Genomic DNA, 72,089 nt, shown 5'->3' on the forward strand with positions numbered 1-72,089 from the left:
CAAGCCTGCTCAACCAAGGATCAATTTTCCTTTGTTCTCATGTACGTGCTCACAAGCTCGAAGTATACATGACATTTATACGGAGCCCAATGCTACATTGACATCTGGCTATAATTATCAAAACACTCATATCCTCGTCCCACTTAGCCTAGCTGTGAACAGGTCAATCACTTAATATGCAAATATATCAGTCAAGGCAAATCTTATAAACGGGCATAAATATTGATGCCACGTAAAATGTTACAAAATCTCGTATTACAGTGGTCTCTGGCGAATGCTTTGCCGTTGTGCTGTTTGTTGATCTTGCTCGGGCTGATATGCTTTGCCGCCGTAGTCGTCTCTTTTTGATGGATACTTTATCACCGTGGCTTTATCTCCCCTGTTGGCAGCCGTTGTGTTGTTATTTTCCTTGCAGGTCCAGTCGGTTAGATTGTGGCAGAGGGTCTTCTCCTAATGTGCTTCTTTCTTTCTCTTGTGTTTTACATTCTTAACCACTGCCTGTGTGGTTCGGTAAGTTGCGCTATGGGTTCTCTCATAGCTTTGTCGTGTAAACCGATCTTTAGGCACTCACTTCTTCTTAATGAAATACATGTGAAGTCGTGTTCTCGAAAAAATATGTAAATTTTTTTGAAAGGTCACATACTTTCTTTAGCCCCAAATAAATAATTTATTTATTCACAAAAAATATTTTAAGAATCTTTTTCATATATAAGAGTACTGATAGGCCGATAAACATGAGCACTAAAATATATACAACCGATAATTCTAGGTTGCCATCTATCGTTTTAAATCATCACATAAGTACCAGATAATGTTTGACTTTACCATCCGCTATATCAAACATTCTTTTGCGAACGAATCATGAAGATTGTACCAAAATTCATATGCTGCTAGTAGAGAAATGACCATCCTGCCCTCACACAACCCCACATGTTTCTCTACACTACACCCTCTCTAGCTAGGCTAGAGCACACGCAAGTTTGTGCAACGCACCATCGCGTTCAGTGTGGGGCCGTGCGTTACAAGAGGCTCACCCCAAGACAAAGTGGAGAAACGCGTACGGTACCTGAAAAGCTCCAAACATCGGGCCAAGATAGCCGGTAGGGATATTTTCCTGCTGTATTCGAAACCAAATCCGTTTAGAGGGGTTGAAATATGTCCGTATCCGAGTCCGGATATCTAACATCTGATACCGTATCCGTATCCGAATACTCAAATCGCATATTTATGATATCGATATCCAATTATATCCTATCCGACATAGCTGATACTATCCGTATTCAAATCCGAATCCGGACAAAAATATAAAAACAAATATAATATCGATGATATCCGTCCATATCCAATCCGTTTTCACCCTAGCCGTGACCCATCCGTTGGATCTCGGAGCACACCGGCCGGACGGGAGTCTGGAACCACGGTCGCGCAAAATTGCAAAATGTTCATTAAAAAAAAGCGAAAACATTGCCACAGATCATGCATTAATCGTCGTCGCCATCGATCGGAGGGGGGGGGGGGGGGGGGGGGGGGGGGGGGGGGGGGGGGGGGGGGGCGGGGGGACCCCTGGCCGCAAGCGCGCGCGCGGCGTCGCGAGCGGCCGTGGTCCCGGCGCCGGACGCGCGGCGAGGCGTTGTCCCGGTGCATGCACGCCGTACGTGCGGAGCGTGGGAGGCTAGCGGCGACCTCGCGCAGGCGGGCGGGGTGCGGCCGGGCCACGCGCGCCGAGCGCCTCCACGTCGACGCCGTGCCGCTGTGCCTGTGCGCGCGTCAGCCATGCAAGCCGTCACATCGCACGGGCATGCACGGCACGCCCTGTCAAAAGCATGCACTGCGCGCGCTGCAGGCCGGCCGGGTGGACAGATAGATATGCTCTGTGGCACTGCGCACGCATCCAGTCGGACACTTCGAGCATGTTTTGATCGTGTCCTGATAGGCAGCTCGATCGCCGGCTAGGCTTGCATTGCCAGCTGCACTACGTAGTGACACACATTCATCGTCAGTTGCTAGTGTGCTTTCGTTGCCGTTTGGATTTGTCTGATTGAGAATTGCAAGAAATCGAGACGAGGAAGATGCTTGGAAAGAGACGATCGGCGATGCCATTTTTCGGTTAACGAGCGTTGTTATTGATCGGCACTAGTTTTCGTCAGGGAGATCGCTGTGTATCGGTACACGCGTTTGTTGCCGTGACTGATATCCTCGGCGCAACTGCGCAAGAGGGAGACAGACGTACGTGCTGCCGAGGAGTGAGGAGCTGAGTACTGTACTGAGGATGTGGAGTGCGACGTTGTTGGCATGGGCGGAAAGCTTCTAGCTAGAGGCTGGAGACCTGGCGGAGTGGCACGTACGTATTCTCAAATTAAAGACGTAGGCGACGCGAACTGTATGGATTTTGCGTGGCTTTGTGTAAAGAGCGAGCTAGGGACGCAGGCGTCAACACTTGTCGTGGCAACCGCAAAATATTGCCTTGTCCCAAAATATAAGCATTTTTAGACTTAATCGTAGTGGATTTATTTTTTTAATCACAACATAGAGGTAGACATTCACATACGCACACAAACTCACTCTATCCTATGTGTACATCCAAAAGACTGATTTGGAGCTTGGTAAAGTCACTATAGACGCCTTGCGGTCGATGTGTAAGTTGCCTACCAATCGTGCAAAATGTAAGCATTTGTTTAAAGTCGAGGATTTGAACCTGGATGGATAGGTTCACCATAAACTTAACCAACTGAGCATGCTCAACTCATAGTGGATTTTATATCATTGTTGTAATCATTGTTATTACCATTGTTATTTAGATTTAGTTAAACTTATGACGATTCGATTAATTTAGTATTGTATCTACAACAGTGGACCCAAAAAGTATACCCTCCATTTTGATTGTGGGGTGTAAATTTAACTATGGGTGAATTCAAATATGCATAATGTTTAGTGCACAAAAAATGGATCAATAGATTTTTATTTACACATGTCTTTTGTAAAATATTGGTTCGTCCATATATTTGATGACACACTGTCAGGAAAATTAATGGTCAAGCAAAGTATAATTTAAGAGGATTCCTAAAATCCTACTAATACACCTTATAAAAAGAATGGAGCCCATAGTAGTGTCAAATAACAAGCCCCACCTTTGTGCTATTTCCAATAGTCGTAGAATTTTGTGCCCGACTTATATCTTCAATTCTTCATGAAGATATTGCTTTTCTCTTTTCCCTCTTGACTTACTGCCAAATCAGTAAAAAAACCATGTAGCAACTAATCAATGTTTATGATGATTCTATCTGGTAGTATTCTAAGAGTTGCTGCTGGTAGCTAGCTAAACTTATATGCCACCTTCAATTCTTTAGGTGATTAGCGTAGGTGCTTTGTAAAGCGCTTAGGTTGATTAGATCATCGCTTATACACTTGTTCTAGGTTTAGGCCTAGTGTTTAGTGAGGTTTGCATACCTCTTACCACTTGGTACTTGCGCACACCATTGTTGTATATCGGAGAGGCTTGTAGTCTTGCGAGATCACACCAACCGCGTTGTAGTGTGGCCGCCACCGTGTACCGAAGGAAACATGGCCCGCGGCGGTGTGGCCGGAAGCTTGATAGTGAAGACGGCGGGGAGCGTCCGGGAGAGGCTTGTCGGAAGCCACGTCGGAGACCCACTTGCGCGTGGGGAAGGCCCGAGGCTATCCATGGAGATACCCGACTGGGAGCTTGGCCCTTGCGAGAGATTCTTTGCGAGGGGCTCCAACGAGGACTAGGGGGAAGCTTGCGCGCTTCTCGATACCTCGATAAAAATACCGGAGTCGTCGACGGGAGTTTGCATATCTCTATCTTACTCTTTACCTTCCGCATTTATATTGTTTGCATAACCCCTTTTTACGGTAGAGATAGCAACACACTAGAAAAATCATAGTTGCACGTTTAGATAGTTTATCTTTTGCATAGGTTTTGCTAAGGGTAGAAAAAGATATCATAGTTTAAAGTTGGACTTTTAAGTTGCCTAATTCACCCCCCTCTTAGGCGTCACGGTCCATTTCACCTCCGTCCCAAAATAATTGTCACCGTTGATGTACATGCCACAAGTTTGACTCGATTTATAAAAAATACGTGCAACATTTATATCTCTAAATAACTTTTTTTTAAAACTAGATTCAAAGATCTTTTCAATGATACTAATTATATACCATAAATATTAATATTTTTTAATATATATTTGGTTAAAGTTATTTCTAAAAAAACGAAAATGACATATATTTAGGATGGAGGGAGTACATCTTTTTATTCGTCATCCTCCACAAATCAGTTCTGTGCAGCAGCTATATTCGAGAAAGAGAGGGCAACAACTCTTACCACAGAAGAGGATGAGAGCGAGGGCAATTCTGGACTGTACTAGACGTGGACTGCCTATAAAATGTCTAATAAAAATTACTCTGATGATCTACTCCCTCCGTTCTAAATTATAAGACATCGTGGTTTTTTTTTTCTAGATACGTAGTTTGTACTATGTATTTAGATATACACTATATATGTCTAGATACATATATAGCACAAACAATATATCTAGAAAAGCTAAAACGTACGTCTTATAATTTAGAACATATGAAATATATTATTTTCATCCACCTGATCTTAATTCTAAGCTCTAATCAGTCTACACATGAAAAAGAGAAATAAAAACACCTATCCCAGCCTACCAATCTACAGAAGCACCGTACATACTGGCGTTAAAAAATTGGCCGTCTTTTTTTTGGTTAAAAAAATCACAGAAATACCTTTGAGCTTTGTATGACCATCCCATGCTCCACCATCCGCGAAACTCATCCACGACCACCTCTATTGATATAATCCTTCTTCCTTTTCTTGGCTCATCATATTTGCTTATAGCTAGTCTTGCACAATCTAAGGTTGTAGTTGCCACCACATGAATAGCGCCATAGCAGCACCCCTGCTCCTCGCCACCACATTCTTGTTATAGCCATCACTGTAGGCCCATTCACCCCCCTACATCTTCTCCAGACGTGGGCCGTAAAGTTGCCCCTAAATTTGAATTTTAGGGCCCATTTCGCACAATTTTATAACTCACAGGGCGATGAATATACGTTGCATCTCTAAGAGTTTCTAAAACCCACTCCCAATCTTGATTTTTTGGCAAGATTGAAAAAACTACTCTCCAACAATTCCCTATCTCAAGTCTTAATTTTTCGCACTTCCGAAAGGAACCCCATTGCGCGGATATATACGCATGCGTATGCATTGACCAATATGGAGGTGGAGGACACAACAAAGAATAGAGAGTAGGATAGGGTTCCGAATGCAAATATATAAGAAAGAAAGAAAGTATAAAAATCACTAGAGCGATTTGAAAGTAGTCAAAGATTTCTGATGCAAAATTGTCTTCTATATTTTAGGAGCGAGATTTCAGAAACTTTTGGAGAAGCCCAACAAATATGCTCCCAACGTTTTTTAGTCACTCGCTAAAACTCATTAATTTACCATTTTATTTTGAAAACTGTTGGACATAGCATGTCAAGGTTGGCTGACCCGATGACCTATCCTATTAGACCCTGGTAAAATTTAAAAGTTGACCCTAGCAAATGCATCCCATGCCGCAAGAGAATGCATGCATCTCGGAGTGTTTCAAAGTCTGTGTATCAACTCGATATGCTGCTCTTTTGGTTTAATAAATGCTTTTGTCTAAAAGAAGGGAGAATACATATTGTCGGTGTTTTTCGGACCACCGACGAGTAAATTTGTATTTGCGCATCTGACTCGGATGGTGTGCTCGGAGGACACAAGGGTTTATACTGGTTCGGCTGAAACGTCTCTACGTCCAGTTCGCTGCTGCTCGTGTTACCGGCACTTGGTTTGTAGTAGGGGTTACAAACAGATGAGAGAGAGAGGATCCCAAGTCTCTGGTGGAAGAAGTGAACGGGCGCTGAGAGCTCGATTGCTGCTCAGCCGTGTGCTCGTGTCGTGCTATTGTGTTCAGATCCCGTCCTCTTTTGCGTGGGGTGCCCTGCTTCATTTTTATAGGCGAAGGAAAAGCATGGGTTATAGAGAAGGAAAAGGAGAAGAACGAGAGGGACAAGAAGGCTTCCAGGGTTGCCGAGTCCTTCTCCTTCATGCGGGTCCCGCTGATCCTGTAGATGTCAACAGGGATGGCTCCATGTCGCAGCCCTAGCGGCCTTATTCATCACTGGCGTCATACGCAGGCATCATTTACTGGTCATGGCGTTCCACTCCGTACCGGCGGACGTCGTGGTGAACTGATGCGCCTGTCAGTGTTCGTACTAGGATTAGGCAGAGCAACACCGGCACGTCTGACACTGTTCTTGATGTGAATCCCCAGGATGGCCCATCATGTTCATGGGTTACATCGAGGCATGCCAGTCTCTTCCCTAGCGTCGGAGTTTTGACCCAGGCCCATACACTTGTACCTGGAGTGGTTGGCGGCGGTATGGGTCCTCATCGGATGAGATAGAACCTGCGTCCTTGAGGTCAGGTGAGTCGAAGCCCGCACCCAAGGGGTCGGGCAAGACGGCGCCCACTGCCACATGGTCGGGAGAGACAGAACCCGCACCCATGGGGTTGGACGAGACGGAGCCCGCACCCAAAGGGTCAGGGGAGATGGAGCCCATGGCCTCGAGGTCGGACGAGACGGAGTTCGCACCCAAGGGGTCGGGCGAGACAGAACCTGTGTCCTTGGGGTAGGGCGAGACGGAGCCTGCACCCAAGGGGTCAGGCGAGATGGAGCTCGTGGCCTTGAGGTCAGGCGAGACGGAGCCCGCGGCCTTGAGGTTGGGCGAGACAGAGCTCACGTCCTTGGGGTCGGGCAAGACGAGCCATTCAGGGAAGTCAGCATGGGCGCTAACTTTGTTGCTTTGGGTATCCCTAATATCGATACCCGACAGTAGCCCCTGAGCCCACAGAGGAGTAGAATACTTCTTTGGAGGCTTTTTTGGACGGGTGGACTCTGATGGTCTTGGCCTTCTTTTTGTAGCCCGTGGCATGTCCTAGTAGGATGACGATTCCCTTTTGCCATGATCGGTCTTCTAGGGGGCATGTAACCATAAGATTTAGGAGGTCGAAAAGATTGTTCCTGATTCCTATCCCCTAGGGTCCGATCGATCTGCCGTCGTACTACGACCACGCATTCGGTCTCCTTGCGAGTTCAACTTCCGTCGAGCCCCCGCGTATAGCAGGGGTCCGGTCGAGGGTTGGCTCGTCTTTGTGATCGTCATCCCTCAAGCATTTTTTCAATAAAATGGAGGGGTTGAGCCGTGCCATGTTTTTCCTTGATGAACGAAACATGGTGCTCGGTGAGATGTTAACGGGCTAGTCTGAGTGGGGCCCCAGCTTCCCGTTCACGGGGGTCCAGCATGGGTTAGCTGGTGACCGGCTCTAGACTCTTGGTGACCAATCCATATAGTTCTTGGGTCTATTCGGCCGGTCCCAAGGGCTCATTGCCTTTCTTTGAGGAAAAACCATGGACTGGGAACCAACCAAGACTCGAACATGGGCCAAAAAGCCCACAGCACTCGTGCGCCCAGGTACTAGACTCTAGTGAGCCCATCCCTTTCTACCCCTCGCTCAAAGGGTGCCCCGGAGCAGCTATGAACCCATCGGCGGGTCAGCCTTCAAACTCCTAGTTCTGAATGGGCCGTAGGAGCATTTTTAGCTCTTTATCCCTCCTTACCTACGACGGCTCTTGGCCCATCGACCGAGTGAACCATCATCTGGCTTGTCCTTTGAGGGCATGGCTAGAGATAGCGTGCGCATGATCTTTGGAGGGAGGTGACGTGACACAGCGCAGCGGGCGCATGAATCTAGATGAACAGTTCGCCTTCTCGCCCCACTCTATCCTATAAATAGCGGCCTCCCCCTTCACGTCTCTGCACACCAAAACCACAGCCTTACCTTCTCCATTTCTCCACCGTCGCCGTTCGGATCTATCATGCTTGATAATCCACCATCGGAGCCCTAGATCTGTATCTTCTGCTTCTCCTCAACCACCTCCATCCTCTATGGATTTGTGGTACCGCTCTAATGTTACCCATGTGCAGATGGAGGGCCTTATCAAGCGTGGTCTTCTCCGCGGGAGGACTAATGCTGTGGAGTGGCTTGTGCCTAGCCATGAGGATGCGTCGGCGCCACTGAACGGCTACATTGTCTCCTTCACACTCTTCCATGAGCGCGGACTCACAGTTCCTCCCCACCTGTTCTTCTAGGGTATGTTGTGCCACTATCAGATCGAGCTACAACACTTGAACCCTAATGGGATCTAGCACATCATGGCCTTCATCGCGATGTGTGAGGGGTACTTGGGGATCGAGCTCCACTTCAAGCTATGGAGATATTTCTTCTCTATCTCCTTGATCAAGAAGAAGGAGAGAGGTCTAGAGACCCTTGTGTCGATGGGATGCATGGACATCCACCTCTGGGGCCAGTGGGCAGCCAAGTACATGCCCTACTAGCTCTCCAGATCTAACAAGGGATGGTACTAGCATTGGTTCTACCTGAAGAATGACCATGTCGATCCCTTGCCGGTCTTCTTTGGGCACCTAGTTGAAGAGGTACCACCGTCATGGCCGTGGGGACCACCCATCAAGGAGAAGAAGAGGATGCACGACCTCCTTGAGGCCATCGTGTTCCTAAAGACCCATAGCCTCTACGGGGCCAGCGTCATCGGGGGGTATCACACGAGGAGGGTGGCGCCCCTCATGGCGCGTGTCCTCCCACTGTATGGGATGACGCCTGATGCATAGCTCATTGGGACGATGCTCACCCAGGGGCTGCTCCATGACAGTGAGGTCACGCAATGCATCATGGAGGCCACCGAGGAGGCCAACACCGCATTCCCGATCCCGAGGCATCCCGTGATGCGGCTAGACACGGGCTTCATCGAGCTGTCATCGGGTTTAGTCTTCTAGGACTCTATGGCACCACTGCTAGAGCACGCAGCCATGAGGGTGGTGAATCATGCCATGGATGAATGAAGGAAGAAGAAGAAGGATGACGAGGAGAAGAAACGATGGTCAAAGCAGCAAGCGAAGCTGTAGCGAGGGAAGCGGCATCAAGGTTTGTCGAAAGAAGAAGAGGACGAGGAGGAGGATGACGGCTCTAGGTTGCCCATCCCATGGGATGATCTAGCCGCTAGGGACGAGGACCCACCTTCACCGTAGGCGGGGCCCTTCCTATGGCATGCCATGGGCTAGGAGGTGGAGAACATGCCCCCAAAGCTAGCGGAATCAAACCACCCCGCCCCATCCGGACCTTCGATGGCGGCCTTAGAACCGGCAGAATCAGGTCGCCTCGCCTTGTTTGGGCCTTCGACAGTGGCCTTGGAGTTGGTGGAAATAGGTCGCCCCACTTCGTCTGAGCCCTCTATGGTGCCTCTAGAGTCGGCGGGAGATGGTTGTTCTGATTCGTCCGAGTCCTCCAAGCCAAGGGAGGGCTCGAAGCAGCAATGTGCCGATAAGGAGCAGCCGAGGTCGAGCAAGCCAGCCCCAAAACGTCCTCACATGATGGCGTCAGTGTAAGTCAAGAGTTTTTTTGTCCTTCTATCCTAACAAATTTTTGCCATGAACTAACTACCATGTCCCTTGCAGCATCAGAGGACATGGGACTCTGCTGCGGCTCGCTCCAAAAAAGATCCTCCTCTGGCAAACGCACTAGGAGCCGGCTGGTGCCGCGCCGACGATGAGCGTGAGTGGCGTTGGGGCAGCCACAGTGTTGATCAGGGAGGCGTAGTCGATGGCTGTGTCCATGGGAGAGTAGGCGGAGGAGGAACGTCTAGGGCACCCATGGTGGGCGCAGAGCGGTCAGTCGTGTCCTCGACATCACAGGCGGAGGCAACATGGCCAGAGCCATCATCCGTGCAGGTGGCCATGTCTGTGGTGGGGCAAATGGAAGGGGGCGCACCTGAGGCATCCTTCATAGATGTGGCAATAGGGTAGGCCTCTATGTTCATGTCACCCACCCCCTCTATCGCTAGAGGAGCCGCTCTATAGGAGCTACCACCACAAGAGAGGTTGGCATCGCTTGAGGTCAGCGCGGGGATGTCTCGGTCTCTGGTTCGAGTGGCTACTCTCAATGAAGTAGCAGAGGAGAGGGAATGGGGGAGCATCCACATGGAGGTTGGGGATGCAGTTCACACCCTGACCACCATGCTGAGCTCAATGTGCGACATTGTCGCCCTGATTAGCTAGGTATGATATGACTATGCTTTCGACCCTCATGTTCTCCTTCCACACCTCTAAGTCTTGTCTTCTTCATAGTTCCTTATGGCCCGGAGCTAGGAGAAATCCTAGTTCCTTGATGAGGAGATGCAGAGGCTTGAGGGGATGGCCACATAGCTCGCCGCTGACTGTTAGGAGGTGGCTAAGCTTGCCCCTACCACCTGGGAGGTGCCCGACCTCCAAGTCAGGGAGAAGGACCCTCGCAACGACGCCCATGAGGCCGATGAGAAGCTCATGGTTCTAATCAAGAGGGCGTGCATGGACACCGTGGTGGCCAAGCGGCTATGGTAGGAGCGAGACGATTTGCTCTGGGCCATAGAGGAGCTCCGCATAGGGATTGGCCTAGCTTGCCAAGAGCACACCGATGCTCAGTAGCGAATTGACCACCTCAAGGATGAGCTTCAGAGGGAGAGGGACCTAAAGGTTGCAGCCGAGGGCATGTCCGCTGGGCTCACCATGGAGGTCGGTTAGCGCCAAGAAGTGGTCTAGCACCTAGAGGCTGAGGTGACCCAGTAGCGCAATGAGGTGCGCAGGCTTCGAGCGGACATGATAATGGAGTTCGAGACTCCAAAACAATGGACGATGTCAAGGAAGAACAGCACGGCTTGCTCGAACTTGATCACAGAGATTAGTCGAGCCTCTATCCACTTTGTAAACTTGTCTATGATGACAAGCATGTGCATATATCCTCTGGGCGCCCTCTTGAGAGGTTTGATCAGATCGAGCCCCCTGACCATGAATAGCCATGTGATGGGGATCGTTTGGAGTGCTTGGGCTGGTAGGTGGGTCTGTCGAGCATAGTATTGACACCCTTCATAGGTGCACAGAATCTATTTTAGTGTTGGCTACTGTGGTCCGCTAGTAGAAGCCTTCTCAGAATGCATTTCCAACTAGGGTCCTAGGCATGGCATGGTGCTCGTAGACCCCACCGTGGATATCACTCAGCAACTGCTTCCCTTGTTCGATGGGGATGCAGCGCTGTAGGATCCTGATGTGGCTTCACCTATAGAGATTGCCCTCAATAATGACAAAGGACTTGGCATGATGCATGAGCCACTGAGGCTCCATTTTGTCCATCGATAGCACCTCATAGAGGAGGTAGAGGAGGTAAGGCACCCTCTAGTCAGCCAGAGGATTGAGCTCTATAGCTGGATCCTCATCAAGCTCCATGATTTTGGGGTTGGATGGATCCACCGGCTGGTTAGCCCTCGAGCCTAGGGTAGGTAGCCCATCACTAGTCTGTTCTGGCTTCTCATAGTGGACCGAGGGCTTGTACTAATTGCTGGTGAAGACGCCTGTCGGCACCGGCTCCCGGCCAGACGCTATTTTCGCTAGCGTGTCGGCCGCCTTATTGAGACGCCTCGTGATGTGATTGAGCTCGAGACTGTCGAACTTGTCCTCTAGCTGGCAGACTTCTTGGCAATATGTAGCCATCTTGGCATTATGGCAGCTTGATTCCTTCATGACTTGGTCGATGACTAGCTAGGAGTCACCCCGGACGTCAAGCCGTCGGATACCCAACTCAATGGCGATGCGTAGGCCGTTCATGAGTGCCTCATACTAGGCCACATTGTTGGAGGAGGGGAAATGTATGCGAACCATGTACCTCATGCGTACCCCGAGGGGTGAAACAAAGTCTAGCCCCACGCTAGCGCCTTTCTTCATCAGCGATCCATCGAAGTACATCATCCAGTACTCTTGGTCGACGACTGCTGGCGGCATTTGGATCTCGGTCCACTCTATAATGAAATTAGCTAGCACTTGGGACTTGATGGCCGTTTGAGGGGTGTATGAAATGCCTTGACTCATCAGCTTGAGTGCCTACTTTGTGATTCTTCCTATAGCATCCTAGTTTTGGACAACGTCACCGAGAGGGAAGGATGTCACGATCATCATCAGATGCGACTCGAAGTAGTGATGCAACTTCCTCTTGGCAATAAGGATGACATATAGGAGTTTCTAGATTTAGGGGCAGCAAGTCTTAGAATCGAACAAGACCACGCTAATGAAGTACATGGGATGCTGCACTTTGAGGGCGTGTCCCTCTTCTTCTCTCTCTACCACCTGAGCGGCGCTGACCACCTGCGTGGTGGCCACAATGTAGAGCAGAAGCGGTTCCCCATCGGTCAGGGGGACCAGGATCAAGGCCTTCATCAGGAGCTGCTTGACCTTCTCAAGTGCCTCCTGGGCCTCGGGCATCCATTCAAAATGGTCAGCATTCTTTAGAAATCAATAGAGGGGGAGACCTCATTCACCGAGGCGTGAGATAAAGCAACTAAGCGCGGTGAGGCACCCTATAACTCGCTTTGTTGAGACCCATGTAGTCAATGCATATTCTTCATTTCCCACTCTTTTTTCATACAAGAATAGGATTGGCTAGCCACTCAGGGTGGTATACTTCCTTGATGAACCCGGCAACCAAAAGCTTTGCAATCTCATCACCGATGGCCCTATGTTTTTCCTCATCAAAGTGATGCAGGTGCTGCTTCACCAGCTTAGAGCCTGGCCTAATCTTCAAGGCGTGCTCAGCGACTTGTCTCAAAATATCTGGCATGTTCGAGGGTCCCCACGCAAAGATGTCTCTGTTGACGCAGAGGAAGTCGGCGAGCACGCTTTCCTATTTGGAGGAAAGCATGGTGCCAATGCGCACCACTTTGCCCTTGAAGCTGCTGGGGTCTATGAGGACCTCCTTGGTGCCCTCTACAGGCTCAAAAGACTTGGCCGACCGCTTGGGCTTGGGCGCTTCTTCGATGACCTCCTTCTTGATGGTCGAAAGCTCTTTGGAGGCGACAATTGTCGTGGCATGTTCGTAGCACTCGACCTCACACTCATAGGCACGCTGAAAGGAGGTGCCGATGGTGATGACCCCACATGGACCTGGCATCTTCAACTTCAGATAGGTCTAGTTAGGGATGTCCATGAACTTCGCATAGCATGGACATCTCAGGATGGTGTGGTAGGTCCCGTGGAACCTGAACACCTCGAAGGTAAGGGTCTCCATCCTATAATTGGTTGGATTCCCAAAGGTGATGGGTAGATCAATTTGCCCAAGTGGCATGACCTTCTTCCTAGGCATGATGTCGTGGAAAGGCACCCCAGTCGGTCGGATGTGCTATCGGTAGATGCCCATGGCGTTGAGCATTTCAGCATACATGATGTTGAGGCCACTGCCTCCATCCATTAGCACCTTGGTGAGCCACTTCATGCCGATGATTGGGTTGACCATGAGTAGATATCTTTCTGGATATGGGATGCTTTTTGGGAGGTCAGTTCGATCAAAGGTTATGATGGACTTTGACCATCGAAGGAAAGAAGGCGTGGCTGGCTCAACCGTATAGACCTCGTAGTGGGCAAGCTTCTGGTGGTGCTTGGAGTCATAGGCTGCTGACCCTCTGAAGATCATGAGGTAGCCATCCAACATCGGAAATCCACCATCCTTCCCCTTGGCATCATCTGCGGCTAGCTTGGGATCCCTCCTATGCTCTCTCTTGTTGGAGCCTCTAGACAAGAACCGCTTCATGAGGATGTAGTCCTTGTATAGGTGCTTGATGGGGAAAGCATGGTTCGGGCATGGCCCTTCAAGCAGCTTCTCGAAGTGGTCCAGGGTACCCTTGACGGGCTTTCAACCCCCCTTGCGGTCAGCAGTGGCCATGAGTGAGCCCTTGCACCGCTGCTTGTCTTTCTTATTGTTGGGGTGGTTGGAGCCCCTTCGTCAGTGTTCTCATTCCACTTTGCCTTGCCTTTGTGGGGTGGTCGAAAATTGCCTCGACCGCCTCCTTGCTCAAGGCGTGGCTGATGGCGATGTCAAGGAGCTTCTTGGTGATTCGTGGGCCCTTACATCCTAGCTTATGAACTAGGGACTCACAGGTGGTCCCGAACAAGAAAGCTCCTATGATGTCAGCGTCGGCGATGTTGGGCAGCTCATTGCACTGCCGAGAGAAGCACCAGATGTACCCATGAAGAGTTTCCCCAGACTTCTATCGACAATTTTTGAGATCCCATAGGTTATTAGGATGCGTGTACGTGCCCTAGAAGTTTCCTACGAAGATCTCTTTTAGTTCCGCCCAACTTTGGATTCGGTTGGGCGGAAGGTGTTTCAACCACGTTCGCGCTGAATCGGCTAGGAACAATGGAAGGTTGTGGATAATGAAAACATCACTATCTGCTCCACTGGCTTAGCAAGCAAGCCGATAATCCTTGAGCCATAGTCTGGGGTTTGTTTCCCTAGAGTATTTTGGGATATTGATCGGCGGTTGGTACCGCGGTAGGAAGACGACGTTGAGGATGTGTCGGCCAAAGGCCTGAGGTCCCAGCAAGTCAGGCCACGAGCTTTGTCCTCGCCACTATCATAGTGTCCACCACAACAAGGGTGGTAGCCATGGCTAGCCTCCTTCCTCTCATCACCGTGGGTACGCCTACGGGCATCGAGGGTGTTCACGCATCATGGTGGAGGCCAAGACGCTCATGCACCGGAGCCGTGGTGCATGGCCTGCCACCTCGCTGTGCCTGGTGGACTAACACATCTCTATTGGGTTGCTCTAAGGGCACGCGCTATCTGGCATTGAGCTTGCGTCGTCAGGACAATGAGCTCTTGGCCTACTGCGCTACCACACGCTCGAGTAGCCAACGAATCTCACGATAGGCACGATGATCCTTGGGTCTCGTGGGCTCTAGAAGCCCCTAGAGCAAGGTTGCCATGGCAGCGACGTTCTAGCTGGCCCAAGTGAAGTGTGGGAGGGCTTCATCGTCCATGATGATCATCCAGTTCACGTCGCGGGCCACGACACATGCATGCCCACTATCTCCATGGCGCTCGATCTCTCGCTCGAGCTCCGCGCGTTCCTGCTCGAGCTGGAGTCATCCTTCTTCGAGCTCTTGGTGCCATGCCCTTAGCTGCTCTACCCGTAGGCGAGGTGGGGCCCCTGCATCCCCCTCGACCTCGTCGTCAAGGTTGTCTATTGGGGTAGCCCCTCCCTCATGGTTGCTTTCGACGTATCCCTTGGGGGTACCTGCCATAAAACATTCTCACGAGTGGTGATGACTCCTCCTACTAGAGTCAGAGTTAGAGGGTGACTTCGATTCTCCTACGAGAAGGTCGTGAAAAGACTCCACGATGTAATCGATCATCCCCATGAACTCGTCGTTCGTAGGGGATGGGGCGTGTGCTATGCCATGAGGTGGCCAACGATCTCTGCGACATTGTATAGACCAAACAGGAGTGCTGTCGGGGCGCTTCGGATGAGGAATTCTAGGGAGAACAGCTCTCCTCTGGCAAGCTGTGTCATGACATTGGTGAATGAGAAGGTGAGGCAGCCTTGGTCCTCCCAGGATGGTCGGGGTCCTAGGAAGGCGCTAAGCTAGCGCTCTAGCCTCCGGTAATTGAAGCCGAGGAGCTGGCCGCTCCTAGGGGCATGGGCCTTCGGTGCGTGTAGCAGCAGCTCCTCAAGCGCCTCGGCGATCGCGTCGAGGCCGGCGGAGTGGAGAGGCTGGACGGCGGCGGGAACCTGTGCCAACTCTCCCTTTGTCGTAACGATGAAGTCCAGATTCCCGAAGCACACGTGCATGCCTAGGACCCAGCTGACGCCATGACTAACCATCCGAGGTCTGATATGGACGTCGAGACGCGTAAAAAGCCCCTACCTAGCGTGCCCACTGTCGGCATTTTTTGGACCACCGATGAGTAAATTTGTATTTACGCGTCTGACTCGGATGATGTGCTCAGAGGACACAAGGGTTTATACTAGTTCAGGCGGAACGTCCCAACGTCCAATTCGCTGCTGCTCGTATTACTGGCACTTGGTTTGTAGTAGGGGTTACAAACAGGCTAGAGAGGGAGAGGATCCGAAGTCTCTGGTGAAAGAAGTGAACGGGTGCTGATAGCTCGATTGTCGCTCAACCGTGTGCTCATGTCGTGCTCTTGTGTTCAGATCCTGTCCACTTTTGCGTGGGGCGTCCTACTTCCCCTTTTATAGGCGAAGGGAAAGCATGGGTTATAGAGGAGGAAAAGGAGAAGAACAAGAGGGAGAAGAAGGCTTCCAGGGTTGTCAGGTCCTTCTCCTTCTTCATGCGGGTCCTGCCGATCCTGTAGATGTCAATAAGGACAGCTCCATGTTGCGGCCCTGTTCGTCATTGGCACCATGCGCATGCGTCATCTACCGGTCATGGTGTTCCACTCTGTACTAGCGGACGTCGTGATGAACTGACGCGCCTGTCAACATCCATACTAGAATTAGGCAGAACAGCACCGGCACGTCTGACACTGTTCTTGATGTGAATCCCAGGTATGGCCTATCATGGTCACGGATTACATCGAGGTGTGCCAGCCTCTCCCCTGGCGTCAAAGTTTTGACCCAGGCCCATATGCTTGGACCTGGAGTGGTTGACGGCGGTATGGGTCCCCATCGGATAAGATGGAACCCGCGTCCTTGGGGTCGGGCGAGATGGAGCCCGCACCCAAGGGGTCGGGCAAGACGAAGCCCACGGCCTCGAGGTTGGGCGAGATGGAGCCCGTGTTCTCGAGGTCAGGCGAGATGGAGCCCGCACCCAAGGGGTCGGGCAAGATAGAGCCCGCACCCAAGGGGTCGGGCAAGACGAAACCCGCATCCTTGGGGTCGGGCAAGACGAAACTTGCATCCTTGGGGTCGGGCGAGACGGAGCCCATGGCCTCGACGTCGGACGAGATGGAGCCCGTTGCCTTGAGGTCGGGCGAGATGGATCCCACGTCTTTGGGGTTAGGCGAGACCTTTTTATACGTCTCAAGCCATTCGGGAAAGTCAACATGGACACTAATTTCCTTGCTTTGGGTATCCCTAATACCGATACCTGACACATATCTTGTTTCATTTGCAAGTAGACAGTATGCTAAGGCACAGGCGAAAGGCCAGCAAGCCACGAGCCTGCTACTGGACGTGGAGCTGTGGACTCAAGCAGGCAACACAAGCTCAGAAGCCCAAAAGTCACCTGCTTGCAAATCAATTGCTCTCCCTGCCGAATGTTTCACCTTCTCACATCACGGCTTTGTGCTCGCCCCTCATGGCCTGGTACCGCGACTGCGCATCACCACATCCTACCGGTGAGCCGGTGACTGGTGTGACGTGCAAGTCTCTTTGAGCCTACAAGTACACCAACACCAACAAATCTCCAATTCTACACTTGTTTGTTTATCACCTTGATGTTCATTTTTTCCCCTGAGGGTCATAGAGGTCTTATATCTATCTCTCTGTCAATTATGTTATTACATAGATACACCTGGACAGATGCCCATGCTAGGTCATGTTTCGTAATATGAACAAAATTCAGAAGCAAACCAAAGAAAGATTTTTTTTTCCAACTAGCCAATGAGGATCGAGTGATAGAAAAATTGGCTCATTCCAGCAAGATGTCAGGTAAGGAAATTACTGATTTCTAATCATCTAAGCATAGTTCACAACTACAGAATTGATTTTTAGCAATGAGAGTTTTTCTAGAGACAACTCAATTTAGAACTGAGCAGCCACCGGTAAACCTTGAGAGGCACCTCAAGAGGAGATGGAAGTGCAACAAACAACAATCATACGGTCTTCGTTCTTCATGAGTTTCACGACGGGAGGTAAATCTTTGATGAGATTCCATATGATCTAACAAAATGTAGGTGGTTTTAATTTTTTCCTAAGGCAAACTACTTTTAACTTTAACAAAAAATCATAAAAAATACATTGACATCTGCGTTACTCAATAAATACACTGTTAAGATATGTTTATGGCGGATTTAATGAAACTAATTTGATGTAGTAGATATGATATATTTTTCTCTTTAAACATGGTTAAAGAAATACGTAATAAGTACGTTCTGAAACGTAATACACTGATATGATATATTTATGGAGTAGAAGTTTAACTTGGGATAAAAACGTAATACCTTCTGAAACGTAGGGAGCATAATAGTGTTCATAAAAAAGTAGAAATGGATCGGATAAATCTTATACTATGATGTAAACTGCCTTGTATGTTCGGGGACAGACGGGAAGCCGGAAGTCAGGACGTCGTTGAACGAGCATCTAGAAATCAGGACGTCGTTGAACGAGCATTAGTAGCAACTGAAAGCCCAAAATTCTCGCACGGAAACTCACTGTAGATTCGTCCATTTTCGATATCTCCCAGGAGGCCAGGAGATAACCGATCCATCCACATTTTGTCTAGAAAACTAGGCCGTTTATCATATATATAGAGTCTTTGTTTCCTCCAAAATCTCGATCTCATTAGTTCTCATCGTCATCGAGCAAATCGCCCCACTTACAACCAACACCGCCGCCGCCACTACTATCATTGCTTACGCCTCCGCGACGAGCCATTATCTACAATGGCGATCACTAACGCGCGCCGTCGTCGGATAGCCCTCCTGGCGGCGAACTACGCGACGCTGCTAGTGGGTTCAGTCACGGAGAGCCTTCTGTTCCGATACTACTTCACGCACGGCGGCCGGAACCGGTGGATCGTCACGCTAGTGCAGTTGGTTGGGTTCCCGCTGCTCGTCCCCGCCGTGTTCGCCGCCAGCCGTCCCGCCGCCGTGCCGCGCCTGTTCCTGTGGTTCTCCCGAAGGTTCCTCGCTGTCTACCTGGGCATTGGCGCCCTCATGGGTGTCAACAACCTATTGTTCTTGTACAGCTCCTCATTCCTGCCCGTGTCTAGGTCGTCGTTGCTGCTGTCCACGCAACTCACGTTCACGCTCGTCCTTGCCGCCGTCATCGTCCACCACCCGATCACCTTCGTCAACCTCAACACCGTCCTCCTCACGCTCAGCTCGGTGCTCCTCAGTACGTAAAAAATGGTTTGTAGCAACGGGGCAAATTTTTTGTAGGGGTGGTTGGTGATGGAGCCGACCCTACAGTGACATGCTCGGGAGCCCAGAGACCAGCTGCACCTAGAAATGGAACAGCAGGGGCGGCTGGTCATACAAACCACCCCTACAAATGGATCGGATTTATAGGGGCGGCTCACTCACCAGCCGCCCCTGGTATTGCTATTTGTAGGGGCGGCTAGTGATTGAGCCACCCCTATAAATGCCCACGTATAAATACCTCCGATTTGTAGGGGTGGCTCAATCACCAGCCGCCCCTACAAATGACCCACATATATAGCAAACTGCAGCATCTTCTTCCTCCTCTCACTCCAACCCATGAAAGAAAGGTGGGGAGGCCTTGGGCACCTTTCAAAAATTGCTCTACTAAGGTAGGAAGGTTTTGGTCTTAAATTTTTTGGTGGAGAGGTTGTAGATGGTAAGAAAATGCTATTCCACGCTTTTTTTGAAGTTTTAATGGTTGGTTAGTGAGTAATTAGAGTTTTGTTTTTCTCTCTCTTCTATGGTGATTGAGCTACTTATGAAGCAAATTAGACCCAAGTTTTGAATGTACTAGGGTAAATTAGGGAGGGGAATAAGATCATACCCTTATTTGGTCTATATTTCTTGATTTTAGTGAACAATTAGTTAGTTTTATGGATGTTTCATGTGCATGTAGATCTAGATCTAGGGTTTGGTTTTTTTATTAATTTTGGTTTTGTAAATTTGTGTTTGATGAAATTGTACTAAGGTTTGCATGAAAGATATTGGGTAAAATATAATTGTTGCTAATTGTTGTCTTTAAAATTGTTTATTGTAATCAACAAATATGTATTTTAATTATTTATGGATAAATAGGCCATTAATAATTTTTCTTCTACCATGGTGTGTTTGTTGCTTCATGTAATTATATTTGATTTATATTCATATGTATCTGAAGTATATACAATTATTCTCAAGTAATTATTAATTTGATTTATTTATATATATCTGAATAAGTAGTACTTTAATGTTTGTTTTGTTGTTGTTGTAAAAGATGGAGTACAGGAACTCTTGGATGTATGGTTCGTTAAGGTTCAAGGCAGGTTTCCATGAAGAGGTGGATAAATTTATTGAAGTTGCAAAGAAGCATGAACGACATTGACAGAGAATAAGGATACAATTATTTGTTCCTGTAAAGATTGCAAGAACCGTATAGCATGGACAGATGTGACTATCATCAGATCACATTTGATTATACAAGGATTTGTTGAGGACTACATAGTGTGGATTCATCATGGTGAAACGGTTATTGTTAACGATGAGGATGAGGAGGAATACGACGATGAAACCCTAGAATCACTGTCCTAATATTCAGCAGAGCTTGATGCACGAATGGATTCAGAGCTTGACAATGAATAAGGTGGTGATGCTGGTGGTTGGGATGGTAACGACGAAGGTGGTGCCAACAATGATAGTGGAGCACATGTCGGGATGAAGATGATTTGGAGGACATGATTCGAGCCCTTAGACCAGAGATTTTACTAAATAGCTCGAAAAGTCTAGAAAGTTTGTTAAGAGTGACAAAAGCATCGAAGGAGACTGTGTATGGTGTTGAAAAGGATTGTTCGACACATTGGACATTGCTACGTTTTGTGCTTGAGCTACTCATCCTAAAGGCTAAGTACGACTGGTCAGACTGTAGTTTTAATGATCTATTGCATCTCCTATCATGGGTGCTGCCACAACCAAACTCAGTTCCCGCTAACACATACCAATTGAAGAAGGTCATAAGTCCATTGACAATGGGGGTTGAAAAAATCTATACATGCCCCAACCAATGTATACTTTTTCATGGTGAAACATTCAAGTCACTAGATAAATGTCCCCAGTGTGGGGCCAGCCGGTACAAGAACAATGACCTTTACGGTGGGGACGAAGCCTCCACAGAGAAAAAGAGGAATAAGAAGGGTACAAAAAAGGTGGTACAAGAATCTCAACCCCCAGAGGACACTCCATTAGGCAACGATACAAAGCAGAGAAGAATTCCTGCCTTGGTAATGTGGTACCTGCCAGTGACCGACCACTTGAGACGTATCTTCCTAAACCCTAAAGAAGCCGCACTCATGACATGGTGGGATGATGAGCATAAGGTGGATGATGATAAGATTGCACACCCGGCTGATTATAGTCAGTGGCAAAGGTTCGATGAGAAGCACAAAGAATTCAGCGATGACACAAGGAATGTACGTTTTGGCTTAAGCACCGATGGGATGAATCCCTTCAATGAGAGGATAAGCGACCACATCACTTGGCCAGTGATCTTGACCATGTACAACATCCCAACGTGGTTGTGTTAGAAGAGAAAGTACCTTCTCTTCACTATTCTTATTTCTGGCCCTAAACAACCAGGCATTGATATAGATGTGTTTCTTGAGCCTTTGATGTAAGAAATGGAGAGGCTATGGAGGTATGGGGAGCCGATGTACGCTGTGTTCCAAAAGGAGGACTTCATATGTAGAGCAATAATATTTGTTACTATCAATGATTACCCCACGATGTTTGCTTTGTCTAGATAGGTCAAAGGGAAGACAGGATGCTTGGTTTGCTTGGATGGTACTACATGGGTGTACCTAGATGCCTCCAAGAAGATAGTTTACCTAAGGAACCAATGCTTCTTAAATATAAGTCATAAGTACCGCAGTAAATTGTTATTTAGATTTTATGACAATATCCCAGAGATTGAACCCCTCCGGAGAGACGTCATAATGGAGAACACGTGTACAGAATGGTGAAAAACATACACATCGTCTATGGAAAGAAGAATCCAGATGGGAAGAACAGAGATAGAAGCACACCTCCTATCGAAGGCGTACCTTTCAAGAAACAATCGATCTTCTTTTAGTATCTGCCTTATTGGCCAGACTTGGAGGTCACCCATGCCATTGATGCTATGCACGTGCAGAAAAATATCTTTGAGAGTCTCATTGCTACCTTGATGGACACAAGCAAGTCAAAAGATGGTCTGAAAGCACGAAAAGACATGGTGCAACTAAACGTGATGCCACAACTTCACCCGGTACCTGAGGCTAATGGAAAATACACTCTACTTGCGGCGTGCTTCAACCTAACACCAGACGAGAAGAGAGCTATATGCACTTTTCTAAGGGGGTCAAAGTCCTAACTGGGTTTTCAGCAAATGTGAAGAAGCTAGTGTCGATGAAGGACTTGTCAATAACACACTGCAAGGCTCACGATTGTCATATGATGCTGACAGTGTTTCTACCTATCGCAATCAGGGCTATAAAGCCAGAGTTCTTGAAAATGGCCATCACCCGCATGTGCTACTTCTTTTAGAAGATCTCATAGAAGATGATTGACAAGCAAGAGATGAGTGACCTACATGAATTTATGGTGGAGACACAAAACCAACTAGAGATATATTTACCTCCTGCTTTTTTTTGTTATAATGCCACATCTCATGATTCACATGGTTCATCAGATAAAGGCACTAGACCCTTGCTACTTGCATGAAATATGGTCCTATGAGCGGTTCATGTCAGTTCTAAGTTGATACGTGCATAATCGAGCATACCCAGAGGGCTCTATGATAGAGGGTTACAATACTAAAGAAGTCGTTGAGTGCGGTCAAGAGTACCTAAAAGTACAGAAAGGGATTGGTAAACCCAATTCTCATCACAAGGGTAGGCTGGCTGAGAAGGGCACTAGTGGTAGAAAAGTGTTTATAGACCATAATTACAAAGAGGTGAGTCAGGCACATTACTGTGTCTTATAGAGTACATAACTGATGCAACCGTACATTGATGAACACTTGGCTATCATTATGGTGGAGAGAAATAGCCGTTCAGATGATTGGGTCATGAAACAACATAAGCAACGACTAACTACATGGTTGAAGGACCAAAACATGCCACCTAGAGAAACCATAGACTCTATTACCATCAGTAGGTTGACGAAGGGGCCATCGAGACAAGTGACATCTTGGAATGCTATTGATATCAATGGGTATACATACTATACCTACGCAAAGGATAGTAAATATGTGAACCAAAACAGCGGCGTTCGAATAGAGGCTCTCGATGGATTGGGGCGAAAGATATAATACTTTGACATCATTGAAGAGATATGAGAACTTGGCTATGGAAGGGATATAACGGTGGCCATGTTTCGATGCCGCTGGATCAAACAACATCAACTAAACGAGATCGGATTGAGAGTCCTGGACCTTGAGAATCTAGGCTACCAAGATGACCCTTGGGTGCTCGCTTCACGTGTCACATAAGTTTTCTATATGTTTGACCCACAAAGTAACCTCCCCTGAAGAAGACAAAACACGTGGTTGCCTCCGGGAAACAACATATTATTAGAGTTGATGGCGTGAACGATGTTGAAGCTTACAAAACTATGATGAGATGTCGCTATTCACAAACTTTTTTAAGAAGATCAATGTTGTGGAAAAGAACCTACCCAAAGACATATCGCCATGGGAACGAAAAGATGTCAAGGGGAAAGTCGTTACAGGGGCTAGCTAGTTGTTGAACATGGAGTGTTTGTGTTAGTGTGTGTTTGTAAGACTTCATTTATGCATGTGTGTGAGACTATATATTTATGTATGTGTGTAAGACTACATATTTTTGTATGTGTGTGAGACTACATTTATGCATGTGTCTGAGACTACCCTTTGCAACATCTATATGAATCTATTTCAATATCCACTCTATTACTACTAAAACTTTATGAAATCACTTAACACTGTTTAATTTTTGTCAAATAAAAAGATGACCAAAATAAAAGTTGTAGATAGTGATGTGTTCAACAACTTTTTTATTCATCACCTTTACAGCTGAAATCATGTATTGGTTGAAAATCAGGTTTGAAGCTATCATTTTCTGAAATTTAAAATTTGAATTGTTCAAAATTAGTGACAAAGATAGATGACTAGACTAAAATTATAGAGCATGATTTTAAAAAAATTTAGAAAAAAAACCATCACATTTGGAGTTAGTATGAGGGAGAAAAACTAGTTACAAGTTTTAGCCACAGCTTAAAAAGAGAAATCATACTTGTTCATCATTGATCATCATGAACAGTTGTGATTTTTCTTTTTAATCTCTGGGTAAAATTTATAACTAGCCTTTCTTTCTCATACTAACTCTAAATGTGATGATTTTTTTCCTAAAATTTTCTAAAATCATGCACTATCAAGTTACTGTGTTGATTTGGTCATTCTTTTCATTTGACAAAGTTTGGGCACTTCAAATTTTCAAATTTTAAAAAATAACAAGTTCGAACGAGATTTTCAACCATTAAATAATTTCAGCTAAAAAAGTGATGAATACCAAAGTTGTATAACTCATCAAGATCTACAACTTTTATTTTGATGAGTTCTACAACTTTGGTATTCATGAGTTTTTCAGCTGAAATCATTTACTCTTTCAAAATATTGTTTCAAGTTGAAATTATTTGAATTTCAAATTTTGAATCGTTCAAACAAAGTCACATGACAAGAAGACCAAAATAAAAGTTATACACATTGATGAGTTATACAAATTTTATGTTTACAACATTTCATTTATTTCATTTAATGTCATAAAATTATAGTCAAATTTTAAAAATTCAAAATTTTAATTTTGTTTTTTTGTTTTCTATATTGTTTTGACTACAATTGTTTTTATATATATATTTCTGCATATTTAGAATAATACAAAATATTATATTTGTGCATATATACAATTGTTTTTATATTACTTTGTGTTTTTTGTGATATAAAAAATACAGAATTAATAATTTAATAAAATAGAAAATATTTGTTGGGGCGGCTGGATCAGGAACCGTGCCTACAAATTATTTGTAGGGGCGGCTGGATCAGGAACTGTCCCTACAAATCGTCCTGAGTATAAATATAAGGTCGCACGGGTGAAAATGTGTTGGGCGCTCTCTTCTTCCTCCCGACGCCTTCAGGCTGCCCATCTCCACGATGCTCTCTTCTTCCCCGCCGCCACCTCGCGGACCTCTCCCGACGTCCGCACCCCCTCTCTGCACCCGCGCGCCCCATCTCCACAGTGGCTAGGGTTTTAGAGCCCCTGACCAGCGGCGCTAGGGTTTTAGAGCCCTCGACCGCTGCCTCCTCCCCATCTCCGTGCCGTCCACATCCACGACCCGGTCCGCCGCCGCCTCATTTCCGACCTTGAGGTGTCGCAGGCCTACTCCCCGTCCTCCCATGGCCCAGGTGCATCGGCGTCCGTGCTCCCTCCCACGGCGAGCAGCCATGGTGCCTGAGCTCTCCGGCGTCCACACTCCTTCCCTAGCGTCCACACCTCCAACAGCGGTGGCCCGACTGCCCGTGCTCTTCGGCGTCCGCACACCTCCACCGGTGTCCGTGCTTCTCCACAGCTTCCCCTACACCTGACAGGTAATTCGGATCCACCTTGTGTTAATTTGGCTTTTGTGTTAATCAACCTTGTTGGCTTTGTGATAGTTTATTTATTTACTTAAAAGTAAATTCCAAGTATAAATAAATGGGATTAATGTGCAGCGGATTTATTAAAACTAGTGTTGACTGTTAAGTGTTAACATGGTGTGTGTGCGCCATTGCATGTGATTGGTTATATATCATTGCTTCCTATTCCGCTAAACATCATGGTTCCTAGAATCTAGAAGTGTTGAGTCAGGTTTTGGTGGGGTTTTTCCATTGGGTGGTGGCCACGCGTGGATGGTGCTTCTGTGCGTTAGAAGTTAATTTGTAACCCAAACCATGAGCGGTGTGGTGTTTGGTTCCAGTGCAAGCAGAAATGCCCTTTTGATCGTTGCTTTTCTTGAGTCCTATAGATATAGATCGACTAAGACTGGTGACTTAGTTTTTGTAGGATCCTATTTTCTGATGATTGATGCATGTGTCATGTGTGTGCTTCTATGTGTACTGTCGAATCTAGTTTATGTACCAATTGGGGACAATTAGGTGGCTACCACCTTTGCATCCCATTCACTGAACAACTTGCTATCAGCTAGTTCATGGATTTTATAGCCAGACCTTTGCTTATGTGCTTTGGTTATGCTCGTGGTCTGAATTCTAGTGTCTCTGATGGAGGATCATTCATTCTTATGGTCTAGTATCTGCATCATAGTACTTTATGTGATTTCTGTACTTTCCAGATTTGGAGTTGTACATATTATTAGTGGGTCAGAGAAAGTATGTTTCAGTGCTCTCGAATTTCCTTACTAGTCTTATGTCACTAAGTTTTGATACGTCAATATAACCTTTAAGAATATGCCTGCTTATCCCCCCATGTTTTCAAGCTAACTGCAACTTTCTTTTTTTTGGATTAGTGGTACTTTGATCTCGTACAGATTATGCAGCATAAGGTTATTTGTAGCTAAATGCATATGCACTGGGGTATTTTATTATACAGGAAGCTGAAATACCTTGTTATCTGTGGCCCCTTACATTAGAAATTTGTAGCTAAATGCATGTGCACTGGGGTATTTTATTATACAGGAAGTTGAAATGCCTTGTTATTTGTGGCTTGCTTTCTAAAGTGCTAGATTCACTAGATTGGTGTAATAGTTTTGGCCCCAGAAGTTGTATACTATCTACAGTAATTGGTCATTATTTATGGAATTGGAATAATCTATAGTTAGTAGTCTCCACTTGTCATTGAAATCTGAGAGTATGATCAAGAATTAATAGTGCTGCAGTAGCATGTTGTATCAGCTTCAGCAACCTTAAGGAAACAATAAATTGCATTGACTTAAATGTTTGATGTGAGAGAAGTATTTTGCATATCATACTGCTAGAATATAGACGTGTTGCTTTCTGATGAGAACATTGTTATTTATTTCGTTTGTGTGCCCGTTATCAATTAGTATAGGGAGGCTGGCTGGGTCCTTTCTTAAAAAAACTTCGTAATTTCGTTGCTGTTAGTAATGGAATCTGATCCTGTGTTTCTTAATTCTAGTATCTAATGAAATACTACAATGCTGGTATATTGTTACTTTATAGTAGTTAACTGTTAGAGTTTCAGTTTCTCAATATTGTTGTATTTGTTTTCTTTTGGGTAGTGCAGCAGCATGTGTTAAGTTTTATTAATTATCATATTTTGATCTAGCTGCTGCTCTGTCGTACTCTATACTACTACTGTTCTACTACTACTCTATACTACTCTAGTGTTGGCAATCCAGTTATCTAAGTGGCTACTACTACTGTTCTACTACTATTCTATACTACTCTAGTGTTGGCTGCTGCTCTGCCCTCTTCCCTATACTACTAAGTGTCTCCTGCTATACTACTATCCTACTACTACTCTCAACTATACTACTAAGTGGCTCTACTCGTGTACTACTCCTGCTATACTACTGTTATACTACTACTCAACTACTCTCTACTCTACTACTATTGTACTACTCTCTACTCTACTACTACTCTACTGCTATACTATTGTCCTACTACTGTCCTAGACTACTCTACTGAACTACTACTACTCTACTTGCTACTGCTAGCTACTCCTACTACTACTAGCTGGTTGCTACTCTACTATCTTCCCTAGCTGCTGGCTGCTACTCTACTCACTTCCATATACTACTAAGTGGCTCACTTCTACTACTCTATCTACGACTACTACTGTATCTAAGTGGCTACTGCTCTTAACTACTGGCTGCTACACTTCTCTACTCCTCTACTCTACTCCTCTACTATTACTCCTCCTCTACTCTAATCCATTATTTACCACATCTAAGTTACCAGATTTTGATCTGCAGGGGTCTTCCAACCATGTGGCAGCAGTCAACTCCTATCCTCTATGTTTTGGGAAGCAGCAACCACTTTTTTACACCTTTTCCTCTCTATCTTTGTTAACCAGTTGTTACTTTTTTGCCAAATCTCCCATCTCCTCTCCTCTCCTTTATTTTGTCGATGATGAAATTATCTAAGTCCATACATTATATGGAATATGAGTTGATGATCAAGAACTTGTGAGGAACTTAGCATCATTAGGAGCCGCCCCTACATTACCTTCTCCTCTCTTCTCTGTTATGATGCCTTGATGCTCCAAGTTTAAGATCAAATGATGATTGACATGTTTCTAAGGCCTCTACTACTGCTACTACTTATTTTTTTTATATATTGTTGTTTTATAGGACTACTTTGGTTTATAGACCTTTTTTATTTCTTATACCTTCTCGCGTACCTAAAAGCGCACTTTCTTGCATCTATTAGAACAAAGCGTGAAATAATGTCATGGACACCAGACAGTGCAGCCCGATGCCCCAAGCATGATGAGCAGCCAACTTATGAGGAGTAAGCACTAGATGACCAACTTACTCAGGAGCAGTTCGATAACGAGATAGAAAAGGATCTAGAAGTGATGTTACTTAGGAGCAGTGTGACGAGGAGGAAGGGGAGCAGAAGAAAGAGCAGGAGAGACTGCTGAAGGTGAAGAAGTTGATGATGATGAGAACTCAGAAGAGGGATATGTAAGTCCTAAGGATCCTTTCCCACTTGAAGCCAGAAGAAGGCCAACGGAGGAAGATTTGGACAAGGATTTTGACCCGAACGAGGAGGTAGGGAAAAAGCCTTAGCTTGTAAATTTTATTAAAGCTTTGGCTGTGTTACCTTTGCTAACACTTTGAGCTATCATATATACAGGTCCCTCTTGAAACTCAGAAAAGACGACGTCGACGTCCGCGACATCTCGCTAGACAAGATGGAGTAGAGGAAAGGAGAGCAGAGGCAACAACCACAAAGACAGATCATGATGCCTCTGCTCCACAACCTCAAGACACAACTATGACTACCAAGCCTAAGAGGAAACGAGGGGATAGAAAAGTAAATCTATATCCAGATAAGGCATGCTATGTGAAAATGGAGGTCGGGCCAGCAGGGGAGATCCTTGAGCTGAAGGAATTAAGAGGACGATTCTGTAATGCGATCGGGCCCTAGTAAGAGATAAATTGAACCCAATAATCCCTAACTGGAAAGAGGTACCAGCGAACAAAAAGAATGAACTATGGGATAGGCAGCTAAAGCTCAAATTTAGATTTTCAGAGGGTAAGCACGAACTGGTAAAAAATGCTTTCAGGACGATGGGAGAGTCATTCTGACATTGGAGGTCGGAGCTCAATAAGAAGTAATCCAAAAGGGGTTAACTCCCTTCAACGAGTTCGGTAAAATAACTCCTAGTCAATGGGAGGAGCTCGTGGCTCAAAAGACTTCACCGGGGGCATTAGAGCTCAGTGCCCATGACACCGAGCTAGCTAAGAGGAACAAACACCACCATCATCTAGGCCCCGGTGGTTACTATACTAAGGAAGAGCAGTTTAGAAAGATGGACGAAGAGGCCACAACTGCTAAGAATATCGATGTGACGAATTTAATGGTACGCTCAAGGAATTGGATATATGCGAGGAGTATAGAATCATCCGGCGGTAATCTTAAGTTTGATAAGCCGGAGACCCCAATAGGCAGTATCAAGGATACTAAAATATACTAAAGACAAGGAGAAGAGTTCATTCAATCCTTCTAGAGAGAGGGATGAGCTTAGCCTTGGCTTGGAAAACAAGGAGCACACAGGCCACACCAGGGGACAAGGGAAAAGGATGACCTGGAAGCAAGGATTCGAAGAGGACAGGCACATGTACAAGAAACATGGCAGAGACCGGGAGACTAATCTTAAGCTCCAAGTGAAGGCTCTAGTTGCGAAGGCATTGGAGGAGCAAGGACTATCTACGGAGCCACAAATATTAATGACGTTGCCAGGAGAACTGACATTAGTTGGCAGCCCTACGAAAGTTCCTAGCAGCCAAGGTTCCACTGCAGCCACAACCCCCGTTGATCGCATACGGGAACCAACTAGTTACACCTTGGTGTTTCTCAGCGACCGACAGAACACTATGATGGAGGTGGCAACGGGTGTGGTACATCCTCCTAGTGGCTTACACCACAATAATAAGATACCATCGGACTACACTAGGGTCGAGGTGCATACCGTGAAGCCTGAGTTCATGCAGTGGAGGATAGACTATGCAACTCCCGAGGGGCTGGTGTTACTCAGAGACGTTATGGGATAGTTTATCCGCTGGCCCAAACAGGACATTATATTGACTGCTTCTTCGCCGCATCCCCCTCTCCCAAATTTGGAGCGAGTTGTTGAGGTCAGGGAGATATTTTCACCGTCTCATGACCACCACATTCCTAAGATGCCACATTCTTCCCCGCCTCCTAGAGAGCATGTGCCTGATGAGATGTCACAACCTTCTCCAGCTCATACCAAGCAAGTGTATGATGAGATGCCACAGTCTTATCAACAAGCACAACCGATACATGAACAACGAGTACCTCCTGAAAAAGGTGATGCACAAGAAGATGAGGACGTGCCTGAATGGGAACTTTGAAAGAAGCATCCAATCACTATAAGGCCAGTATTTGTTCCGATGAAAGACGTCTCGTCGGTGTCCAAGTGGTATTCCCATGACTAGTTTAAGCCTGAGAACCAAGTTAAAAAAGTCCCATCACGGGGTTCTAAGGAGGCCGTCACTAGCAAACTCCACCAAAGTGCAAAGCAGTATCCAAATGTTGATGCCATCAAATAGTCAAAGGATTGCCCGAAAACATATGAAAAGAGGCAAGCCCTTCCTACCAAACTGGAACATCCAGCGTCTACCACATGGAATGAGAAGATTCCATGATTGGTACTTGCATGTTCTCCCAACGAGCATAGACCTCATACAGGCATGCTTCCCCACTGGCATATTTGGAAGCCCAGCCGGGAAAATCGTCTTTGACTTCAATGACATGCAGACATGCTTTCACTTGGAAGAAATGGAGATAAATCTAATTCGCACATGGTGCATATAAGTCCTTGTCCTCCCGATATGATATGAATATAATCTTTGAATTTTGTTGTAACTAACCCATGCCGTGATTTGTAGAATACAAGTGCACATTATCAAACAAATGCCAAATGTAAAAGCCGGATATATAGACCCCCAAGCTATAGCCCAAACAAATTTTAATTACCCTAAATAGTGGAAACTGGATGCCAAAGAGTTAGCTGTTGCAAAAACTTTTTTGGGAGAAAGAGCACATCCGTACGCCGAAACTAAGGGAAGAGTCCCGTAAGGTTGCGGCATGTATTACCCTGGCTTTCAAAATTCTCCAACATCACTCTACTATATGGCTATCATACAACTTCGAGTAAGTTCAACTCTATACTTAAAGCTTTGTTCGATATATTTTATTCGATGCAAAAGGGTTTATCTAGTTCTATGATTAAATCCATGTAGCAACCACTGAATTTGTATAGCCGTCGATGTCAGGAGGAGCATGGCATGGGTCTTTGATTCAATAGATAGGGACCTGGTGACATACAAAGACTTCATATCGATTCTCAAGACGTATACATATCGACAATCCTCATTACCTTATATGTTTGTATACATACTTGTAGCATTCACTTTTAGATACTAACAAGTTGTATTTGCTAAAATAATTCGAACATGGCATTTAGGTTCTATGTCACGAACCATCACGGAAGGCATGATCCAGCAAGGAAGGAAAAGCTAGCTATAAAAATACTATGTGCAATAAATGTAACTTACTTCTTCAGTACTCCATTACATGGTTGTCAAAAGCATTACTTAACATTTTTATATGCAAAACACACAGTGCCACAAGCAAAAGCCTATGAGTGTACATTGTGGATACTATATATGCTCTATGATGAGTAACACCGGTGCCTACAGGAGATATCCCTTAAGGGTAAGTTTGAACATCTTCACCCGCAGTATAAAAACTTCATACATGATATGAAATACTAAATCAAAACTTGTTCTCTTGTAGTGGAAAGAAGAGAGGGGAATGAAAAGAGACCCATACAAGGATGACCAACTCTTAGAGATCGTCGACGACCTTTGTAAATTTATATTGGACCAGATTATACACGTCAAAGGCGCCTACCATGACCGAGAGTCTGACTTAGGTAGTAATCCTCAGTACCAACACCTTTGTGAGACTGAAAGGCTAGCTCTAGGACGTTGATAACAATGTGTATGGAATTTAACATTGGTTTTACCTTGTGAATTTGTCTATTTAATGATGGATTGTATATATTCTTGTGAATTGGACTTGTAATTGTAGTTTATATAATACTATTGTGCTTGCAGTCTAAGGGGTTCGGAACACTGGTTGCGGGGCGTTCGGCAATGCGAACGCGGTTCGGAACGTTGGTCACAGGGCATTCGGCAACGCGAACGCGGTTTGGAACGTTGGTCGCGTGACGTTCGGTAGCACGAACGCTAGATGGAATATGCGGAAAAAAACAGTGTTATGGTCAAATTTGAATTGTAAATTTAATTTTTTTTACGAGAAAACGTACCGTAGGGGCGGTTTTAGAATGAACTGCCCCTACAAATATGTATTATAAGAGCGGCTGGTACTACAGCTGTCCATATAAATCGATTTATAGGGACGGCCTGAAAACCGCCCCTATAAATATATGATTCGTAGAGACGATTTGATAGGAATAGCTGACCAAACCGTCCCTATAAAAGGTTCTGAGCCGCCGCTAGGTTTCAGTAGTAGTGCCTCGTGCTTCGCTCCGGGCTACGTCCTGGGCCACGTCGTCACCCTGGGCGCCGCGGGGCTGTTCGCCGCGTACCTGCACGTCATGGAGCTCCTGTACCGCAGGGCGGTGTCCGGCGGGTTCGTTCTGGCCGTGGAGGTGCAGGTGGCGATGCAGGCCATGGCCATGGCGGTGGCCGCGGTCGGGCTAGTGGCCGCGGGAGGGGCCCGCGACGACGTGGCGCGCTGGGAAGGCTCCACGGCGCTGTACTTGGTCGTGGTGCTGACGCTCGTGCTGACGTGGCAGGCGTGCTTCATGGGCACGGCCGGTGTGATCTACCTGACCTCGTCGCTCCACAGCGGCGTGTGCATGGCCGCCGGGCTCACCGCGAACGTGCTGGGTGGCGTGGTTGTGTTCGGCGACCCGTTCGGCGCCGAGAAGGCCGTCGCCACCGCGCTCTGCGTCTGGGGCCTCGCCTCCTACCTCTACGGAGAGTACACCAAGAAGAAAGAGGATGACGCCTCTCCGTCCGCTCCCGAGTACGAAAGCGTCGGCAAGAGCGGCGGTGACGTCCCTGCAGGTCGCGAGCTCGAAACCGTCTGAAACAGACGAGACCGTGCCACGAGCAGGAGATATAGGAGCCATGCGAGAAAAGCTGGAAACGCGTTGTGTAAAAAAAAATGGCTCTAGTATTTAGTTTATTTAAAAAAAATATTAGATATATGCATGTGTGAGACGCATGGGTTTATCTTGATTCTTAATGTAGTAGGCTAGTAGCAAAAAAACCAGTGATCATATAGGTAGCCAGTGATTGAACGTATCCGTATGATTATTTTAAACTATATGATAGGACGTTGTGCATCATTTATTATCTAATACTGTAAAAAAAATATGATAAGGCGGTGTGCATGAGATAAACACTACCAAAAAGAACAACTTTAGAAGATAATAGTTTATGCAAAAAAAAACAAAATTAAAAATTATATATAGAAATAAAAAAAATCCGTGCGGTGATCAGACCATAACATGCACCTTATTTTTGGGCCTAAAGTATGCTAAACTGGCCTTGCAAACATCGGGCCGCCAGAACTCTGGCCCAAAATCTACTAATCCAGTCTGCCGGCGGTCGACCAGAAGAGCACGAGGAAAACCCTAGCCGCATCCACATAACCTCGCCCGCGCCGCCTCCTGAGGAGACTCGAGACATCTCGCTTCCGGCGACACCTTCCTGCTCTCGCTTTCGGTGACGCCCGCCACTTCCTCGCCGACAAGATGGTACGTCGCTTTGGAAGAAGTTGTTTACTCTTGGGCTGTGTGGGGGATATACCCCCGGGTACCACAAGATGGTACATGGGCCGCACCATCCGAGGTGGCCCGGCCCGTAAGATCAAGGCGTGCACATCAAGATTACAAGTTATACTAGATATTGTAATAGTACCAAATTGGATACTTTACTTGTAACCTTGTCTCTTCGGAGTATATAAGAAGAGACAAGGGTTCCCTAGAGGACAGGTTAATCCATCTACATCTCAATACAATACATCAAAGACATAGGACGTAGGGTATTACGTCGATCAGACGGCCTGGACCTGTCTAAATCGCTGTCTCTGCGCCTTGTGTCACCATCTGGTTCCTGATTACACGCACCGTCTACCGATAATCTACCACCACGGGCACCCCCTCGGTGGACTGCCGACCATATTTCGTCGACAGTGGCGCGCCAGGTAGGGGGCCCTTTTAGGGGTTGTGCGTGCTGATCTTCCGGCGAATCAGATGGCGATTCTCTTCATCAACGTCCTCCGCGACAACTCGGCTTTTTGTGGCGGGTGTTCTTGAACTACAGTATCTACGGCGACTCGTCGTAACGTGGTCGGCTACGACGACAGCATGCACCATGCGTCCCGACAGCACCACCATGCTCCTCATCATCGACTTGCACCTAGGCCATGAGCCGATCTACTACTACAGCACCATCCAAGATGACGTGCGATCTACATGCAAGGCAAGCCAAACCAAGATTGACTTGGTATGTATCACGTACAGGCTTGGCGTTGTTGGCGATCTTGCTGCTTGTCACGTCTTCACCGCTTCACACCTCCACGACTACTCCAAACGAGACGAATTATCACCTACGAAGCCCGACGACTCGAGCACAAAGCGAGCTGATTGGCGATCCATCATCACGATCATATTTGTGCTACAAGTTACCAAGGAGGCAACGTAGACATACAAGCCAATAGCAAGTTACATGTCGGGCAAGCAAGACCCTCCATCTACTCGAATACGTGCAGACCAACAATAATTAATCAAAGATATTTGATGCATTGATTGGCTGCTGCATACTACGCATGCATGCATGAAGATTTCATCATTCCAAGCGGAGGAGTATGTGTGCATCCTATACGCGTATGAAGCAGATCTGCATGCCACATACAAGCCGTGCACCAGGTTTTGAGTTCGTTTTGGCTACGTGACGTACCTGCCATCAAGCAAGAGACCAGACTCGTCGAGCCACACCGAGCCACAAGCGAGCCGTCAAGCGAGCCACGCCAAGCTATCAAGCGAGCCAACTAGCGAGCCATGCCAAACGGCTCCGCCAAGCTCCGACCACATCGACCACGTCCCGAGCAGCTCCGCCGAGCTCCGACCACGTCAACCAAAGACCACGCCAACCACGTCCCGAGTAGCTCCGCCGAGCTCCGACCACGTCGACCATGGACCACGTTGACCACGTCCCGAGCGGCTCCGCCGAGCTCCGACCACATCAATCACCAGACCACGTCGCAATGATGATCGCCGCGAAGAACGGCGCTACGACAACCGCAACCACCGTCATGACGACAGGTCGGAAAGCTCGAGGACCGAACGACTTCATCACCGCCGGCCAAATTTCTATCCAAAGATAAGTACACTTCTAATATTTATATTCAATATAATTTTCATTATGACGTTTCTCCACAATCGTCCTCGTCATGATTATTATTATTCAAATAACGTTTGTCCATATATACAATCTTAAATATAACATACAGCTATACTTAATGCAAATCCTCGACCAGTCATGTTGACGTTCGATGTTTCCAGAAAAGGCACTGTCTCCGGCTCCTCCCAACACGTGCACGAGCGTCTGCCCTCTGCGTTATGGGTGGTCGGCAGCGGCTCCTTAGCGACGCTTTGTTCTTCCTACACGTGCACAGGCTCCGCGCCCGCGTTATGGTTAACGGGCTAGCTAGGGCTGGAGGCTCAGCTACATACTAACTGGTCGGACGATTTATATTAAGTATAAACACAAACTTCATATTAACACTGATGTTTACAAAGCACCAACTGCTTTATCACATCATGTTCATTTGCAAATGACTGCTGAGCGTCATATGTTATTTCTTCATCGCTGATTTTTTCTCCATAATTTATTATTTTGTACATCATGTACTACCATTCTACATATTTATATTGTAGTAATTTCGAGCTATGCTCGGGGACTTCGTCGCTCGCTTCTTGACCTACGCTCGGGGACTGCCTCGATCACTCTCCGACCACGGCTCGGGGACTTCGTCGCTCGCTCCTTGACCTGTGCTCGGGGACTGCCTCGATCACTCTCCGACCATGGCTCGAGGACTTTGTCGCTCGCTCCTTGACTTGTGCTCGGGGACTGCCTCGATCACTCTCTGACCACGGCTCGGGGACTTCGTCGCTCGCTCCTCGACCTATGCTCGGGGACTGCCTCGACCACTCTCCGACCACGGCTCAGGGACTTTGCGTCTCGACTACATGTGACTGGCAACTCGCATACAATTAGGATATTTTTTTTCTCACTTAGACCTTGCTACAAGGCTCATACCTCGCCTTCCAGCAAGCTCGGGGACTACATCGGTACGATGCACCTGCCGGTGCATCTCGTATCGCCTGTACGACGATTGGGTTCTCAACTTAACTAGGAATTCTTTTTAGACCCTGGCACCACGTGCCTACGTCACCTACTATCAGGCTCGGGGATTAAGTGGGCACACTTCACCTTGCGGTGAATGTGTTTATTTTTCGACCCCTACGCCTCTAATGATCAAGGACGCTACGCTTCAAGACGCATTTACATTTCTTTTCAGAAATACAAGTGGGCACACTTCCCAGGACGGAAATCTTTTTCTTTCTTCTTAAGAGCACCGTACATTCTTCGGACAACCTAGTTCTCCGGCGACAACGGTGGTCGGAGATGTCAAGAACTCAAGCCTCACTGTTCGGAGAAGGTTGAAACGGCGTGTCGCATCAGAATACATGGCGCTCGGGGACTAGCTGTGGGGGATATACCCCCGGGTACCACAAGATGGTACATGGGCCGCACCATCCGAGGTGGCCCGGCCCATAAGATCAAGGCGTGCACATCAAGATTACAAGTTGTACTAAATATTGTAATAGTACCAAATTGGATACTTTACTTGTAACCTTGTCTCTTCTGAGTATATAAGGAGAGACAAGGATCCCCTAGAGGATAGGTTAATCCATCTACATCTCAATACAATACACCAAAGACACAGGACGTAGGGTATTACGTCGATCAGACGGTCCGAACCTGTCTAAATCGCTGTCTCTGCGCCTTGTGTCACCATCTAGTTCCTGATTACACACACCGTCTACCGATAATCTACCACCATGGGCACCCTCCTCGGTGGACTGCCGACCATATTTTGTCGACAGGCTGTCTTGATTTTGGTCGGCATCTTCGAGAAATTTATCCAATTAACTAGTTGTGCTCCCTACTTATTTAGCCTGCTAGTGCTTTCCATAGCTGTCAGGAATCGTTGGATCTCACCGTGGGATTTCGAAATCTGCACTATTATGTTGTTTCGTGTTAAAATGTTTGTCACAATCTTGTTGCCGGTCGGAACCACCTCCATTAGTCCATTTCGACCACCTAAGGCCGTGTTTGGGTGCACTCTAATCCACCCCAATCTCCATGTATTGGGATGAATTGGTGTCGAAAACTAGTGATTTTTCCACCCCAATCCCGATACATGTGGATTGAAGTGCAGCCAAACAAGCTCTAAATGATCGGTACAGGCACTAAATAACTAAATAAACAACTACAAGTGTATAGTTGAATAGGTTACCGAAGTAGTAAGAATATTGTGCTTTCTTCAGATACATGCTTTGAGCAATAATTATCATTCCACTCGAAAAGCTATCTAGCTTAAACTTTTCAACTAGATCTTAGCTGTTGTTTACCATCTCCTGATTTTGGGCAGTCGAAATTAATTTGCATCGGTTGAGTTGTGCTGGTATAAATTGGTTTAGCTGTTCCCTGCTTCTGTCTATGCAATGTATCATGTTAACCAATGCAGAGTATTGTACGTATCTGTACATGCTTTTTGATTTTTTATGCTCTGTGATGATTTTGCAGACGAAGCGCACCAAGAAGGCAGGAATCGTTGGCAAATATGGTAGAGACACTGGACTATCTTTACTCATTGTTTTGCGGTCATGTTCTTACCATTGTATTCTGGTTGATGACTCTTTTGTTATTGCTGTTACACAGGTACCAGGTATGGTGCCAGTTTACGTAAACAGATCAAGAAGATGGAGGTCTCCCAGCACTCCAAGTACTTCTGTGAGTTGTGTGGCAAGGTAAACTCATTGATTTTGTGATGCCTTGCTTTGCAAACTGGTCAATCATTTACTGTGCATTAATTGAGTATCATTTATTGTTTGTTTGCTATTTTTAAGATGCACTATTGTTTATTTTAGCAATTATGTGCTATTGACTAATTCCAGTATCTCCTTATTTGGGATGATAGCAATGAATAGTGACTTGGGTTAAATATGTTCATCACCATTTGCAATATCAAATTGTGATCGTCTTTCATATAGCCATATTCATGTTATAACTTTTCTGAGATAGTTTCCACCTTACCTGAATTCTACTAGATAGTCGGTTAATGTCAAAGGCATACCTTGCCAGACCTTTTCTGTCTTTTCACTGTTTTAAATGGTTTTAATGAAACTCCTTTATTAATTCCATACCATGTTTCTTTCTATTTGCTTTTTGATTCTTACCTGTGCCATTGTCTTTTGTATCGCCAATACTTTATAACAGTTTGCTGTGAAGAGGAAAGCAGTTGGTATCTGGGGATGCAAGGACTGTGGGAAGGTTAAGGCCGGTGGCGCCTACACCATGAAGTATGTGATGATGTCCAGTTACTCTGATTATATCGCATTTTCTGTGTCTCTAGTCGCCATGTGTTTTCTAATTTGTTACTTTGCATTTCCAGCACTGCTAGTGCGGTCACTGTCAGAAGCACAATCCGGCGCCTGCGGGAGCAGACCGAAGCATGATTATGGGCAGTTTGAAAAGGAGTACCTGGATTTTGTAGTTCAGCTAAGAGTCGTGAATTATGATGTTGCCATTTTGCCTATTTAGCCAAATGAACAAGAAGAAATGATAATCTATCTGTAGTGACCTTGATACTTTGTACTCTTGATTTCTCATGCTAAATTGACGGTATGCATGTACTTCCATAATTGTATGTTTTCTTGTGCTGCCGAACAACTTTGATGTTCTGTGCTGGTTCTGGTGGTGCTAGCATTGAGATCTGGAACATCATCATAATATACCAAATTGTTGATTATTTTTTAAAGCAATGGCAGGAGTTCTGCCTTTCAATTAGGATAGAGACAAACAGAGGTTTTTATGTACAAGCAAGCGAAAAAGTCACGCCCCCCGGCTGCCGAATTGTTGATGATTACCAACGGTACATTTCGGTGCTGTTACAGCATTTGTCAAGCGCGTACTAATAGGTTTGATGCAAGGATAGCAAATCGCCCAGAATATCTGTATGTATCTCATGCAGAAACTTGATTTATGCACAGCGCTTTCATCATTTTCGTTTTCTAATTTTTTGATCTTCAGAAAACGAAAATTTCCGTGCGAATGCTCTTACAAAAACCATCAAGGTCAGCTTTACGATCACCGGGTGCAGTTCGACTCCTTGAACCTGACCTGCATGTTCTTCAGGTCGAATTCCCAGAGGTGCTCTTGCTGCATGATGTTGCCGATGACCGACACGCCGGGCCACTCGCCCTCCTGCACCCAGATGCACTTCACGCCCGGTTTCACGTCGATGACGTAGCTCTTCGCCGGTGGCTCCAGCCGCGCTGATCCGGCGAACTGCACCGCCAGCTTTGGGATGATCTCCGGCGCTCCCGGTAGTCGTGCTGTCCAGTTGTAGCAGTGTTCGAACGGGGGGAAGCTCACTTTTGGGACCCCGTCCAGGTGCCTGCTCAGCGCGGTGACCACGGCCTTGTACGCTGGGGCGGCGAGGACCGTGAGGGTGTTGCCGGAGTCGAGGATCACGCCGCCGCTCTTGGTGTCCCACACCTCGGCGGGGATGTCGAGGGCCTTGCCGGCCACGTGGATGGCGTCGACCTTGACGCCGTAGAAGGGCATCTGGGGGTCCAGGAACAGCTTCGTCTGGGTCGCCGGGGTCCGGGGCACTTGCCCTGGGCCGAAGTCAAGGTACCCGGTGGCGTTGCGCGGGACGAGGTGGTCGACGAGGCTGTAGGAGAAGCTGCCACCGAAGCGCGCGGCGGCGCGGGACGCGAAGGAGATATTGGCGTTCCCCAGGCTCAGCACGCCGTCTGCTGACCGGAAGCCCTGGCCGTCATGCGAGGAGGAGCAACCCAAGACCAAGTCTTTCAGCTGCTCCACCTGGCCGTCGGCCAGCGCGATGGTCGCCGACTCGGTGCCCACGATGCCACGCGCCCCCGCCGATCCTTCCTTCTACCTGCCATGCATGCACACAGCTGGTGGTAACATTGCCAGGAAGAAGAAGTGATGCTTGCATGGACAATGGCGCTGCTGGCGCGTAATGGTGGTGATAGTGACCGGTAATCGTAGGAGCAAGGCTGGCCGACGAGGAGCAGTTGGCGAGGGAGAAGGGCACGTCCAACGTGCACGTGTCCGAAGAACACGGGATGGGCGCCCACGACTTGGAGGTCTTTGGCCGGAACACGTGACCCGACGGTGAGGAGCCGGCGCACTTGACCCAGGTGAGGTCACTGTCGGTGTCCGCGACCAGCGTGAACTCCTGCGTCGGCGTTCCCACGCAGAGCTTTACAAAGTACTGCCCTGTGCCGGAGTTGGCCCCCGACGACATAGGCAAGGAGACCGCGGACGACGATGCCACCTCTGCGGCAACCCTCCGGCTTCCGCTTCCGCCCCGGCGCGACCGGAGACGGGCGGAGATGTACGAGTGCCGGCGCCGGTCGTCCCTCACCCGCGAGGCTAAAGGCGCTCCCGGCGCGGCGGGGACAAGATCAAGCCTCGCCGACTTACCGCTCGCGGTGGCCGCCGCGGAGAACAACAGGACCAACACGAGCAGGTTGCCGCGTAAGGCGATTTCGTGATCCTTGCCTCCTTGCTCTCCCTTCACGTCGTCTCCCTCGCAAAAGGGCAATGGCAGATAGCAGCATCAATTTAAGAAGAAAAATGATAGAAATTCACAGGTTTTTTCAAGAAAAAAAATCGAGGAAAACAGAAGCTAGCTTTGGTGTGACATAAATATGGCAAAGCAGAAGAAATGCATGCTATTTGCGGGCTTGCGGCGTTGTGGCATTATTGACGGGCCCTGTTTACAGCAAGCAAACTGTATCCAATGGATGGTATTTTCTTTGGCGTGGCAAGTCATGAGATACCCAAAGTAATCTTCACCTTTCTTGGTAATTTATATCTTCAATTATGTCTCCACGAACATTTAAAAAAAACTGATAGAGATGTAGAGGCTCATATACACATATGCAAACTCAGTCTCTATAAATACACCTATAAAGAACTGAGCCAGACTGCCAAATTTTGAGAGTTGAGACTAACAAATATGTAAAGCTTATCAGATTTTTAACATAGGACATACTAGGTGTATGTTTAAATTGGCTAATAAATGGCTAGATAAAATTAGCCCGAATTAGAGCATCTTCAGGAGTTTTGTAAAACAACTTTTTATTTTTATTTTTAGCAGAAAAAGGAAAAAAAATCTGCCAACAATTTGGTAAAAAGTGCTCCTTTAAGATAAAAAAAATGTCAAATATCCTCTCCAACTCGTAAGTTTATGTAGTCGAGAGTAACTTTGTATCCACTCACGTTTTTGTCGGGAGATCAGGGTAAATTGAAAGCATGAGTGAATTAAGAAAATAAAGGGTTGCATATGTGAAATCGATAAGAGAAACAACTATTAAAAAATATTTGTTTGTTAGAAATAGTTTGAGGTTTCCAATGCAAAATCGTTTAGTATTTGTTTGGAAAAAATATTTGTTTTTTGAAATAATATTTTTTAATGATTAATTGCTAATCTAGTATTTGTTTGGAAAGAATTGTAGATATAGTACTCTGTCGGCGCCCGGTTGGCCGACGAAGACCATATCGGCCACTCAACAGCCGACATGATTCTATCGGCGTTCCAGAAGCCGATAGGTCCACTTGGGTGGATACGACTACACCGTGGCTGCTCGACTATTGGCTCTCCACTAGCGGACAGGACCTACAACATGGCCCGTACCATAACATGCATGCGGATGTACCTCCATCGACCATACCATGTCAGGAAAAGATGGCCATGATGCACTGTTGAACCATATTTTTGTCTTAAATATGTTACTGCTCCCTCTGTGCTTTTTTATTCATCGTTCTAGTTACTCATTAATCAAACGTACTCAACTTTTACTAAATATATAAAATAAAAAATATTAATATTTATAATACATAATTAGTATCATTGATATATCTTTAAATCTATTTTTATAATAAATTTATTTAGAGATACAAATGTTGCTAATATTTTTTCCTTGTCACTTTTTTTCCGCCTCTCATACCGCATTTGTAGAGCATGGACCGACGGTGATGGCGGGCGGGCAGCGTCGTTCTCTAGCGAGCATGCTCCGGTGCGGCGGAGCAGGCGGGCAAGGCAGGCACGGCGGAGCAGGCGCGCAAGGCTGCCGCGCCAAGGACCTCGCGCATGCTGCACCGCCGCCGTGGTGCGGCCTATGAGGCACTGCTCCTAGCAGTTGATGAGCTCGCGTCGCGCGATGCGCCGTGGATGCCGTCGTGCTCGGCGTGGAGGGAGTAGATGGGCACATTGAGTACGGGCGCCACACAGACGTGCACCAAGGACGACCGCTCCATAATGGGCGGCACCCGCCAGCCAGGCTGCTCGAGCTCCGCCTGAGGCCGTTGAACACCAACCTGCTCGCCGCTTTGAGGCGCGGGCTGTAAGCCGCTGGTGGTGAGGGTGCAGACTGTGACTGGGGCTAGGACGTAGTCGCGGACGCCGACGCCTGCTGCTGCGACGTGGACGGGGACAGTCGGATCTCGAGAGGCAGCAAGCTCTGGCGCGTCGGCCTCGACCGCATGCTTCGCGACACGCTTGCCTAGTTGCCTCGCCTGCTTGCTGCTGTCGGCGCAAAAATACGTCGACACACGGCAAGCCGGAAGGATCTGCTTGATGAAGCTGGAGATCCGCTTGGCTTCAATGTAGGGATAACTGATCCTGCGTGTTCCTCCCAAGGCGTGGCAGTCAATTTGACCCTGCAATTGACAAGGAGAGAAAGTTTATCAGTAATTTAAGGTGAAACATGCCGGTCTATGCCTAGATAGTTCCAAGTGTGCCGCTTCGGGGGCAGCCAGACAAGAAAAGCTACTAAATAGCCGATATAACAGAAATCGATTGTTATGGACTATTTGTTTAACAAGCCACACTTGAGGTTTACCAGATATCTGAGCCTGTTCTTGCTCTTTGTTCCTTAGGCATTGCACTCTTTTTTTATGGCTTCTAGTAAAACCTCCTAGACACCATTGTCTTTACTACCAAACATAGTCTTCCTCATTACATTCTTCTTCATAATTAGCCTAGTTTTGATCAACAACTCATTTTCCAAGTAGATCATGAACATTTCTATTTTTAAGCGCTGATCCATGTTATTACGATGATACACGTCTTGAGCATGGATAGACCGGCGATTGGCTTGAGATTGCATAAACTCCCAATATTGCTCGCTACACTCCGAACAATTATTTCTGGTAGACAATTTTAAACCTTCGTTCCAGCAATGTCTGAAGAAAAGACAATTCTAATGTGATTCGGCTTGTTTTCTTTCACACCTCTCTTTTTCCTGTTGACGCTGATATTCTTGCTCTTCTAACCAACGCTGATAATCTTTTTCCTTCTACCGCTGCCATTTGTTCAACAAAATTCAAGATGTAACACGTAGCCTTGTCGCCCCATCCTTTGACGTTTCCCCCTGCTCATATCGGGTCTTTTGTTGGTCACGACGCCTTCTAATTTCTCTGTATTCATCAGTCGATATTTGCATCTCGGGATCGATTGTTCTAGTTTTTCTTGATCTGGTTAATGTCAGGACTTTAGTCTTTCCTTTGAGCAGCCTGGCATCAACCATGTTCTGATCTCTTGGGAAAGGATTATCATCAACTTTCATCTTTCGAGGCGTATCAAATTTGAGCTTTTCTTGCTGAATAGCCCTCTGTATATGCTGCTAGAAAACTCTGTATTCATTAGTAGAATGAGATGTAGCGTTATGAAACTTCTAGAACTTCTTATTCTTCAACTGATCAGAGGGCAACATAACATGATTATCAGGCAACTTGATTTGTCCTTTCTCAAGTAAGAAATTGAAGAGTTTGTCTGACTTTATAACATCAAAATCGTAGCTCTCTTTGACTCGTCTTCCCCAAGGATTTGGCACCATTACCGTCCTCTTACCCCAATTCCATTCAGCCGCAACAACCTCTTCTTCTTCATCATCTTCATAGCCATCATCGACTGAATATGGATTATAGGCTTTGGCTATTGTGGTACTTTTCTGAAATCGGGTATCTCTGTGCATATTTTGGAATTGGCTATTGAGTGCTGCCACTCATTGAGCCAATTGACCCAAGTTGTCAAATTCTTGTCCTAGCAGCTTCTCTCTCCATGTCGGAAACATTTCTTGAATGGCCAAAGTAGCTAGCTGATCATCAGTCAAGTTCAGTGAGAAGCACAAATTTCTGGTCTGCCGAAATCTCTGAAGAAACTCGGTGCCTGATTCATTAGTTCTCTGCCTTATAGTTGTCAAATCGGTAATTTTCTTTTCCTCTGTCCCAGTGTAAAAATATGTATAAAACTTCTTCTCTAGGTCAGCCCAATTGACAATAGAGTTAACTAGCAGTGATGAAAACCAAGTGAAGGCTGGCCCTGACAACGACAAGGAGAAGAAATGAACTCGATGGGCCTCTTCAATGGATGCTTCGCCCAACTATGTAAGATACCTACTGACATATTCTATTGTGCTGGTGCTATCTTGGCCAGTGAACTTGGCAAACTCTGGGAGCCTGTAATTTGCAAGAAGAGCAACCAAATCGTACCATTCTAGATATGGGTGTTTGTACAAGAAGGTCTCCCCTTTTGGTTTCAAACCGAACTGATTCTTCATCATCTCGGTCACTCTCAGCAACAACTCATCAGCATTTGAATTTGGGTTTCTCTGCAACTGCTGACCCACCTGTGGATTAAATTCTGAGTACCTTGGTACCCTGAATTCGGAATCATGTGAAGAGTATTGTAATCTATGCCATAATGATACCCTTGTGGAATCTCTATCTGCTAGATCCTTTGCTGATTTCCTGCTTGAAGTCTCTGATTATAGATGTTAGGATCTATATCTCTACGAATCTTTTGAATTGATGGCACTATCATTTGAGCTGACGACGGTATTTAGCTTGATGTGCCAAAATTGACCATTTGATTCTGACCTTGCCATGTTGGTTGTTGCACATGCTGCACTGATGATCTAGGATTATATTGTATCTGGTTGGTAGTAGCACCTGAAACTTGCTCAGATGAGCTCTGAGCTACCTGGACATCATCATTACTGGCTGGTGTTGCTTCTTGATGGCTAGTACCAGCTTGATTAGTCCCCTGAGTCAATAGATGTGGAATGTTATAATAAGCTGGACCAACCTGATTAACTGGAAACCCATGAAACACCTCTTTCATGGTGTTGTGGAATGTGTTCAAGAAAACTTCATTATGGTTCGATATGGCATCATGAATAGATTTGTTTATAGCTTCCACGAAGAGGCGTCTGTCTTCTGCTTCATCTGCATCTGTCTGCCCATGCAATAGAACTCTTGGTATCGGATATTTCTGAATAATTCTATTGTCACATGTATTGGTGTAGGACAACAAACACTTGTTTTAAAATTCTTCTATAGCTTTGCTGATAACAACTTTATCTCTATTAGGCAAGTCTTCATAAGGCACCATAAAGATGTCGTTGTTGTTGTAAGCCGCCATGACGATTGTGGGGTCCCACCGAGCGTGCCAAAACATGTGTCGATGTGAAAATACGTTGACATACGATAAGCCAGAAGGATCTGCTTGATAGAGCTAGATATCCACTTGGCTTCAACGCAGGGATAACCGATCCTACGTATTCCTCCCGAGGCGTGCCAGTCAATTTGACCATACAATTGATAAGGAGAGAAAGTTTATCAGTAATTTAAGGTGGAACATGCCGGTCTATGCCCAGACAGTTCCAAGTGTGCCACTTTGGGAGCAGCCAGACAAGAGAAGCGACTAAATAGCCGATACGTACAGAAATCGGCTGTTACAGACTATAAAGCTCGCGGGTAGCAATTGATTTTATGTTGACAGGTACAGTAAACGTAGATGTAAATGAGATCATCAGCTAGGTAGATATTACCAGTATGAATCATTGAGCTGATGAATCCAATCAGGAAAAGATATAGCATGTGAACAAATTGACTATCTGATACGAATGGATCTACAAATGCTCTGAATTTAATATGTTACCATCAACAGTGAGGTTCGACCGGATCGATGGCAGCTATGATGATAATAACAAACTAAAATCAAAGAATCCGTAAAAACATCCATACTTCGATAGGCTTTCCGAAAGACATGCTATACATGAAGGCTCGGATGAATCGGCTAAAATAGCCAGTTCAGGTGAAGAGGACTACTGCGTGTAAACAATTGACTATTTCATATGGACAAACCTATAGACTCCTCAGACTTAACCTATTATCTCTAACGGTGGGGTTCGACCAGATCGATGCAGCCGTGATAAAGATAATAAATCAAACCCTTAAAGTACACATATATATTCAAGCTTAACAGAATCATGGATGCACACTGTATGCGTTAAAGCACAGGCGATCTACTATTTAGCCGATGTAGGCATAGCAAACAGCTAAGATCATGCCTAATCAGGAACAAATCTACTAACTAGCATCTTCCAATCTACAGTACCATTAGTAGAGATCGACCGGATCGTTACAGCCATAATGGTGAACTATAAACTAGATTTAACTAGCCAGCAAACCTCTTTAAGATCATGCGTGCCTTAACCACGTACTATGCACGATTAGGATCAAAATAGAACAGTCGATGAAACGTAACCTGTCGCTCAGAGTAAGAAACATCGTGTTGTAGTAAAGCGAACGACGGACTAAAAGGATATAAGGCTGATCTAACTCGATCTTGACCAGGCGGATTGATGTTGTTGTGAACTAATAACAATGAAAACATTAGCAAGATCGGTAACTTAATAAATTTACCCAAAGGACACCACCCTTTGGTAGAGCCAATAACTTGACCTTAATCTAATTTGAGCAATGGAGGTTGATCGGATCGATGCATCATACTTGAACTAGACAGGAGTCGATAACTAGCTTATACTAAAGTTCACAGTGGGGGTCGACCAGATCGATGCAACCGTACAAACCAAAGTATAAACCATGATGGTACTTACAGACAAACCGAAGGTCGACCGGACTGATGTAGCCCTGCTTGCTGAAGAACTCATCGAGATCTACTGTACTCCTACTCTTAAGGGTTGGCCAGAGCTGAAAAGGTAAATAACTTATGTTTGATTGATTGGATGTCTTTTACAATAGCCGGGGTCTAATATTTATACCCGAAGCCTAAACATGAATCCTACTTAAGTATGACTTATTATAATCTTTGGTATAGAAAAAAACATTCCTAATTTAAGATAACTTGGACCCTAATCTTTCTCTTTTTGTAGAGTCTGACATATTTCTTCTGGCGCCAACCATAGCTTTTGTCGTTATCTGCTAGCGCTATCTGAAGAGAGCTGGTTCTAGCACTGCATTTGAATCAACTGATATCGTCTTTATGCAATTGATTCTTTGATGACATGATCTTGGGAGCTTCGAGTTCCTGCAATTTTTCTTTCTAAATTTTGGTGTAAACACATGCCCCCAATTTTGGGATAAAAATAATTTTATTACAAAATTATCATGCCTGCACCCCTGATAGGTCTGTAGTCACGGGTAGAGAATCATGATCTGGGGTCTACTGTCTGTCACCATTTTTGCTAGCTTATGAGCCCATGCTTCAAAGCTTTACGAGAGCATCATCGCTTCATGGGTGTTTGGATCAATCTTTCTAGGCCTGACTATAAAATGTCTATCTAACTCTGGCGAGAGAATTTCAACAACTCAGTTCTGTTTCTCTTCTACTTGCCTCCTCAAGTGCCTCTGGCTCCGCCGGACCCTCCATGGTCTAATTCCTTGCTATGAGGATCCTGAGTAGTTAGAAGAATTCTTGTGCATAGGGTGATTGTGTCGCTCATCTTAGCGCCTTATCGAGCAAGAGGATCAGCTACTGCGGTTAGAAGAATTCTTGTGATATCACCTGAGTCTTCTCTCCATGATCGTAGAGCTATTCTAGTGTTGTAAGGGCTACAATGTGTGGACACCTTCCCCTTATTCGCTTCATCAAATGCCCATCAAGAAAACCACAGACTTCTTTCCCACAGTTTCCCAGCCACCGAGAAATGGACATCTTTTAATAGGTGGTTGTTTTCCCCATTGTTTCCCAGTCATCGAGAAATCGGTTGAGTATATGGGCATCTTTTAAGCAGGCGGCCTTTCTCCTTCCCTTGATGCAATTTTATCAACGGGCTAATGTGACTCGGTTCATGACGACCTTTGGGCTTGTGGGGATCTGGACTCCCTTCAATCCACAGAAGCCTTGGTGGGTTGATCGCTGGTCAATGTAAACCTTTCGTATCTATCCCATGATATTTTGTAATTATGGGAAACAATAAATCTAAATCTATTGTTTCTTCGTGATCTATCCCCTGAATTTCTAGAGTGTCGATCCATTTCCATATCTGACTTTAATTCCATAACCCCGACGAAGCCTATCTTCTCACCTTCCCGGGCTATATATACGGGCCATGGCTGTGGATCGAAAAATAACCTGCTTTGTCCTAAACCTCTACGCATCTTTTGTGCAATTCTGTTTTCTTATAGTTTTGAAGGTATGGAGAACAACAAGAGGCCTGCTAAGGAGGTCTTCAATAGTTCCGCATCACCACGCCAGTGTCTTCGTCACCAGGAGGGTGTAACTCGGGATGCTCCCACCATCCTGGAGCACAAGGCCGACTCCGCTAAACTTCTAGGGTCATCCTCGTCAATAACTCGCTGCTAGCTCTCCTGCTATCCGAGGAGGAGGATCGACAATGACGATCTGCTTGCCTCCATCGATCGGGCTGGTCAGAAGCTCGTCGACTGCCTCTCCATCATAGAATCAGCTCTGGCCATGGCTCGATGCCGATCACCCTCCGAGGACAACTCGGTGGAGGATAGGTTGGCCAAAGCTAAGGCTAGAATCATGGGTGAGATGTCTACCACAACTTTCTATCTTTACTTAATTTTATCTTCAAGATCTTGATCATCCCTCCCTTAAATCTTTTAGATCTATCGGCTCAGCTGAAAAGCCTCCGATCAGCTACGGAGTATGTGGCGGGATTTGTCAATGCCAGAGGTGCTGTTTCAGTGGTTCACTTGCATGACATCCCAAACCATGTTAGAGAGGTCGCTCTTCATGGCGTTCGTCATGGTGTTGCCATGGCATTGGCTGCTGCGCAAGCCCATTCTGGCCATGAGCTTCGGCTTCTTCCCCATGGTTTTTCAGCCACTGAACACCCTTGGGATCATGAGCGCCTGGTCGAGGATTTCTTCAACGTTGCCAACTCTATAGCCCTCACTTCTCAGGCCAAAGACATAGTAAACAAGGTGTTTTCTGGCCTATAGCTTGTAATAGGCGACACTAGCAAACAATTTCTTCGTCTTAAGTGGTTCCTCTTTTGCTTTGTACTTCATGTTCCGTGCATCAATTTATCCGTGTTTGCTTTGCTCTTATAGGCGATACATATAGTATCGGCTCTTACATCTTTGGGTTTATTTTTTTGAACTAGAGACGACACTCTTCTTGTATCGGCTATTAGAACCGATGATCGAACTAATCGGCTGTCAAGTATTCATCTAAGTGCTAGGATAATATTTCTTTAGATATTTTCCATTGATTGCTCTGTCAAACTCTTCTTCTCCTCCTAGTGTTTCCAGAATATAAGCATTGCCAGGCGCACAACATTTAATCTGATAAGGTCCTTCCCAATTAGGCAACCATTTGCCGAACTTGCTGTCCTTTGACCCGATTAACAATTTTACTTTACAGACTAAGTCTCCTTTAGAAAATTGCTTGCCCTTGACCTTTTTATTGTAATATTTTGCAATCCTCAGTTTATTAGGCTTCGATATTCTCAAGAGCACACAACCGATGTCAACTCAAGTCCTCTAGGTCGTCTATCATAAGATTCTTGTAGATTTTGGCTGACAAATCATTTTGCAATGTGACATACCTTGATCCAGTTTGAATTTCCCAAGGAAGGACTGCATTATGACCATACACAAGTTCATAAGGCAATGTTTTAATCGATCCATGACAAGCCATCCTATATGCCCATAATGCCTCATTAAGCGTTGAATGCCACTTCCTTGGCTGCTCCTCAATCTTTTCTTGATCAGCTTAATCATAATCTGATTGGACACCTCTGCCTAGCCATTAGCCTGAAGCATAGTAAGGAGAAAAATTTAATAGCTTAATTCCCATACTGGCAGCAAAATATCTAAACTCTTCTAATGTGAACATTGTCCCTTGATCGATGGTGATAGTTTGAGGAATTCCAAAACTGATACACAATATGCTCTTTGATAAAATCAACCATGTTCTTTGAGGTTACCGTCTTCAAAGGAATTGCCTCAACCCACTGAGTGAAGTAATTTGTTGCTACCAATATGAACTTATGTCCTTTACTTGAAGGCAGAAAAATCTGGCCAATTAGATCAATTCCCCAACCTCGAAACAACCATGATTTAATTATTGGATTCATAGCCGATGCGAGTGATCTTTGAACATTACCAAAATGTTGACAGTCTTAACACCCCTTATAATATTCAAAATAATCTTCTAGTATCATTGGCCAGAAATATCCAGTCCTATGAATAATCCATTTTATCTTATAAGCCGATTGATGAGCTCCACATATCCCTTCATATACTTCACCCATCAGCACCTTAGCTTCTTCTTGATTTAAGGATTTAAGCAACACCCCATCGACTACTTTGTAATATAGCTGATCCTCTAGTAAAACATACTTAGTCAATTTGTACCTTAGCTTACTGGTAACTTTCTATGATAGATTCCTAAGATAATCGGCTATTTCAACTCTCTAATCATTATTCGAGGTTTCACTACTTAAGACCTCTTAAAACACTCGATAACCTGATATATTTTGAGCTAAACGATTGGCTTCTTAATTTTGTGCTCTTGGAATATATTGAAGAGAGACATGAGGAAATTCCTTGAGCAAGCCCTTGGCACTCATCATAATATCCCCTCAGAGCATCTTCTTTGCACTCATATAGGCCAACCAACTGATTAATAACTAACTATGAATCTTCAAATACCTCAATTGCTTTGACCTTTACTTCATGAAGAAGCTGAAGCCCCTTAAGAATAGCTTCATATTTTGCTTGGTTGTTGGTAATCACTGGCTCAGTTGGAAAAACAAACTCAAAACTTGCCCCCCGATGTGAAATAATAACAATACCAATGCCACCACCTTGCTTGCACGATGACCCATCAAAGAACAACATCCAGGGTACCAGCCCCACATAGCCAACACTTGGCTTATGATGCTAGGTGACAAAATCAGCTATTACTTGCCCTTTGACTGCTTTTGCCGATTCAGTACCTCAGGTCAAATTCTGACAATGCAAGAATCTACTTTCTCATTCTTCCATTTAATATTGGCATTGATAGCATGTGCTTGATCACATCAGTCTTAGAGATAATTATACACTCAACCGACAACAAGTAATGTCGTAATTTGGTGCAAGAGAAATATAAGCATAAGCATAACTTCTCGATGGGAGAATATCTTGTCTCTGGATCTAGAAGCCTTCTACTAAGATAGAAAACAACTTGTTCTTTCCCTTTGAACTCTTGCATCAGGGTCGATCCAAACGTATGGTCATCAGCCGATATGTACAACTTGAAAGGCTTACCTTGCTGAGGAGGGATCAGCACAGGGTGGACACTTCATATATTCTTTTATCTCCTCAAACGTTTTTTATTGTACGTTACCCCATTTAAATTCTTGATCATTTTTCAACTTCAACAAGAGAGAAAACGACAGAACTCTCTCTGACAAATTTGAAATAAACCTCATGATAAAATTAATTTTACCAAGCAAAGATTATAACTTTGTTTTAGTAGTCAGGGGCACTGCCTCATCAACTGCTTTTATGCTTTTTTGACCAATTTTGATTCCTCTCTCGTGGACTATGAAACCAAAGAATTGTCCAGCTGATACTCTAAAGGCACACTTATTAGGATTTATCTTTAGACCATGTTTTCTTATGCACTCTAGAGTCTACCGTAAATCAGCTAGATGTTCCTTATACCCCTTGGATTTTATCATCACATCAATCAATCCTGCCGATCAACTTATGAAAAATATAATTCATTGCCCTCTAATAAGTTGCACCGGCATTCTTTAGACCAAAGGTCATTACAACCCATTCAAATAAACTAATTGCACCAGGGCATCTGAAAGCTGTCTTTGCTATGTCTTCCTCAGCCATGAAAATTTGGTTATATCCTGCATTGCCGTCCATGAAGCTAATAACCTTGAGCCTGGCTGCTGCGTCTACCAACATATCGGCTATCGGCATCGGATAACCATCCATGGGTGTAGCCTTGTTCAGATCTCTGAAATTGATGCAAACTCTTAACTTTCCATTCTTCTTATACATAGGAACAACATTCGATATCCACTCTGCATATCGGCATGGTCGGATAAACTTTGCATCTAGTAATCTTTTAGTCTCCTTTTTGATATCATTAAGTATGTTTGGGTTGAATCTCCTCGGAGCCTATTTACATGGCCAATATCCAGGTTTGATTGGCAACCTATGTTCAACAATTGATCGGGCTAGACCAGGCATCTCATAGTATTCCCAAGCAAAACAGTCTTTAAATTCCTTTAATAAATCGACTAACTCTCGCTTATACTCAGGATCCAACTTGGCACTTACATACATTGCCCTAGGCCTATCTCTAGAACCCATATCTACCTCTTCTAACTCATTGGCCGACGTGAAGCCATGTCCTAGTTTGCCATCTGTACCATCTATTGGATTAACCAATAAAACCGAATTTCAAAGCCGACTGCTTGGATCGGCTGTTGGCTTTCATTATTGATTCTAATGAAGCCTCCTTCCCATAACTTGCCAGAAAAGCACTCAAAGTCTTCTAGCTCCCAAAATGCTGGATCGGCTATTGCGATACTCACGAATTCATCAGCGCGAACTAGCTCAACATCATCTCCATGCCATTGAATCAAACACTAATGCATGGTTGATGTCACACAATAGTTTGCATGAATCCAATCATGACCAAGGAGTAAACTGTATGACCCTTTTTCATCGATGATGAAGAATGTGGTGAGTAGAGTCTTACTCCTGATTGTTAGTTCAACGTTCATTGTCCCCTGGGTCTTAGACGCATTACCCCCAAAATCCTTAAGCATCATGTTGGTCTCAATCAAATCTTCTGGTCCCTCGCCAAGTTTGCAAAAAGTGGTGTAAGGCATAAGATTGACAGAAGCACCTCCATCCACCAACATCTTGTTCATCGGCTTCCCATCAACAAAACCTTTTACATATAAAGCCTTTAAGTGCCGATGCTTGACTGGCTTATTGAATATAGCCTGTTGTATTACTGTCAACTTGGCAACTATTTCTTCGTACTCCGATTCATCAAAATCTGAATAAACTTCTTGATCTGCTAGAGCTCTAAATTCTGACGACAATAGAAAAGCCATCTGAATATTAGCCGATGGTTGCCCTCTATCGACTATTTGTTTAATACGCCACACTTGAGGTTTACTAGATACTTGAGCCTGTTCTAGCTCTCTGTTCCTTAGGCGTTGCACTCTTCTTTTCTGGCTTCTTATCAAACCTCCTAGATACCATTGGCTTTTCTGCCAAACATATTCTTCCTCATTACTTTCTTCTTTATAATTAGCCTAGTTTTGATCAACAACTCGTTTTCCAAGCGGATCATGAACACTTCTATTTTTAAGCGTTGATCTATGTTATTACGATGATACACGTCTTAAGCATGGATAGACCGGTGGTTGGCTTGAGATTGTCTAAACTCTCAATATTGCTCGCTACACTCCGGACAGTTATTTCTGATAGGTAATTTCAAACCTTCGTTTCTGCAATGTCTGAAGAAAGGATAATTTCAATGTGATTCGGCTTGTTTTCTTTCATACCTCTCTTTTTCCTGTTGACGCTGGTATTCTTGCTCTTCTAACCAACACTGATAATCCTTTTCCTTCTACCACTGCCATTTGTTCAACAAAATTCAAGATGTAACACGTAGTCCTTGTCGCCCCATCCATTGACGTTCCCCTTACTCATATTGGCTCTTTTGTTGGTCACGATGCCTTCTATTTTCTCTGTATTCATCAGTCGATATTTGTATCTCGGGATCGACTGTTCTAGTTTCTCTTGATCTGGTTAATGTCGGGACCTTAGTCTTTCCTTTGAGCAGCCTAACATCAACCATGTTCTGATCTCTTGGGAAAGGATTATCATCAACTTTCATCTTTCAAGGCGTATCAAATTTGAGCCTTCCTTGCTGAATAGCTCTCTGTATATGTTGCTGGAAAACTCTGCATTCATTAGTAGAATGAGATGTAGCGTTATGAAACTTCTAGAATCTTATTCTTTAACTGATCAGGGGGCAACATAACATGATTATCAGGCAACTTGATTTGTCCTTTCTCAAGTAAGAAATCGAAGAGTTTGTCTGACTTTGTAACATCGAAATCATAGCTCTCTTCGACTCCTCTTCCCTATGGATTTGGCACCATTACCGTCTTCTTACCCCAATTTCATTCAGCCGTAGCAACCTCTTCTTCTTCATCGTCTTCATAGCCGTCATCGACTGAATATGGATTGTAGGCTTCGGCCATTGTAGTACTTTTCTGGAATTGTGTATCTCTGCGCATATTCTGGAATTGGCTATTGAGTGCTGCCACTCGTTGAGCCAATTGACCCAAGTTGTCAATTTCTTGTCCTAGCAGCTTCTCTCTCCATGTCGGTAACATTCCTTGAACGGCCAAAGCAGCTAGCTGATCATCAGTCAAGTTTAGTGAGAAGCACAAATTTCTGGTCTATCGAAATCTCTAAAGAAATTCGGTGCCCGATTCATTAGTTCTCTGTCCTTACAGTTGTCAAATCGGTAATTTTCTTTTCCTCTAGTCCCAGTGTAAGAATATGTATAAAACTTCTTCTCTAGGTCAGCCCAATTGGCAATAGAGTTAACTGGCAGTGATAAAAATCAAGTGAAGGCTAGCCCTGACAATGATAAGGAGAAGAAACGAACTCGATGGGCCTCTTCAATGGATACTTCGCCCAACTGCGTAAGATACCGTTTGAAATGTTCTATTGTGCTGGTGCTATCTTAGCCAGTGAACTTGGCTAACTCTGGGAGCCTATAATTTGAAGAAAGAGCAACCAAATCGTACCATTTTGGATATGGGTGTTTGTACGAGAAGGTCTCCCCTTTTGGTTTCAAACCGAACTGATTCTTCATTATCTCGGTCACTCTCAGCAACAACTCATCAGCATTTGAATTTGAGTTTCTCTGCAACTGCTGACCCGTCTGTGGATTAAAATTCTGAGTACCTTGGTACCCTGGATTCGGAATCATGTGAAGAGTATTGTAATCTATGCCATAATAATACCCTTGTGGAATCTCTATCTGTTGGATCCTTTGCTGGTTTGCTGCTTGAAGTCTCTAATTATAGATGTTAGGATCTATATCTCTATGAATCCTTTAAATTGATGGCGCTATCCTTTAAGTCGACGACGGTATTTAGCCTGATGTGCCAAAATTGATCATTTGATTCTGACCTTGCCCTATCGACTGTTGCACATGCTGCACTGACGATCTAGGATTATACTTGTATCTGGTCTGTAGTAGCACCTTAAACTTGCTCAGATGAGCTCTGAGATACCTAGACATCATCATTACTAGCTGGCGCTGCTTCTTGATGACTAGTACTAGCTTGATTAGTCCTCTGAGTCAACGGATGTGGAATGTTGTAATAAACCGGACCAACCTGATCAACTGGAAACCCATAAAACACATCTTTCATGGTGTTGTCTAATGTGTTCAAGAAAACTTCACTATGGTTCGATATGACATCATGAACAGATTTGTTTACAGCTTCCACGAAGAAACGCCTGTCTTCTGCTCATCTGCATCTGTCTGCCCATGCAACAGTAGTGGATATTTCTGAACAATTCTATTAGTCACGTGTCTTAGTATAGGACAACAAATACTTGTTCTAAAATTCTTCTATAGCTTTGCTGAATGACATCTTTATCTCTATCAGGTAAGTCTTCATAAGGCACCATAAGGATGTCGTTGTTGTTGTAAGCCGCCTATGACGATTGTGGGGTCCCACCGAGCATGTCAAAACAGTGTGTCAACGCGAAAATGCATCGACACATGGTAAGTTTGAAGGATCTGCTCGATAGAGTTGGAGATCCGCTCAGATGCCGACAAGATACTATATTTGCTATTTTTATAACAGCTTCTAGATTTGCAATTTTTTAATTAAAATATTTATTTTTTAAAAAAAATATGCATGTCAGCCTCAGAGTTAACGACAAGAGCAAAATTAAAGGTTGTTATTCTAGCATCCTATTAGACAAGAACAAAATTAAGGCCGTAGGAGAAGCTGCCACCGAAGCGCGCAGCAGCACGGGACGCGAAGGAGATATTGGTGTTCCCCCGGCTCAGCACACCGTCTGCTGACCGAAAGCTCTGGCCGTCATGCGAGGAGGACCAACCCAAGACAATGAGCACAAGACAATGAGCAGTGAGTGAGTGTGTCAGAGACTGATCGGAGCAAGCAAGGAAGCAAGCAAGCGTGCCGGCGGGGTACCTGAACGCCGGACCAGCCCTTGGCGACGTCGTGCATCACTGGCTGACCGTGAGTTTAGATCTGAACTCATTTTGAAAATTTCTTAACTAAAAATTGTACAAATAAAAAAGGAAGAAATCAATCTATTCATTCCTCTTCTCAACCGAACCCAGCACTTCAGAATCTAGTAGCAAGATATACAGATGTCCCACATATGCAGCTGAAAAAGAGAAAAGGCAAAGATCACCACCATGAATAATATCATGACCAAATTCATCACGGATCCACCTTGATGATGGTGACCAACCTGGAGGGGGCAGGGGGTCCGGTCTGAGAATCAAGCTGCATCTCGGAAGAGCATCAGCACGGTCGCTCGAGAAAGGGCTGCATCTCCGTAAAGCACCAGCATGCCGCACGAGGAAGGGGGGCTGCATCTCAGAGGACCAGCGCAGGCCGCGCGAGAAAGGACAGAAGAGAGGAGAGGAGCGTGACCGGCAGTGTGGAATGGTGGCAGACGAGGAAGGTGAGGCTGCGCTCGCGCGAGAAAGGACAATGGAGAGGAGTGCGCCGGGCGGTGCGGAACGGCTGCAGAGGAAGGGTACGCGGAGTGGAGGTGCAGGTAAAGTTACGTGGATTGGCTCGGTTTTTCGAAGTGTCTAAATTTTAGGAGTTAAAATTTTCGAAGTGTCTAAATTTTAGGAGTTAAAATTAGGAGTCGTTGGAGAGAGTTTTTTCCTCGTCTTTCTAAAAAATAAGGATTAGGAGGAGATTTAGGGAACTCTCGGAGATGCTCTTATAACTACTTCCAACTGGTAGCGATAAATATTTTTGTCAGTTTCAATGAACCTACAAGTTTCTGCAGTTGAGAGTAATTTTGTATCCACTCCACGTCTGACGTTTTTTGTCGGGAGATCAGGGTAAACTGAAAGCATGAGTGAATTAAGAGAATAAAGGGTTGCATATGTGAAATCGATAAGAGAAAGAACTATTAAAAAATATTTGTTTGTTAGAAATAGTTTGAGGTTTCCAATGCAAAATCGTTTAGTATTTGTTTGGAAAAAATATTTGTTTTTTAAATAATATTTTTAATGATTAATTGCTAATCTAGTATTTGATTAGAAAGAATTGTAGATATAGTACTCTGTCGGCGCCCGGTTGGCCAACGAAGACCATATCGGCCACTCGAGAACCGACATAATTCTATCGGCGTTCCAGAAGCCGATAGGTCCACTTGGATGGATACGACTGTACCGTGGACTGCTCTTGGGTGGATACGACTATACCTTGTGGATACTGCTGGCCTGTCGGCTCTCCACTGGCCGACAGGACCTACAACATGACCGGGTGCCATCACATGCATGCGGATGTACCTCTATCGACCATACCATGTCAGGAAAAGATGGCCATGATGCACTGTTGAACCATATTTTTGTCTTAAATATGTTATCCGCTCTCCACTGGCCGACAGGACCTACAACATGACCTATGCCATCACATGCATGTGGATGTACCTCCATCGACCGTACCATGTCAGGAAAAGATGACCATGATGCACTGTTGAACCATATTTTTGTCTTAAATATGTTACTGCTCATATGTTACTGCTCTCTCCGTGCTTTTTTATTCATCGTTCTAGTTACAGATTAATCAAACGTACTCAACTTTTACTAAAAATAAAAAATAATAATATTTATAATACATAATTAGTATCATTGATAGTTCTTTAAATCTATTTTTATAACAAATTTATTTAGAGATACAAATGTTGCTAATATTTTTTCCTCGTCACTTTTTTTCTGCCTCTCCTATCGCATCTGTAGAGCACGGACCGACGGTGATGGCGGGTGGGCAGCGTCGTTCTCTGGCGAGCTTGCTTTGGTGCGGCGGAGAAGGCGGGCAAGGCAGGCACGGCGGAGCAGGCGCGCGAGGCTGCCGCGCCAAGGACCTCCTCTCGTAGGCCGCACCGCCAGCCGTGCTGTGGGCTATGAGGCACTGCTCCTGGCGGTCCGACCAGCTCGCGTCGCGAGCTGCGCCACGGACGCCGTCGCGCTCGGCGCAGGAGGGAGTAGATGGGCACGTTGAGTACGGGCGCCACGCAGACATGCACCAAGTACGACCGCTCCATGCCGGGCTGGCACCCACCGGCCAGGCTGCTCGAGCTCTGCCTGAGGCCGTTGAACACCAACTTGCTCGCCGCGTTGAGGCGCGGGCTGTAAGCCGCCGGTCGCGAGGGTGCAGACTGCGACTGGGGCTAGGACGTAGTCGCGGACGCCGACGCCTGCTGCTGCGACGCGGACGGGGACAGATGGATCTCGAGAGGCAGCAAGCTCTGGCGCGCCGGCCTCGACCGTATGCTCCGCGCCGCGCTTGCCTAGTTGCCTCACCCGCTTGCTGCGCTGCGACGGCCTCGCCGGCCGCGTCCAGCCACCCGCCGTCGCCGGCCAGGATGACGATGAGGAGCAGAACCACTGACACGCACACGCTCCCGTTGGATACATGGCCTTCATTACACTGATGTTGTTGCTTGTCATGATACACACTAGTTTTCAAAGCAAAACACTGATGTCGTTGCTAGCTGCTGGCTTATTATGCTCGGCAGCAGCGTCACGATGGCGTCCCTGTCCTACATTGTCTCCATCAGTGCGCTTCTGCGGTTCTGCAACATCGCCCACTGCTATGTGCATTGTTTCAAACGAGATGCTTACAAGGTCTTGTGGGCATCTGAGCAGCCGACGGGATACTATATTTGTTATTTTTATATCGGCTTCTAGATTTACAATTATTCAATTAAAATATTTATTTTTAAAAAAAATGTTCATGTCGGCCTCTGAGTTGCCGACAGGAGCAAAATTAAAGTTGTTATTCTAGCATCCTATTGGACAAGAACAAAATTAAGGTTGTAGGAGAAGCTGCCACCGAAGCGCACGGCGGCGCGGGGCACGAAGGAGATATTGGCATTCCCCAGGCTCAGCACGTCGTCTGCTGACCGGAAGCTCTGGCCGTCATGCGAGGAGGAGCAACCCAAGACCACGTCTTTCAGCTGCTCCACCTTGCCGCCAGCCAGCGCGATGGTCGCTGACTCGGTGCCCACGATGCCACGTGCCCCCGCTGATCCTTCCCTGTACCTGCCATGCATGCACACTGCTGGTGGTAACATTGCCAGGAAGAAGTGATGCTTGCATGGACAATGGCGCTGTTGACGCATAATGGTGGTGATAGTGACCGGTAATTGTAGGAGCAAGGGCTGGACGACGAGGAGCAGTTGGCGAGGGAGATGGGCACGCCCAACGTGCACGTGTCCGACGAACACGGGTTGGGCGCCCATGACTTGTAGGCGCGCAAGGCTGCTACGCCAAGGACCTCCTCGCGTAGGCCGCACCGCCGTCGTGCTGCGGCCTATGAGGCACTGCTCCTGGCGGTCGACGAGCTCGCGTCGCGCGCTGTGCCTCGGACGCCGTCGTGCTCGGCGTGGAGGGAGTAGATGGGCACGTTGATTACGGGCGCCACGCAAACGTGCACGAAGTACGACGGCTCCATGCTGGGCGGCACCCGCTGTAACACTTCTGGTGTTATGAGCTTGCTTAGCACCGAAATTTAGACATAAGAGGATTTACCAAAGCGATTTTCTTGGATTTTAAAATTTTACTTATGTTTAAAAATATCTGATAGCAAATAAAAGGGCGAATGACTTGTTTATTTGATTAAGCATGAAGAATTTTTTTTATAAACAAAGATAAAATATAACTTGTATTTAGTACTTAAATAAATTCGAAGTGCAACTGTGGATTTGATGAATAGGTGTTGTTCCATGGTATTTCTGATAGCTCAAAGATCGAATTTTGTTGAGTCGGCAAACTAATAATTTGTGTTTAAAAGTGCTATCTTGGGTGAATTATATAGTGGAACCTACTTAAATAGCGCTTTAATATTTTGTTCCATGAATTATTATGAAGTATGGACTATGTCATGCTATGTTGTTAGTTGAAGTCGACGAGGTTTAAACCTTGGAAAAATTAAGACAAAAGTGTTAACAGGTGTTAAGTTCTAACGAGTCCCTCGTCAATTGCTAAGTTAGGGACGATATAGACGATGCTACTTAGGCATTTAAAAATTTAACAAAAATGATTAAACAATATATCCATGTTTTTGTATAGTTTGATGATTCACGGTGAGTACCTTGGCTTGGTGTAGTTCGTAGGTTGATTCGACGTTGCGGGGTTACCCCAAAACTATCCCGAAGGTCTTTCGACACGCGCTGTAACTCATGTTCCGGAACTCAGTTCGTGAACCTGGTGCCCGAGTGACGAACCCAAGTTGGCGCACTTGTATCTTCCTCTCAGGTGGCCCGTTTGTTGTGTGGATTGCTTCGCTGGATAGTCGGTGGTGTGGACTGTAGGTTTGTGAAATTGGTTTAGCTTTAGTCAGGTTTTTAAGTGGTTTTTGGTCTACGTTAAATACGTGCACGCTACCTGTTTTTATCTTTCGGTTTGTGTTCGCGGTCACCACGCCACTGAGTGCTGGCCGGCTGCGGCCACGCGCGACGTGGCATCAGGCCGGTCTTGGCCGGCTACAACTCAGGCTGACCGTCGCTGCCTGCCTTGCCGCATGTCGTTGTTGCCTCACTGCTTGCGTTGTTGGGCGCGCATGAGCAGTCGGGCTGAGCCGCTGTGCCCACGTCAGTGTCGCGTCCCATTACTGCCGTGCTCGGCCAGCACCACACAAACATGCCGCATTTATGCATGTCACGACACAACACGTTATGTGCGGCTACTGCACGCTGTGTCGTTGTGCCTGCGCTGTTACCATCTCATCACGCTACCGCCTTGTCGGGTTGTCGATGCCCTTCCCACGCGCTCAGCCATTTTGCTTTAGCTGCCCGCTCTCGGACAAGGCCAGGTGGTCCCATCGAGTAGCCGCCCATCTCCGCATCTGGTAGCACAGCCACCTTGTCGCCTCACATCACAGTAAGTCGAATCGCCCTGTGTCATGCACTGCTGCCGCTATGCTATGTCGCGCCCTCATGCTGCTGTCGGTAGGCACCATTCAAATTCACAATGCTTGGGCCATCTCGGTTAAATTCTTCACGTCAGCAGCTAGGTCATGAAGCTAGCCAACCGCCTGACCTGTAGTTAGCCACAGCCGTGCTTTAGCGATGGCCAATTTCCAAGTTCTGTCGTCGTCGGTCAGTCCACCACCGTTACAGAGTGTGTTTGGGGGTAAGCCTCCACGATCGGCATTAGTTCGATTGATCACACTCTTGTATTGCCCTTGACCTGCCGGTGTCGATGCTCATCATAGTTTGGCGGGAGACGTCGCCGAAGATGGAGTGGCGATCGGATGCTAGTTCGGTGCGCCGCTGCCCTTTCACCGCGCATGTGGCTAGTCCCACTCGGAAGGTAATAAGTCAAATTGATGTTGTGTCGGTGCTCGGTTTGACCCCCTAAGCCGGTGCTCACGCCTGGTTTGCCCAGGGCGCTTGTCGTCAGCGTGGTGATGCGCCGTGTCTGACTCGGGGTGCCGTCGCCAGGATCGAGCACACGTGGTTAGGCCATCTTGATCATCCCCTGCGTCAACCATTCCCATAGCACGCACCAAGGTGAGCCTCTGGTCCTTCTCCGTCATCGCTACCTGATCGTTAGGGTGTAACCTCGCCAAAGCACGCACGCCATTGCTGCCATCCATGTCTGCATGCGGGCAGACATGACCTGCACGCCGTCATAGGCCATCGTGGTCCTATGTGGTTACGCGAACCCTACAGTGGCCCTACGCCCTAGCGGCCACCCCTCCACCACCGCCGTGTGCTCCTCGGCCAGGTCTTGGCTGCCAGTCGAATCATCCCCGCCGTGGTGCTCTACCTCTAGGGACGTACGCGCGTGAATTAGGTGACAGACAGGGGGTAAATGAACTTGTTAGTGGGGGTACGAAATAGTAGTTGGACCTTGTCATAGTTAGAAGAAAATCCTAGGGTCTTTTTGTAAAAGTCATGATGTAGACTAGGCCCGATCTTCCGAAAGGTATGATAGCATCGATTGGTGGAGACTCGATGTTCACGATCTAGGCTTCAAACCAAGACTGATTCGGACCCCCGCAACCATTACACCACTGCTTCGTTGGTTATCAACCACGCGAACGTGATTGACCTCACCGAGAATGCTTTCCTACAAGCGAATCGAGAACACAAGCAAGAACGGGATGAATATAATCTGAAATTGCAAATAAATATGAGGCTTATGATAACATAAGGAGTTCAAGTCTTTATTCGAAAGAACTAATCACCACAGGCGAACAAGATCAAGAACTAGAGCCTTGGTTCACAGCAAGCAGCCTTGGCGGCACAGTTGTAGTAAAATAATATCTATTTCACAGCAAGCAGCCTTCACAGAGTCCTGGATGTGTCTTGGGTGACCAGTTTAAGGTAGACTGGTCCTAGAACCTGAGATGGGCTCCAACTTCAGTTGGACTGGGCCTCCACCATGAGAAAGATGAATTGGACGCCCATACTGGTCTCCTCCTCTCCTTGGCTTGTATTTAATGAAGAAGTGATGTCCTCATCATCCTCCCTTTCTTGAATTGAAGCCGTCCTCGATTGAAGTAGATCGTCTCCTCCATTAGATGACAGCAACGATGGCTCCGGAAGAAGACGTTCATCTTGGTGCCTAATCCTTCGCAAAGGCGGCTACCATGGTGGCTTCCCTGCTAGGAATTCATCCTCCTCCTACAAAAGGTTAGTACCAACAAGAGGCATAGCACTAGAAGTAGGACCAAGTGGACATATAGGCGATGTACAAGTTAAAGCATAACAAGGTTCATCATGATCAACAAGAATAGATTTAAGAGCAAATAAAACTTCTTTCATATTACTTGATGGTTCATTTGTTGGTTTGCTAAAGTCTTTACCATGGCCTTTTTTTTCTTTTCAGTAAGTTCCTTTTCATATTGCATAATTTAAGTAGGAGTTAAAGGGAGTAAAGCAATGGTCTTTCCCTTAAATATAAAAGTATATCTATTTTGTATACCATGATGTAGAGCATTATTATCATATTGCCAAGGGTGGACCTAACAAAAGTAAACAAGTTTGTATAGGCACGACATCAAAATCAACATAATTATGGTATGATCTGATAGAAAAATGCACATGAGCAGATTGTGTTACCTTTGCCTTACCACTATTATTGAACCACTGAACATGGTTTGAATATGGAAGAGCACGTGTAGATAAACCAAGGGTCTTGACAAGCTCAGAACTTATCAAGTTATTGCTGCTCCCTCCATCAATTATAGCACGAACACGGAAATTATTGACAATGAGGAACATTTGAAACAAATTGTGGCATTGTAGCTTGTCTGCTGGCTCAACTTGTGTACTCAAAACACGTTGAACAAGGATTGATTTGTAGTTTCCTAGTGCATGTCACACTATCAATTACCTCATCAGGATCTTCAGCACTATCCGCAAATTTATCTACATAAAGATCAGTTGTAAGTGCAAATTCATTCTCTTCATCACTAGCACTAGTATACCCACTATCATCAGTAGCAATATATACGCGTTTGCTAGGGCATTCTTTAGCAATATGTCCCATGCCCTTGCAGCGGTGGCAAACAATTTTAGAAGAGCTGCTAGAGAAAGGTGTAGCAGATCCACTAGAAGAAGATGTGATAGAAGAACTCTTCTTTACTGGCGTTGGTGGTGTCTGCACATCATAAAATTTACTCACCTCGGTTGGACGTGAAGTAGTGGACGGAGTCGTGGAACACCTAGGTTATCATCCCTGTACTTCCCTTTCAGCTTTAAGAGCATAATGATATAATTGGGAAAATCTAGTCCATTCTTTATAGTCAAGAACATCCTGTATTTCACTGACGCAAACCTCCAAAAAGTCTAGAACACTTATCCATTTCATCCTTTTGTATGTTACTACGTGCTAGACCAATTAAAAGCTCCTGATAATATTCCTCAACAGTCTTACCACCTCAATTTTAACGTTGTAGTTTTAATCGTAGATCAAACTGATAGTATGGAGGAACAAATCTCGAATTCATTCATCATTTAAGTACAGTCTAGGTTTGAGGTATTTGAGCATTAGCATTAGCATTAGCATTAACATTATTGCAAATATCATTCCACCAAAAAAGAGCAAAACTAGTAAACTCACTAGTAGCAAGTCTAACTCTATATTCTTCAGGGACTTGATGGGAGCTAAATTTTTTATCTACAGCCATCTCCCAATCTAAATATGCTTCAGGATCAGCAGAACCAGAAAAAGGAGGTATCTTAAACTTGGTTTTAGAGAAAGAATCATTATTACCTTAGGTTATTACCTCCCATACCACGTCGATTAAAGTTCAACCGATTACACTTACGTGCATCCTCAGCACGTCGTTGAGCTTCGGCTTCAGCCTCCGCGTCGCCATCCTCCTCCTTAGAGAGATCATCACCATCATCTTCAGGACATGATCCAGGATGTCGTTGTTCAACATCTTCAATCCTCTTGGCCAAGTTGGTGATTTGTTGAAGGATCTCATTGAACTTGTCATCAAGAACGGCATGAAGCTCATTCTTAGAAACACAGTCATTGAAATTTGTAGGTGTGTCCCCGTTTCCTTTGCCGTTGCCTTCCGCTTTTTCTGACATGGTTAGTAGAAAGAAGAAGACAACACAAATAGTATTATCCCTACCAACTACTTAGGTTGTGGATAAGGAAAAACAAGGCACTTAACTCTCAAGCGTCTTACCACGGTCTTACAAGTGTTGTTACCAAAGCAACAGGCGGTGCAATCGGTCGGTGACTGTGATACCAGTTGTAGCTTGAGTGTAACAGTTGCAAGGCAAACCTATACTTGGTTAGAAGAAAGTGGAGCTTGGACTAGGCATAATATAGTATCAAGGAATAGCAAAATTCATAACTAAATAGTAAAGTTGAATAAGCATCTCAAGTACTTGTCTTAGTTGCTGGCCTACTCATGTTCCAAGTACCAGATGTATCAAGTGATGTGAACAGTAGGAATATGATTAGGAACAAGGCAAAAATCAGCACACACAAACATAGCTCAAATGGCGCTCTATATGTGCTCCTCTAGATATTGTTTCACTTTTACCCCTCTCTTTTTTCTCTATTTTTGGATCAGTCGTTGTTTTTTTTAGGATTCTTTGACTTTTTCTTTTAATTTTTTTTATATTTTTTCTTCACTTAGGAGCACAAAAGAAGTCACCACAGAAAATATGAGCTTAAACAAGTGAAAGGTGTGGTCCTATGAAAATTTCAGAAGACATGCTCAAAATCGACAAAAAGCTTGTGGCCACGAAAAGAGAATCTTGTGACTAGTTTTTGATCCAAAATAAAAATCTCCGACCCAGCAAACTAGGGGATGGACGGATCTAAATTTTTTTCTAATTGATTTTGATATATGGAACGTTGAAATCCGAGTTCGTATGCGAAAACTAGACCAGTTTTACGAACTGACTCCGAATTAGAGGACAAAACGGGAACAATACGCGCAAAATTGGTTATGGCAGCAAGGATTTGATGGAAACAAGTGAAAATAAGTATAACAAATTAGATGGTGTAGACTAGGGTTTGATGGATATAAAGGAAACATAGCAAGACTTGAAGGTGTTCATGGATTATGATGAAAAACAAAGGAAAAAGACACGAACTGGTCTCAAAATCGATCTAAAACCAGCAACCAGAGCTTGACCTAGGGCACAAACTCAACCACGCGATATAGAGACGAAATTGCACGGACACAACGAGGCTATAGAACAGGGAATATGTGGCGGTGTATATTTTTTTTGCCTTTTTATGGACTATAGGTAATGCAAAAACAGTAACAATCTAAAGGAAAAAACAAAGTTATACCTAACGGGCAACAAGAGCCCTGATACCACTTGATATAGACTAGGCCTGGTCTTCCAAAAGGTATGATAGTATCGATTGGTGAAGACTCGACGTTCACGATCTAGGCTTCAAATCAAGGCTGATTTGGACCCCGCAACCGTTACACCACTGCTCCGTTGGTTATCAACCACGTGAACATGATTGACCTCACCGAGATGGCTTTCTTACAAGCGAATCGAGAATACAAGCAAAAATAGGATGAACGCAATCTAAAATTGCAAATAAATATGAGGCTTATGATAACAAGAAGGAGTTCAAGTCTTCATTCGAAAGGACTAATCGCCACAGGCGAACAAGATCAAGAACTGGGGCCCTCGTTCACAGCAAGCAGCCTTGGCGGCACAGTTGCAACAAAACGATGTCTGTTTCACTGAGGAAATCAAGAACTAAACAAAACCCAAACCCTAAGGAGAGCGACGATTTCTATTTATAGAGTCTTGGGCATCATCCCCCCTGGACGCGTCTCCTAATGGGCCTAAACACGATACACGGTCCAACGGACCAAAAGACGGTGTCGTAGCACCTGGGTAGATTCTGGATGCTGACTTATTTCGACGATTTCCGTTGATTCCAAAGGTATTTTGATGTGAGACCATTTGGACTGGCTTTCTTATCAAATTAGCTTTCCATCCATATGTGGATCATAAAAAACGAAGTCCGAATGCGTCTTGGGTGACCAGTTTAAGACAGATTGGTCCTCAAACCCGAGATGGGCTCCAACTTCAGTTGGACTAGGCCTCCACTATGAGAAAGATGAATTGGACGTCCATGCTAGTCCTCCTTCTCTCCTTGGCTTGTATGTGATGAAGAAGTGATGTCCTCATCAAGTCGTCTGCGCGCGTGGGCCGTGCTTTGGCTGGGCCTGGGCCGCGCACTGTGCGCCTGCGTGTCGAGCCGGCTCGCCAGTCGTGGGCCATGCTGAGGCCACTTCCGCTGCGGGCCAATGCTGGGCCAGCCACTGCATGCGCAGCTGCTTCTGCGTGGGCCATGGGGCTGCTGGGCCAGTTTAGTTGCCGCCGACCCTTTTTTATTTTTGAGGTATTTTCTAATTTAATGCTGAAGGAAACTTGTAAAACCAATATAAATTTGTGTAGTTGTCCAAAAATGGTGAAACTAATTCTGTTAAGTTTCTAAAATTATGATCTACCTGATAGGGTATTTCGTTCGTATAGGTTATGTATATTTTTAGGGTTGCTCTAATTATTTTAAATTGTTTAATATTGTTAAAATGTGAACTTGTGGAATTTTTGTGAGAAAGTGGTGATAGTGTTGACTCTCAAAATTTTACAGTAAATTACTAATATTATTAGTTGCTTCCTGTAATTTTTGTAGCTCCAGGATAATTAGTTTGCTAAATAGATAATAATGCCCTATTTTGAATAAAGATTAAATTAATAGAATGGGATAAAGAAACACCTTGTAATTTTATAACTAAAACACTTGTTGGGGAAATGACACCTTTCTCGACGATGTTGATACATAGATTAGTACGTTAGTCGTTAGAACTAGCTCGTTTACTTGAAAGGCATAAATCATATTTTACGAGTCACGATTGCAGTCGATTAATTATGTCTTTGCATTGCACCGCATTACATATCATAATAGGGGACGTTGATGGATTGCAGAGTCATCAGGAGTTACTAGAGAAATGGTACTTTTGGAGATCATGTTGCTATGATGGAAAGCTAACTTTTGATTAAATCTTACCCTAGGCAAGCCCCGATGCATAACCCCTACTTTTATGTACTTTAAATTATATTTGTGCATTAAGTTTTAAGGAGTTGAATGAAACCCACTTGCATATATAAATCTTTGTCCTATGAGTCTTACTAGTATGATAGGATCGTGCAGATTGCTATGCTACAGGACTTCGATAGAAGTCGAGTGATTGTCTGTCACTCGTGAGAGATAGGAAATTTATTGTTGTATTATTATCACTTGAAAAATATAAATGGTGAAAATGATAAATGGTGACCGGGCAGGGATATGGTTTGAGTATTGGTGAGTGTAAGAGGTTGTGTCCTATGGTCAATGGGGCAAAGCTTGGTTACACCATTTTCCCTGTCCGTGTTAGTTAAGGACCGGTCGTTGCATTGGATGATAGGCAAGTCACAGACTCATTATCCTGAGCACATACTTAGGAATGGACGCTTGGAAGACTTGTTACTCTATTATCATGGGTTCTAGCTCTTTCTGAACTGACTGTCAGGGTGGTTTTTGGGTATTGGAGATCCTTGCACCGCACTGAGTCCGGGACTCAAGGGTGGGGGCTTGGAGTCTTAGTTTGGATGGGGACCTAGACCCCATGATAGGAGGGTAGTGGGTTAGTCCTACTTGTGCCTAGGGTACAAGAGGCGCATGTGTTTTCAGGATACCCAACTGGGGGCATTGATTCACGAATCACCGGTGTTCCGATATGACTTGTCTAAACTCTAGCATCGTAGTAAGAACTGGAAGATGAAAGATGGTAAAAAGAAAATCTGATTTGCTTACCATCTGCTTGAAAGTAGCATTGGTGCTTACATAGAATGGTTAGTTAATGAACTAATGCACTGCTAATAAAAATCGAATATAAGGATGCACTTTTAGTAATGCTCTTGCAGATGCAATAAACCCATAAGCCAGATAGCCTTGCATATCCTTAGAGTCTTTTGTTTCCTCCTGTCAGGTAAGTGTTGCTGAGTATAACTGAGTACTCAGGGTTTTCATTTCCACCTATTGTAGGTGATATGTGGATGCTAGAGCTGACTCTTATGTGTGGATTCCTCCTGGTGGGCTCAGAGAGGATTTCCTTTACGCTGCGCTCATAGTCTCTATTTATAACTCTTACTAAATGTTTTTTATAAATGAAAGTTTTATAATTTGTTGTCGTAGTTTATATATCAATGCTTCATCATGCCATGAATAGCTATTTATTTCTGCTGTAATTCTGATCACATGTTTATATTCCATTGTTAATTTAAATTGTTCATAACTCTGATAACATGTTCATATTCCGCTATTATAAATAATAAATATTATACTCTGATGTTACATGGAAAGTGATGTAAGAAATGGTTAAGAATGATGTAAGCTTTATTCTCTTATTTGTGATTCTGATAGAAAAATGTGGACTTTCGGGTTCTCCCTTGGGGTGTGCTCGACGAAACCGCGTGATTTGGTGCCCTCCCTTGAGTACTTAGTGTCTAATAGAAGACGAGTACTCCTGGGAGGCATTAGATTAGGCAGTTCTGCCATAGGTGGTATCAGAGCATAAATGAGGAAATAAAGCTTCGAAAACCTTTCCTAAAATAAAATTTGACAACAAATTCTTTTCAAAAGAATAGGACATTTGTATGCGAAGTTATATAAGTAGGCATATTACTATGGTTATGTATCTAGGATAGATGACAATCTACTGACTTAGGTAGCCTTAATCAATTTTTCTGCTGGTACACTGACCCCGAGCATAGTTCGATAGTATCGACTAGCTACAGGGAGAGAAAGCTTTGCCAAAAATCTAAGAACAATTGCCCTATATGTTGGCAACAGTGGAAGGACGTATAGGACGTGCATTCATGCATATCCTGTTTGTGTATTGTAGTGTCGTATTGCTTGCAGATACGACATCCATAGGTGTCACGTGTGTTGTATGGTGCACTTGACCGTATACCTACTTGCTCTGGATGAGCAGTATGATCAGCAATCCTCGAAGCTGAGGACGTGCCTTCGTCGAGCCGAGAAAGCCGAGATCTTCTCCAAGATGCTTCAGGTGCAGCTCGCCGAAACGCATGCTAGTGCGACAACTGCTAAGAGATAAGAGACTACCATGTCAGAAGCTCTAAATGAGGCTAAAGACCAGCATGTCCATTAGTTGGGTGAGGCCTATCTTGTCACCAGGGCAAAGCAGAGGACGTTGACTGCTAAACGGCAGGATCCCTTGATCGTGGAAGGGATTCCTATCCACCTACCAGAAAGAAGGGGAACAGGTGTTGTAGTACCGCCAGCATCTCCACCCTTGGAAGTGTTAGAAGTAGAGCCCTTAGTTCCTCTCACTCAGCCACTGCCAAGAGAAGAGGCAAATCCATAGCTAGGGCGGTAGAAGAATCCACTGAGCCCAGGAATGAAGATACGTGGTCCAGAGTAGATTAGTTGCCTTGGGAAGTTGTACCCATAGTAGTAGTGCTTTTTGTCACTGTTCTCCAGTATTGTACTCTTGCTATGTTTTTTGTCCGTAGTGTTGAGGTATTCCGCCCGTAGGGAAGGTGGATGCTGTGTTGAGAATGGGAGACTGGATGCCCGTATGATGTACCCGTATATGACATTTAGAATGCGCCTTTTGTTATTTTGCTATGTTTATTGCGTCCCTCTACCCTTAAGTCTCGTTAGACGTGCTTACGGTTTTCAAGGATGATATTAAGCGGGTTACAAGAGAAGATGTCGTTCAGATACTAGCAGACCAGCCATGATTGGATAACATAGGACACTGTATCAACTAATTATGGATGTCCCAGCAGAACACTTGAATCTCTTTAAACCAAATCCACCGTTGGATTAGAATTCCTTGTCCCTTGTTGTGAAGGGAACCCTTGTTGTTTGAATCTTCCCTTGCAATACTCCTCTTACTTTGTGGTTTATGACCCCACTGCCCTCATGTCGTGTAAGTTGGTAATAGTTGCCTGGTTAATAGCTTATGGTGCCACATGGTGACGCTACTCGGCATGCGCTAGTATCGAGGTTGTGGACCAAGTACCTTTACCAAGTTACACCGTCATACCGCTTTTGCTAAAAAATATTCTCCTTGGAAATATTCAGGTGTTCAAACGGGAAATCCACAACGGGTTGATGAAATAGTGTTCTCTCAAGGTAAACAAGAGGAGGTGGTTTTGGAGGAAGCGTGTATGTCGTGCTCCTAGTTCATACAGAGGTTGGCACATATGGTGGATGAGGAAGGGAAAGAAAAAGAAGAGTAGCAAGGAAAGTTAACCGTCAGTAGTAGGGAGCGATTGGAGAAGCCTGAGTTGACGTCATGTCCCAAGTCCTGTGTCTAGCTTGACCATGCTATGCATGCCGGGTTATTTCGCTGCTTGCCCTGTGAACGCCGTCTGTGTCCGGCCCATTAGCACCCCATTTTCGTGTGGCCATGGCATCATGCCGCATTCGCCGTCCTCGTGCACTGTGCGTTCTCTTTTTCCCGGCATCCGATCGGCTCTTGACCCCCACGCCCTC

The 72,089-nt window shown here is 45.5% G+C and overlaps 2 protein-coding genes and 1 pseudogene across 3 annotated transcripts; 2 read left to right on the forward strand and 1 right to left on the reverse strand.

The window, feature by feature from the left end:
* Window positions 1-18,568: 18,568 nt before the first annotated feature.
* Window positions 18,569-33,201, forward strand: LOC136514927 (probable purine permease 4). The gene is made up of 3 exons (XM_066508633.1): window positions 18,569-19,026; window positions 22,034-22,047; window positions 32,588-33,201. The coding sequence occupies exons 1-3, from the start codon at window positions 18,569-18,571 to the stop codon at window positions 33,199-33,201; spliced, it is 1,086 nt and encodes a 361-aa protein (XP_066364730.1).
* Window positions 33,202-33,717: 516 nt separating this feature from the next.
* LOC136518858 (large ribosomal subunit protein eL43z-like) lies at window positions 33,718-39,111 on the forward strand. 2 transcript variants are annotated; one of them, XM_066512536.1, is made up of 4 exons: window positions 37,982-38,033; window positions 38,129-38,217; window positions 38,687-38,769; window positions 38,862-39,111. In XM_066512536.1, exons 1-4 carry the CDS (start codon window positions 37,982-37,984, stop codon window positions 38,923-38,925), a joined length of 288 nt encoding a protein of 95 aa, XP_066368633.1. In that variant the 3' UTR covers window positions 38,926-39,111. The 2 variants fall into 2 exon arrangements, 1 of the variants encoding a protein (XP_066368633.1); XR_010774626.1 differs by lacking the exons at window positions 38,687-38,769; window positions 38,862-39,111 and adding an exon at window positions 33,718-33,873 and having other exon boundaries at window positions 37,994-38,033; window positions 38,129-38,213.
* Window positions 39,112-39,556: 445 nt separating this feature from the next.
* Window positions 39,557-42,003, reverse strand: LOC136516063 (aspartic proteinase NANA, chloroplast-like; annotated as a pseudogene).
* Window positions 42,004-72,089: the final 30,086 nt, after the last annotated feature.

This window comes from Miscanthus floridulus, chromosome 17 (assembly GCF_019320115.1).
Source record: "Miscanthus floridulus cultivar M001 chromosome 17, ASM1932011v1, whole genome shotgun sequence".
In the NCBI taxonomy this organism is placed as follows: domain Eukaryota; kingdom Viridiplantae; phylum Streptophyta; class Magnoliopsida; order Poales; family Poaceae; genus Miscanthus; species Miscanthus floridulus.

What these genes read in the sequence shown, in the direction of transcription:
- LOC136518858 (XM_066512536.1), top strand. Translation starts at nt 37,982, where the DNA reads ATGATTTTGCAGACGAAGCGCACCAAGAAGGCAGGAATCGTTGGCAAA. An exon ending in TCTGTGAGTTGTGTGGCAAG is followed by an intron (nt 38,218 to 38,686) that starts GTAAACTCATTG and finishes ACTTTATAACAG; the next exon opens with TTTGCTGTGAAGAGGAAAGC. An exon ending in GGTGGCGCCTACACCATGAA is followed by an intron (nt 38,770 to 38,861) that starts GTATGTGATGAT and finishes TTGCATTTCCAG; the next exon opens with CACTGCTAGTGCGGTCACTG.
- LOC136514927 (XM_066508633.1), top strand. Translation starts at nt 18,569, where the DNA reads ATGGCGATCACTAACGCGCGCCGTCGTCGGATAGCCCTCCTGGCGGCG.